The sequence below is a fragment of the Lycium barbarum genome, chromosome 11 (assembly GCF_019175385.1).
Source record: "Lycium barbarum isolate Lr01 chromosome 11, ASM1917538v2, whole genome shotgun sequence".
NCBI classification, from domain to species: Eukaryota; Viridiplantae; Streptophyta; class Magnoliopsida; order Solanales; family Solanaceae; genus Lycium; species Lycium barbarum.
The window spans coordinates 67,391,864-67,463,952 of NC_083347.1; the positions used below are offsets into that span (position 1 = coordinate 67,391,864).

General features: G+C 39.6%; 1 long non-coding RNA gene across 1 annotated transcript; it reads left to right on the plus strand.

The window, feature by feature from the left end:
- Positions 1-10,022: 10,022 nt before the first annotated feature.
- Positions 10,023-16,202, plus strand: LOC132616716 (uncharacterized). Its single transcript, XR_009573344.1, has 4 exons — positions 10,023-10,211; positions 10,723-10,776; positions 13,695-13,745; positions 15,984-16,202. It is a non-coding gene; the product is annotated as an uncharacterized LOC132616716 (long non-coding RNA).
- The last annotated feature ends 55,887 nt before the right edge of the window (positions 16,203-72,089 follow it).

Genomic DNA, 72,089 nt, shown 5'->3' on the forward strand with positions numbered 1-72,089 from the left:
AATGAGCAAATGACGTATATGTATGACTTCAAAGAAATTCCTAATCTTAGAGCCACTAGGATGGCAACGTTCTTGATTTCCGTAAGTCGTTTCATATGGTTTGATGCGTAATTATGATTTCCGAAGTTCTATTTGATATGTTCCCGAGTCTGTCTACGATTCTCACGTACTTCTGGGTATGAGTGTGCTTAATATGTTCGAGCCTACTATATGATTGAACAATGAGATGTGCATAAAGAGTTTGGTTCCTAAAAGAGTTCTGTAAGTTCCAATGAATCTTTGACACGTTCTGATACGTACATATGGTTCCAAAAGATATATTTGATTTGACCCATACGATACCCGAAAGGTACTTGATATGATTGTCGCTTCGGTTTTCCAAAAAGGGCTCCTGAAATGTTCGTAGAGCGTTCTGTACTTCAAACGATCATAACTTTCTCATACTAACTCGGATTGGTCCAAAACTTGATTCTGAGGCTTCAGGTGTCGGTAAGTATACGTATCCGTCGAGTCTTAGAATTGATATATGTCGTATATGGATCGGGCCGAACGTTCCTCGGCAGTAATATGTTATATATGGATCGGGCCGTACGTTCCACAGCATTAAATTGATATAGTATGCTATATGAATCGGGCCGTACGTTCCACGGTATTATATTGATACATGACTATCATTTATGACTTATGATGACGGCATACATGATTTTCGTTTAAAAGGGCAAGTGCTTTGATGTTTTAAAGATCATGTTCGATTCTGGTGAATCTCTGTTTCAGTTATGATCCTCAAGTGTCAATTTGCACACCTATCTGTTGACTCTTGATTTATATGCATATAGTTTCTCACTACTCTGTTCGTGCAAGTCTTAATATGTCTATTCACTGAGTCCCAGGCCAGGACATGTTATCGTGCGTATTCCTCTGCATTGTTCACCGAGTCCCTCGTTAGAGGGCCGGGTATGGCATATTTATATGATGATATGACTATGGCACCGAGTCCTTTGATGGGCCGGGTACGGTATATGTGCACATAATTTCTTTTACCGAGTCCCTTAACGGGCCGAGTACGGTATGACTTGAATAATCTTAATGGGTTTCCTTACACTTCATTCACTTGATTTGTGTTGTTGAAGACTAATAATCCTTGAAATCTTGTGGAATAAATGTAGAGAGATGTTTTAGAGAGAAGGGATTAAATGTGGAAATGAAATAATAAACTTGGATCCCTTATTTAATGACTTAAAATCTGGTCTGGAGTGAACAACACAGTGGTCGTAAACTTGGTTTACGGTCCGTATTCCAGTTTACTGACCATCCTTCGTGGTCGTATTTAATCATAACAAAACCAGAAACCCAGGCTGAGATGTGGTGATTTACGGACACATTTTACGGGCCGTAAACCACTTTACGGTCTGTATTTCAGGTTGTATTTAACCATTTGATCATTTGGCAGAAAGTTGATGTTTTGGAAGACAAAATACGACATGGCAGTTTACGGGCCGTATACCACTTTACGGTCCGTATTTCATTTTACGTGCAACTGGCCAAAAAGCAGATCTGCAACTTTCCACATTTTCAGAACCTATAATTATTCATTATGGAGCATAACCTATCTCTTATTGCAATTGCCTTCGGAATCTTACTTAGGGTCGTCAAATGTTATTTCTTACTCATGAAAACATCGGATACTCGTACTCCTCGCGGGTCCATTCACTTGGGCAACAATGGAGGATTTTTCCGAGGTGTAACATTCTTCCCCCCTTAAGAACATTCGTCCTCGAATGTTAAAGTCTTCGGGATTCTATAAAAATTTCGACAGAGTCTCCCCTATAATATGGCACTACCATCCTGTCACAACAACCTATAATATCGATGCCTCTCAGGGCCACAACATAATAGTAATAGAATTTGACCACACACGACCAAAAAGCATAAAAGGAAACATACCTACCTCATGATCTTGATATCTCATCTTGGATCTCCTCCAAGGGCTGAAACAAATGCGGGTATCGGGATCGCATACTTTCCTCCGCTTCCCATGTCATTTCTTCTCATTTACTGCTTCTCCATAAAACCTTGACTGAGGCCACTTCTTTATTTCTAAGCCTCCATACTTGCCTATCTAGTATGGCAATGGGTACCTCTTCATAAGTCAATTTCTTTGTCACTAGCACATCATTTACTGGGAAGATTCTAGTAGGATCTCCAACATATTTTTGAAGCATTGAGACATGAAAAACTGGATGGACTAACTCCAAATCCGGAGGTAGATCTAATTCATAGACCACTTTGCCCACTTTGCGCACAATCTCATAAGGCCCAATGTATCGGGGACTAAGCTTCCCCTTCTTGCCAAATCTCATAACGCCCTTCATTGGCGATACTTTCAAGAACACCCAATGTTTCACTTGGAACTCTAAGTCTCTTCGACGATTATCCGCATAGGACTTTTGATGACTTTGAGCGGCCAACAGCCTATCTTGTATGAGCTTGACTTTCTCTATGGCTTGCTGGACCAAGTCTGGCCCCATCAATTTAGCCTCTCCTGTTTCGAACCACCCGATTAGGGATCTACACTTTCGCCCATATAAAGCCTCATACGGTGCCATTTGAATGCTAGAATGATAACTATTATTGTAAGCAAATTCAATGAGTGGAAAATGATCATCCCAATTACCTCCAAAATCTATCATACATGCTCGCAACATATCTTCAACAGTCTGGATGGTGCGTTAAGCTTGCCCATCGGTCTGCGGATGAAATGCCGTGCTAAGGTTCACTTGGGTCCCTAAACCCTCTTGGTAATACTTCCAGAAATTAGCTGTAAACTGAGTCCCTCTATCAGAGATAATAGATACTGGAACACCATGGAGACTCACTATCTCCCTAAGATAAAGCTCTGCATAATCTTTTGCCACATAGGTCGTTATGACCGGTAAGAAATGAGCTGACTTGGTGAGTCTATCCACAATCACCCATATAGAGTCATACTTACATCGAGAACGGGGTAAGCCTGAAATGAAGTCCATGTTAATCACTTCCCATTTCCAAGTTGGGATTTCTATGGCTTGCAACAATCCACCCGGCTTTTGGTGCTCGATTTTCACTTGTTGAGAATTGGGACATTTAGCTACGAATTCCGCTATATCTTTCTTCATCCCATTCCACAAATATATATACTTAAGATCATGATACATATTCATCACTCTGGGGTGGATAGAATAACAGGAACAATGGGCTTCCCTCATTATTTTGTGGCGTAAGTCTGCCACATCGGGAACACATAATCTGCCTCGACATTGGAGAACTCCGTCTCCTGAAACATCGAATGATGACTCCTCTTTCTGAGGGAGTGAGTCTCTGTACTGCATTAGCATGGAATCTTCGTATTACCGCTCTTTCGCTTCTGCTACTAGCGACGAGACTGCCGAATTCTGAATTGTAGTTCCCCTACTACGTGAGTCCACTACTCGAACTCCTAGGCTAGCTAACTGCTGGAGCTCACAAGCCATTTCTTTCTTCTCTGGTCGTACATCACATAAACTTCCCATATATCTGCGGCTAAGAGCATCTGCTACAACATTTGCCTTTCCGAGGTGATACAAGATATCAACATCATAATCTTTTAGCAATTCTAACCATCGTCGTTGCCACAAATTCAACTCTTTCTGCTTGAAGCCATACTGAAGGCTCTTATGATCTGTATAAATATCCACATGGACACCATATAGATAATGTCTCCATATCTTTAATGCATGAACCACTGCAGCCAATTCTAGATCGTGGGTCAGATAGTTCTGTTCATGTTTCTGTAATTGCCTTGAAGCATATGCAATCACCTTACCATGTTGCATCAATACACAGCCTAGCCTAACACCTGAAGCATCGCAATATACAACATATCCTTCCAATCCCTCTAGAAGTGTCAAGACTGGGGCAGAAGTCAATCTATCTTTCAACTCTTGGAAGCTACGTTCACAAGCATCTGTCCATTGAAACTTTGCCGATTTCTGGGTCAACTTTGTGAGTGGTGCTGAAATAGAAGAGAAACCTCCAACAAATCTTCGGTAATATCCTGCTAAGTCCAGAAAGCTACGAACCTCCGTAGGAGTCGTGGGTTGTGGCCAAGTTTTTACAGCATCAATCTTTTGGCTATCTACTCGAATACCATCGGCTGCAACAATGTGCCCTAGAAATGTTACTGAGTTTAACCAAAACTCACATTTAGAAAATTTTGCGAACAACTCTCGAGTTTGAAGAACTCTAAGGACAATACGCAAATGATCCGCATGCTCTGCCTCGGATCTAGAATACACCAAGATATCGTCGATGAATACAATCACTAACAAATCTAGAAAGGGCATGAACACATCGTTCATCAAATCCATAAACACTGCTGGCGCAATTGTTAGCCCAAAAGGCATTACCCAGAACTCAAAATGACCATATCTTGTCCTGAAGGCCGTCTTAGGGATATCTTTCTCCCTAACTCTCACTTGGTGATACCCGGACCTCAAATCTATCTTTGAAAACCATTTGGCACCTTGCAATTGATTAAATAAATCATCAATCCTCAGAAGAGGATATTTGTTCTTAATCGTCACTTTATTCAACTGCCGATAATCAATGCACATTCTCAAAGAGCCATTTTTCTTTCGGACGAACAATACGGGTGCTCCCCACGGGGACGAACTAGGCCTAATGAAGCCTTTCTCAAGCAAGTCTTTCAATTGCTCTTTCAACTCCTTCAATTCTGTGGGAGCCATTCTATAAGGAGGAATAGATATAGGCATAGTGCCTGGCAGCACATCAATAGCAAAATCAATTTCCCGCTCGGGAGGAAGGCCTGGAAGTTCTTCCGGGAACACATCCGGAAATTCATTCACCACTGGAACTGACTGTAGAGTCGGCGACTCAACTTCTACATCTTAAACTCGCACTAGATGATAAATGCACCCTTTCGTGATCATTTTCCTTGCCTTTAGATAGGAAATAAACCTACCTTTTGGTGATGCCGTATTCCCTTTCCATTCTAAAATTGGTTCTCCCGGAAATTGGAAACGAACCATTATCATCCTACAATCCACATTGGCATAACAAGAAGCCAATCAATCCATGCCCATAATAACATCAAAATCCACCATTTCTAACTCATACAACTCAATCATGGTACGACGATCACAAATCACAATTACACAATTTCTATATACCCGGCTAGCTATTACCGATTCACCCACGGGTGTAGACACCTCAAAAGGTTTGATTGACTCCGGTTCGACTCTAAATCGACCCGCAATATAAGGAGTAACATAGGACAATATGGAGCCCGGATCAATCAAAGCATATACATCATGAGAGAATACCGATAATATACCTGTGACCACGTCAGGAGACGACTCCAGATCTTGGCGTCCAGCCAAAGCATAAATACGGTGCTGGGGACAGTTAGATCTGGGAGCTCTCCCTCTGCCTCTACCATGGCCGACTGGCACCTGTGAAACTGGCCCCATAGGGGGCATAGAAGATGAAGATCCGGCTACTGACCCTGAAGGCTGGGTCCTACCTCTACCATGAACCGAGGGGCAATCATGCATAATATGGCCTGGCCGACCACATGAATAGCAACCATCTGAACCTGATCGGCATTGACCCCAATGCAACTTCCCACACTGGGAACATCGTGGCACGGGCGGCCTCGCCTGACCCGAAGCACCTCTAAACTGGGACCCTGAAGAACTCGGACTCGGCCCTGCACGAGCAGATCTATCAAATCTCTAGCCTGAAAACCGTGGAGGTGCACTGGTCATAGAATAGCCTGAATGCCTGGAAAACTGCTGCTTGTGCCCACCTCTAAACTCACTCATCGGACCCGAAGATCTGGCCCTCTTGCTATGGCCCCTATCTTGCTCGCGTTCACTTCTTTGTTGTTGCAAGCTTTCTTCTAAGTTGTGAGAATGGGCCTGAATGCGCGCAATATCCATACCGTCCTGAAGGGACGCAGTCAGGCATCTATCCATCAAGTATGGCCCTAGGCCTTTCAGAAATCGGTGCACTCAGTCACCCATGTCCGCTACCATGGCCGAAGCATACCTAGCCAAGGAATTGAAGCGGAGACTATACTCTAGAGCACTCATACTACCTTGCCTCAAATTTAAGAACTTATCGGTTCTAGCTCGCCGAACTTCCAGAGGCATATTGTGTCGGAGAAAAGCATCAATAAACTTTTACCATACCGGGGGAAGTGCATTGGCTCCCCGTGAAGCCATCCAAACTGTATACCATTGGATCGAGACATCTCTCAATCTATACAACGCTAACTCAACCGATTCGGTGTCCGAAGCATGTATCAATCGAAGCGTCCTCAACATACCATCGATGAAATCCTGAGGGTCCTCCTTCGGCTTTGACCCAAAGAATTCTGGAGGGTTTAAGGTAATGAAATCACGGGCCCTTGCACTAACAGCCCTATCACCTTGCCCTGTACTTTGCCTCTGAGTCTAGGCAGCAACCAACTGAGTAAGCAAATGTATGGCCTTTTTCACATCTTAGCCAAAAGCGTCCGGTGGAGGAACCGGAGGTGCTGGAGCTGGGGCTGAGGCTCCCTCATGCTCCTCAGTAATAGGCTCTGTCTGGGAGGACTGAGATTAAGCCACATTCTAGGACTCACTTTCCTCTACTACCCGTGGCGGTGCTCTTTCAGCCCGCTTTTCTGCCACCGTCTTGCCCTTTTGGGCTACTGTAGCTTTTCTCTTTCTAGGCATTTCTGAAATACACAACACACGATTAAGGAACAAGAATTTCTTAAATCATAGCTCTATCGCATGATTTTTATGAAGAAAGAAGGTCATTTATTCCTAAAAAATCCGCAGCTTCTTGTTTATAAGTGTGGCACGCAACACACCCATAACCAAGACTCTACTAGACACGGCTCGTAGACACACCCTAGGACTGAACTGCTCTGATACCACTTTTGTCACGACCCGACTACGGGGCCGCGACGAGCACCCGGTGCTATCCCACCCGGGCACCCCTTTACATACATTCACATAACATCTAGGTGAGCCACATAGTAAAACATACGTTTCTATCCATCAATCATACTAGTCCCTTTGGATAACAACCTCTTTATATCATCATAGGCATCTATGCCACATCAATGTACATAGGCCGACAAGGCCAACAAAATGGTATACAAAATATAGGCCGACAAGGCCAAACACATCTAACCACATACACATGTCTACGAGCCTCTAAGAAGAGTATAACATATCACATAAGTAGGACAGGACCCCGCTATGCCCATAATTATGTACACAAAAGAATAAGTACCCAAAAGCTATGGATCGAGCCTGTCTCCGTGTGCACCTGCGTGCATGACGCAGCGTCCACAAACAAAAGGACGTCAGTACGAAGAATGTACTGAGTATGTAAAGCATGATCAACAACAATATAGAAGCATAATATACAACATATGAGACAACATAGGATGGGAGGTAATAATATCGTCGTCATGACACTTACTTGCTTTTCCACAAGGACAACCCAATTCTATTGCGTATCTGTGTACATACATCCATATCCGTACTTATTTACCTTCACATTCATTTTCGTATTCATATTCATGTTCCCATTCATATTCATATTCCTATCGTCTACATCTCATATACATTGCTTATACATAGCCTTTGCACAACATTTACATAGCCTTTGCACAACATTTACATATCCTTAGCATATTCGTACTCATATTGATGTCATATATATATATAGCTTTTGTATAGCGTACCCGACCATAAATGATCGGTGCTTCATACATACTTGGCCAACCAAGGCTTAACGTCATACATACCTGGCCCTACCAAGGCTTCGGGGTTATCCGTACCTTCTGCAGAAGTGTGCGCGCGTTACGTAATCATATACATACTCTATACATATTCATATACATACATTATACCCGGCATCATAAGCTTGGGGTCTTATTATAGCCCTTCATAGGCACACATACATACAATAGCCCGTGGGCATGTTTAGCATCATATTATTCTCATCATCATTACTATCATTAACACTATCTTCGTTTTTATCATTACATCTATCTTATAGGCCTACCCGTCATATGAGGAACTTGGTACAACAATAACGTATCAAGCATCGTGAGATTACTAGCTCGGAAGATCAAATTATTTGAAAAAATCATAGTCTTATAGAAGGGTTAGACGTTTGGCCAAAGAACCATGCCTTATGAAAGAAGGGTTAGCCTTACATACCTTTTCATTCGACTATTTACCACTTGCACGTTCGCTTTCAACGGTTGCGTTTATACCTTCATTAAAGACATACTATCGTTAGAATCGACAAGTAGCACACATGGCTAAAGCTAGAGAAAATCGGACAACATCTCCTTTATTTGTACAACATTCCTCCATATCATAATTCAATTACCAAACGTCAACAATACATTCACAATACCGTAACAATGGCCATTAATCATTTACATTAACCACATTATCTAGATTTCTCAATTCGCTCCCAATTCACCCATATTCATGGTCATATCTCCCGACTTCGTCCATTCATATACAATACCCATTTTCATGATCTTAACATTATTTATAACACATTCATATCACAACACAACAAGAATCATGGTTCAATTCAAACTATATCTCAAAATGTCACTATTCATCATTCATGACCTATTTTTCTATACTCATCTAATGTCCAAGCATTTTAACTCTCAAATATCTTAAACAACATATAAATACCGTAAATCTTACCTTAGATGTTGTAGGAACGAGCCTTGGTCGAAATACTCCACTTGAGCAAAAACCCTAATTTTCCTTCAATAAGATTTTCTTGACTTGAATAATCTTAATGGGTTTCCTTACACTTCATTCACTTGATTTGTGTTGTTGATGACTAATAATCCTTGAAATCTTGTGGAATAAATGTAGAGAGATTTTTTTGGAGAGAAGGAATGAAATGTGGAAATGAAATAATAAACTTGGATCCCTTATTTAATGACTTAAAATCTGGTCTGGAGTGAACAACACAGTGGTCGTAAACTTGGTTTACGGTCCGTATTCCAGTTTACTGACCATCCTTCGTGGTCGTATTTAATCATAACATAACCAGAAACTCAAGCTGAGACGTGGTTATTTATGGACACAGTTTACGGGCCGTAAACCACTTTACGGTCCGTATTTCAGGTCGTATTTAACCATTTGATCATTTGGCAGAAAGTTGAAGTTTTGGAAGCCAAAATACGACATGGCAGTTTACGGGCCGTATACCACTTTACGGTCCGCATTTCATTTTAGGTGCAACTGGCCAAAATGCAGATCTGCAACTTTTCACATTTTCAGAACCTATAATTATTCATTATGGAGCATAACGTATCTCTTATTGCAATTGCCTTCGGAATCTTACTTAGGTTAGTCAAATGTATGTTATTTCTTACTCATGAAAATATCGGATACTCGTACTCCTCGCGGGTCCATTCACTTGGGCAACAATGGAGGATTTTTCCGAGGTGTAACATTAGGCCAAACAAGGCCATAATTGAAACGATCAGCCAAATTAGAATTAATTAAGTCCATGATCGCAATTTTAGGCCCATTAACACAATTTGACCAATTTTTAAACTATTTTAATAAAATGATTGTTTCCTAATCTTATCTATAATTAAAATTTCATCGATTTTGATCTTTATTTAATTATTTATCTGTTTGTATATGTACCAGGTATACATACACATATATATATACACAAACACATATATATAAAGGGTATACACATATATGTATAGACAAGGTACACATGCATATATGTATACACGAGGTATACATATACATGTATACACTTAGTATGTAAATATATGTATAGGGCCTCTTTTAATACCTTTAAATTTGGACCGAGTCCAGCCCAAGCCAGGCTGAGACCCAGCCCAATTGCTTATATAGATTGGGGGGGGGGGGGGGGGGTTATACCCCCTTTATTTCATTTTCCACTTTTTCAAAAACGAACCCTACCCCACTCGTTTCTCTCTCTCCCTCTTCGGTGTAACCTTAGCCGCCGCCTTGAGTTTTCATCTTCTCTCTCCGCCAAAAATGGCAAAGTTGCAGAGTATAGCAGACGAATACAACTATTGCATGTCCGTTATGGTGAAAACATTTAATGTTCCCCTCGATTTCATGATTTTTTATCCGAACACCGTAATAGATCTTTATTTTTACTTATCTTTTCAGATTTCCAGTCAAACTTATGATTTTCTTTTTCTTTTAGGTTATATTGTTTATTGTTTTTTGTGATTTCTTATTGGTCCTTGACCATTGGTTCATATCGACCCAAGAAGGGTTAGATTTGACCACATGTGTGGCCATGCCTTTAGATCTGGGTTGTTGATTTCATTTGTTGAGTGGTTGGTTCTGGAAATGGATTTGTCCCACATCGCTCATGTTAGTCTTGGATGAATTTTTGGGGTTCTATTATAGAACCCCACTCTCACAAAAAAAAAAGAGGTCGAACAATAAGGAGAAAAATAGGCAGATAAAAAATAGAGTAAACAAGAGAGGAAAAGGTTTGAAAGTTGATAAAGCTGAAAAATTTATATTTTTAAAAGCTTCTTAGTAAAATTTTAATACTTAGACTGAAATAGTTGGGGTTTTTCTCAGTTCTAAAAATATTTTCTTACTTTATTTTTGTTTCGCATGGCTGAGTGTTAAGGTTGGAAGCATAAGGCTCCCAAGTCCATTCTTTTCTTGGCTGCGCACACAAAAGGTAACTCTTGATTCATTTTATTTTCTTATTTATAATTTGGCCTAGCCTAAGTGTATTTACATTAGTTAGACTGCTTGATGTTTAATGTTTACTAATGGTGATTCCTATTGTGAAAGGTTGTCCTATCAGTTTGAATGTTATGTTGATACTCACTTAAAATAGGCGGATTGGATTTCATGGTGGCTTGTTTGTTTGTGTGGCTTAAATGTTTCTATGTCAACTGTGAAATAGTATGGTTGAGGTGCCTTGAACATTAATTTTTTTTCTTTTTCTTTCTTAAGTGACTTACTCAGGAAGAATAGAATAAAGTTAGGACTAGTTAACAGTTTACTTCTTTTACCAAGTAATATGAAGATTAAAAAATGGAATCAGGTTCAATTTGGTTTGTGGATTGGTAAACTATTAATGGAAACACCTGTGATCATGTTCTCACTTAGTTTAGGCCAGAATGTGTGCTAATTTGTCTATGTTTTGTAGAAAACCTTAAAACTAATGTGATTAAGGATCTTGAGTATGAAATCCATCTTCTTTGGTTTGACCAATGCTCTAATCTCTTGTCTGAACTTGTTGCTTAAACATATGATGTTCATAACTCATCTTGTATAATCCATGTCACAAGTCCTACATTTGAAAATGGTCTGTCCCTAAGTGTTAAGAAGTTCTGGTAAAAAATGAAAATGAAAGGATAAGCCTTTAGGGACTATAGGACCAAGTCATCACTTAAAGTTAATTAGGATCAATCTAATTAGTCTAATTAGCTAGCAAGATGGTTATTAGTCTGTAACTTGATTAGTGATCACTTTGGGAGTTGAAAGATATAAAAATGGAAGGAGACAATTGTCAAGGATCTGAAAAATATGTTCTGCTATCTCCGATCTCTTCTTTGTTTTTCCCATCCCAATCATTTGTCTTATCTAATTAGTGAAGTAACTTGTGTCATGAAAGTAGACTGGTATGCCATACAATCTTGCATCTGCATTGATATTTGTTCATGAATTGACTCTAGTTTAATAGATGATCCTAGGTGTTCAAATTTAATAGTTTAAAGTATTAGGAGAAGGGTGAAATGAAGTAGTTTGGTCATGTTTTGTCAAGTCTTGAACAGTTTAGGAATTGAGGCTTGCTTTTGGAATGTGAGGTCTGTTTTCTCTTCTTTGTCCATGGATGAAGAATATGGTTTGATAATACTCATGATCATTGATTGTTTAGGCTTAAAAGATGGGGATAAGTAGGTAAGATCTTATAAATCCTATCAGAGTAAAAGAAGAGGGTAAAAAGAAGGAAAAAGAGGGGAGGGAAACTGTAGCAGAAACCTTAAGAAAGGTTAGCTTTAATGTATGAATTGTGTAGTATCCTTTTGGTATATGGGTTCAAGGATAAGAAAAGAGGACAAAAAGTGTAGATGTGTGAGTTAAAACCACTTGACTAATGGGAAAGTCTTTTGAAGACATCTTAGGAGAAGATTGAGAAAGGGTCAGGTACCACTTGCCCCATAGTATCTTTCTTCCCAAAATAAGAGATTGTCATGGCAAGTCCCACAAGTCTATGGGGTGTAACTTGCTACATTTGCACACTTGGTGTTTTCTTTTCCATTTTGCTGAGTTAAATGGATCTTAATGTTATATCCCGTGTTTTCGCGTATTCGGAAAATTTGGAGTAATTGTGACTTGTAAAGAATAAGGCCACATTTTGATTTCATCGGACCTATATGTTGTTGTTTATGAAAAGTGTTGACGCGGAGACATCGGGGAAGGCCAAGGGCAAAATTGGAATTTCGGAAATTAGTTTCGGGAATTACAAAACAAGAATTCTAACAACATGGGCTAAAAAAAAATAGAAAATTGAGGCCCAAATTTATAGGGGTGGCCGGCCATGAAGCTAGCCCAAGCCCATGTTATTAATTTGTCATGTGACTAAGTCATGTGACAAATTAATATAAAAGGAGATAATGTTCAAGAAAATTCAAGAACAATCACAACAATTTGAAGAACACCAAAAAAAAAGGGCATTCGGCCCTAGTGAAAAAAAAAAGATTTTTTTTTCCTAGCCTTTGATTTCAATCCAAAAATCTTGTCTTTCTTGAATTATTAATAAGTTCAAGGCGCTCTTCGACGTGGTATAATTAGTTTAGCGAAAGAACCACGTTTGCGGGAAAGTTGAAATTTGAAGGAAAGGTATGAATTTTATGTTTTATGTTATGGAATAAGTATATATGTTCTAATGGTTAGAATTAGATGAGAATTGTGGACTTGTGATATGTGTGTGAAGCCGTGTGTGTGTGTGTGGTGGTGTATGGCCGCGTGCCATGGTGTTGGTAGAAAGCGGTGAGTTAAATTTTATTTAGTCCGTTAGTTGCGTCGTTGTGACCATTGTGACGCAAATGAAGATTTAACGACTTGAATTAGCCTAGAATTTGCTTGTATGTAATTATGAGAAATTATGTAAATTTTGCATGACTTTTATATAAGTATGGAAGTAAGATTCAAATGTGAATTTGGTTGTTGTTAATGAGTTAGAAAGGAAAACAATGTGAGTTGGAAGTTTCGTTACATTTGTAGAAACATCGGATGGAATATGAAATTAGCGGGATTACTTGAATTCATGAATATTGTTTGGAATGCTATTGAATGTATTTGGATGATCTTGAACTAGCTAATGAATATGGAAAATGTTGATGTTAGTTGGATAATGGGAAGTGGGATAGAAAAGTAGACTATTGTTGATATAATGCATTATTGTGATGATTGTTGGCATTGTTGATGTTGTTGGGTTGTTGTTGCTGCTATTTGAGCCGAGATGATTCTCGGGGGTGCTATATTTATAGGGGAGGTGCTGCCGAAATTTCGGTAGACAACTATGACTTTAAGTTGAATCCTTAGAATCCATAACTTACAATTGGTAACTTTGACCATTTGTAGATTCCGGGCGAAACGGGATTTGAGTTTAAGCGAGCGAAAGACGCACGTAAGGTATGTAAAGCTACCCCATTCCTTCTTTTGGCATGTCCTAAGTATACTAGGTCGATACTTGAGCCTCGGGGACAATTCCGTTCATGGAAATTCGAATTTGAATTTGAGTACTATTCATTCAATCTAATTGAATTAGAAAACCTCACATTTTGTTGGAAATTGATCAAACGTCCGAAACTTTGGTAAATGTAATAGAATCGCTTCGAAACTTCCATTGATGATTCCATAGATCCTAATACTTGTGATTCAGGTCCGCCACCTCGACATGACCCGAGGTGGGCCCACTAATCCCGAGACTCCTTTGTTTGTTCTAATAGGCGTATTTTTGTATAGTGTCGGAAAAAGACTATTGTTTATGACTTTGGCTATGATAGAATAATGTCTTGACTGTCCCTGACGTTCTAAATTACATTTCGAACTATAAATGTAACTTTGGAAGTACTTTCGTGAAATAAATCCTGTATTGACCAATTGTTCGAACTAGTTTGACTAATGAGCTGATACATGATTATATCAAGTTTTATAACTATTTCGATTTATAAATTGTATTAGTCGCTCATGACTCTGCTCGTGCCCCTTTATTACGATATCGTTCACCGGTTCCCGGGCCGGTTATTGATCACGCGCACTATGACAATTCGACCGTATGCCCTTTTGTTGACATGAGTATCCGGGCATAGGTGTTCCGATACAAGTACTCCGCTAGAAGTATTTTGATATAAGTATTCCGATATAAATATTTTGATATAAGTAATCTGATGTAAGTATTTTGATATAAGTATCCGGATAAAGTATTATGATATGAGTCTTCTGAAATAACTATTCGACATAAGCATTCTGAAATAAGATTTCTGATGTAAGTGTTCTATTATAAGTATTCTTCTATGAGTATTCTGATACAAGTACTCTGATGTGAGTATCCAATATGAATGTTCTCTGTAAGCTTTAGCGTCTCCAACTTTCGTATACGACATCGGATTGTTTAGAAGTGTCCGAAGAGGTTCCGGTACCAAAAACGTTCATGATCTTTCTGTATGTACATATGGTTCCAAAAACTCCGTTTGATCTGATTCGTAAGGACATCTGAAGGTGCCTGGTATGACTATGACTCTGATTCTCCGAAAAAGGCTTCTGAAATGCTTATAAAGCGTTCTGTACTTCTAACGCTCGTAACCTTCTCATACTACGTTGGATTGACCTGAAATCTGTTCCAAGCCTCCAGGTATCGGTAAGGACGCTTGTCTGTCGAGTCTTGGTTTCTATGTGTATCTGGTTTCTCACTACTCTGCTCGTGTGAGCCTTAGCATGTCTATTCACTAAGCCGGGCCAGGATATGTTATCGTGCGCTGTTCCCCTATGTTGTCTACTGTGTTCTGAAATAAAACCGTGAGGGGTGGTCTGGGCTGAGCTCGATCCCCAAAGCGGACAGTATCTGCGCTGCATAATCTGATACCAGGCAGACGCGTTGGGAGTGTACTGGGCAGAGCTCGAGCTCCCGAGACTGATCCGTGACCCGTGTACTGGGCAGAGCTCGAGCGGGAAAAACGGGCAGTTCCTGCATGGGATGACCACTGTACTGGGCCGAGCTCGAGGTGGCATACCCCTTGTAGGCGCGTGTTTTGATATGATATGATACGATCTGATATGATATACTCCGGCTGTACGCCGCCTGATACGATACGTTTATGTATGGTGTGACCACTGTACTGGGCTGAGCTCGAGGTGTCACACTCCTTGTAGACATCATATGATTCGCAGGTTACAGCGTTTGATCCGATACGCTACGGCGTCCTGATATGGCATATGACTATAATGTGCAGTATGTGTGATCTGTGTCTGAAAAGTAAGTTCTGATACTCTGTACGTCCTGTATTCCAACCGGTATACTATATCATCTGAGTACTCGGTAAGTCCCGTATTCCTTCTGATATATGATGTCATCTGAGTATTCTGTATGTCATACACTCCGTCTGACACATGAGCTAGGTAGGCACAAGTTGCTTCTGGAAACCCTGTACGTTTGGCAACCTTTTTGACAGGTTATATCGGTTTGTATGATTTGTGATGATCTGTATGATCTGGGTCTGGGGAGTGAGTGATTTGATATTCTGGACCATGTACTCATTCTTTTACCGCTTGTTTCGACTATAGTTCTGATTTCTGTATTCCATGCTTTACATACTCAGTACATATTCCGTACTGACCCCCTTTCTTCGGGGCTGCGTTTCATGCCCGCAGGTACAGACGCTTATTGTGGTGATCCGCTAGCCTAGGGTACACAGTCTGCTGCTTGGAGTGCTCCTTTGATCCGGAGCCCATATGTTCGGTACAGAACTCTCTGTTGTATATGATTTCGTGTTTATGGTTATTTTGGGTACGGCGGGGCCCTGTCCCGTCATATGATTTCGTTGTCTGTATTAGAGGCCTGTAGACATGTATGTGGGTCATGGGTCGTGTTTGGTCAGTGATGTTTACTTGGTTTGTGCCCAGTTTGCCCCTACACTACGTTAATATGATCGATCTATGTTTTATGATATAAATAATGGTTTAAAAGATAGGTTTATAATTTGGGACGCACGAGATTCATAATATATAGGCATAAGTGAGATTTGGTGGGTAAGTATATACGAGTGTCCACGTCGGACACTAGTCGCGGCCTACGGGGTTGGGTCGTGACACTTAAAAATGAACTTCTTATGCATTAATAACTGTTCACTTGGATTATTAAACCTGGCCTTGATGTTTGACTTTGGATTTAAATGAACTTTGCTGATCTGCTCATATATGCCTTGGGGATAGGTTGATAGGCTAGATAATGTATAGTAATTTGAAGATTACAGTCATTGCTTAAAATTGGAAAGCGGAAAAGGCTTCAAGTAGGAATACTGTTTGTTGGAAAATAAGGCAAGAAATGTTTTATGTGGATAATTTAATAAAGTATAATAGACTCCCTAATATCTGGTTAGGCCGGGTTCATAATTAAGATCGACATGGAAGTATGTGTGCATTGATTTGATTTCATCTATGTTTGAAAGATGCTCTATTTTTTCTCTATTTCTAAGAAGCATTAAGACATTAAAAGAAAGGAAAGCAATGGTTTACACCAACTTAGGGTGGCAGAATAGTGTCTTAGGCATATATTTGACTCCTTCTTTGTGATACTCTAGTTAATGTATCATGTTTCCAACTTTGAGATGTGTCCTCGAGTTTGTTAGTCTAAAATCCAGTTAGAAGATAATGAATGAACTTAGTCCTGTTGAATAGTGCTTCCCACTTTGTGCAGTATTAAAAGCCAGCTAAGGGTATACTAACAACAAGTGGACTTAGAAATAATGTCAGGTGAGTAAGGAATACTTGTCCAGTTTAAAAAATGAAAAAACTAGGAGTAGGCCACTACTTGAAAGCATGTCTAAATCATGTGCATCCTCTTTTAAAACCAACTTGTTTCTTTTTGCAATAGAATAAGATCAGGGGAAAATGTCTAAAATGGATTTCAAACTCTGAAATTTAAATGTTGAATCTTCTGTGCATCCTTGGGACCTTGGGTCTTTCTAGTTGCTTAAGGTGTGTGGAAAAATGTAGTTGTTGTACTTAAAACTGTATATTTTATATAGAATCATTAGAACTCAAAGTCTTTTAGCATTGTCTAGAGTTGATCTTGGCTTGAATTCCAATTTGTCTGTGTTTTAACCTTTAACTGAACTCTGCTGAATGTAATGCAGCACCTCACTTGTGTTTGTTAAGGCTAATAAATCCATGACCTTTATTATACTTCCTTGGAATAAGTGGATCTACCTATGCTCTTGTTTCTGTTAATGGCATAAGTGATTAAGGAATCAGTTGCTTCCCTCGTGCATTGCATACTGGTAAATGACTGTGTCAACAACAGGAACTCTGATTTCACCTAGCTGAGTTTGTCCATATCATGTCTGTGAGGATTACAACTTTGTTCTCCTGTTTAGTTTCTGCTTTCTTTGTGAGAATCACCTAGACTTTAAAATATGATCCCTAAAGAATGGCAAGAATCTTTACTCAGGGTTGTGAATAGGACACCTAGACTTGCTTGAAGGTTTTGTATGAATGACTCTACCTGTTCTTTGTAAATGCTAAATCTGCTAATCTTCTCTGTTGTATTGTACCATGTATTGAAGCTAGCTTATCCTGTGTATACATGCCTTCACTTACTTCACCATATCTACTTGATTCAACACTGGTTGGGACTATGCTACTTCTATGTGATTGTCTATGGTATGACTATTTGGTTCAGTTCAGTTTTGGCCACATTATGTGCATACAGATTACTTTCTTTTTTATGTCTAAATAATATTCAGTGCCTTGGCCTAGGCTTATATGAGTAACATACCTGCTGAGACCATCCATCTCCTCTTCTTGTTCTCATCTGTTCTTGTTGATTTACAATTGTTCTATAACTGTGTATATTAGACCTATCCTATTTATTCCAAGCCATGTATGGGGATATGTGGATTTGTGTCTTCTATGGCTATGTTGGTTGAGAGAGGCAGTTTAGGTGGGAGGGGGGCTTGGTTTGAACCTTCCCCTAGTGACCAGCCATGCCGATGGTTCATGAAACCTGTTGGAACTTGTGCGGCATCAGGAATAAGGGAGGTGATGACTTTGCCTTCCCACCGCCCAGGTTTGGGGATTGAGTTTAAAGGCATGGAAATACATATGCACATTATGTGAGCTTGTGAATAAATAGGATATTATGTTAGTATGTGTGTATATTTGTGTATATGATAGGATTTACAAATAAATAGGACACTGTGTATGTATGTGTGTGTAGTTATATATATGGTAAGAGCAATAAAATATAAACTAACCGGGATCTTGGTTTTTTTTCCTCTTCACTGCAAACCCATTTGGGCCAAGGTCCAGCCACCCTATTGGGTCAAAGGTCCAATAGGGAAATTCATACAAATTCGTTGAGTCGAAGAAGAAAAGAAAAAAGGGAAGCTAATATATTGAACGCCCAGTCATGAATGAAAATTACACGAAGGCTCAACCATGGGTGAAAATGGTTACTAGGAGTTTGGTACACCCCTAGTTTACCTTACTTATATATTTATGCCCTCTTTACTTGCTTAAAGTGTTTTTTTTTCTTTTTTTTTTATTGTATTCATACATGTAAAAACCCAAAAATATTATTGGAATCATTTATGTTTCGAATTAGGCATCTTAGGAAAACAGTGCATATGGTGTTTAGATTAACTCTAGATCCTTAAAATAATTCTTTTGAAAATCTGGAAAACACGTACTGATTTTGAAAAAAAAAAATAGGAAGCAAAACTGCATTTGTCTTAATAGCAACAAGACTAAAGAGGTTTTTTAGGACAAATTAGTACAACGTATTGTTCAAAGCTAAGGGGATGAGTAAATTAGATAAAAAATCCTTTTCAATTGTTGAAACACGTTTTTCTGGGTTTTAAGTTGGCAAAGATATGGTAGTTTGGGCCAGAGCCCACCTAAGTCTTTTTTAAAAGAAAAGCGAATGTTTTCAAAGAAATATTTTCGGGCCAGATCCGATACAGTTTGGTCGTTTGAAAAACAAATGATATAAGTCATTTTTTGGGCTAACATCCCACTTGACTCTTTTTTGTATAAATCTATAGCTAAGAAATGTTTGCTAAGGCCCACGTTTTGAATAGCTAAAATAAATTGTTTCGGGCCAAAAAAAAAAAAAACAAGTCAAACTTTTCCTTAAATAAGCCTGAGACTTTGCTTAAACAGAAGGAAGAGCGAGCATCCTTTTACAAAAGAAATAAAAGTCATTGGGCCATGAAACTAAATTTCATTTTTAAAATAATAATAATAATACTAATAAACGTCCAATATGTTTAAAATTATCTCCCGCTTTTGGTAAAACGAAAATGGTCCAGTCTTTATACGTCCATAATTATAAAAGTTTAGGTAAGGATGTTCTAGAAATGTATTAAACGGATTAACCCGGTCCTTGTGTGAGTCAAGCATGAATAAAACCTATTCGTCCAGACTATAAAATAAATAAATAAACTCTCTATTTTTTTTTTTATAGAAAAACTACTATCCTTATATGTAAAAGGAACTAATTAAATCTGGATATTATAAATCCGAACCCAAATACCCTATATGTAAAGGGAGTATTGTCACGACCCAAACGCGGGTCGTGTGGCACCTACTATATTACTAAGCTAGTAGGCGAACCCTTACCAATGACCCAACCCTTAAAACATACGACCACCATTTGTAAAATTTACAACATTTAAAGTAGACACTTCTTACAGACTCGCTTCAAATACAACAAAAATCCGAAAGAATTCCCCGAGATCTAATCTAGACAGGTACAAGAGCTCTTAAAATACAAGAAGACAAAATAAATGACATAGCCTTCGCCGGAAGTGAGATAGGCGATGTTGTAGGAGAATATCCGAGAAATCCACACGATGAAACTTTCGCTAAGACCTGCAAAACATCTACATCAAGAAAGGGCGTAGCAAGAGTAGTATCAGCACACCACACATACTGTTAAGCATCATAGGTCGACTAAGATTAGTTCACGCAATACAATATAAAGTCAATAAGATAAGCAATTAAGTTAAGGAACTTCAAAATTCTAAATAAAGATTACTACAAAATTAACTTGCGTGCTTTGTTACCCTCGAAGCTCACTTCTTTTATTCCCAAAATATAAGGGATTCTACTAAATCATAACCATTCCCTACCTTCATCCAACCTAGTAACTCTCACTCTCCCACTCACTCTCAACAACACACATGAAATAAATGAGCAATGTTAACGACAGTAGTACACACATGTATAACATAAAATCATGAGATGTAGTGCAATGCAAATTAGATGCAGGGCCCAAACACACTATACATACATGTTATCTGATGTCTTTGCTCAGTAGCCATGACCTTCAGGGGACCCATGGTGTCCTTGTACCACTCGTTCTGGAATATCCTTCAGACCCGAGCACAAACCTCCGCCCCAGAACGAACCTCGGTTGCAGATCCAAAAGATACACATATATGTAATTCATGTACTCAGCGTAACGGCCACAAAGCCAGATAACACAATGCCCATACTTATCCTTGCCAGTTACCTGTATCTCCGCATAAACCATGCAGTGCAATGCATGAAATTACATGCCAATCAATCATTATTCCAGCCCTTGATGAGCATAATTTCAACCCAACTCAATGTAAGTCTGTTAATACGACCTCTTAATTTCAAGGAAACAACCTTATGAACATTCAACAAAATAGGACATATAGACGAATTCACCCCCTTCTAGGGCTGCATAAAAGTAAACACGAGGTATCTCCCTAGTGACGACATCACTTCCTATTAAACTAAATCATTATTTTTATTGCCCTAATTATACCATATTTTAATCACATTAACAAGTCCGCCCACTCAAACTCCGTGTCCGAAGACCTAAGCATACATTCTCCCGTCAACTCTAAATGTATATACGATTCCCTAGTCAAAGTCTAACTAATGTAAACTATAACCTACCTCTTTGACGAACAGATATATGACTCTCCAAGAATTTCTTGTGTACTTATCCTTTATCTGATTCCATGAGCGATAATGTTCATAGGGAAGGGTGGAAAAGAAATTAGAAGGGTTTTCCTTTTCTTGGGGTCCATGGTTTTTATTTCATGAGGAACCCTAGGAGCAACCCTTGAGAGTACTTTGTTGAAAAGGGAGAGAAAAATAGAATACGTACGGAAATTCGGGCTACTGTTCCGCGTGGACCGTTGTGGCGGTCGCTAAGCGGCTATAGCGGTACCGCTATGGGGGTCCACTGACCGCTATAGCGTTTCGATTTATTTTCTGGCCCAAAATTTTGAAATCCTTCCGAAATTGATTTTCCCCACTCTTAACTCTTAAAACACATCATGAAGCTTATTATTTACAATCCTTTACCTAGATCAGGTATGGTTTTGAGAAATATTAAATAACGACTGGACGGGTCATTACACCAAATACCAATTAAACTATTGTTCGTCCCCGAATGGGTGGGGGAGGTAAGGGTCACTCTCCTGGGTCATCCTCTATGAGAACAGGGTTTTCGAGTCATTGCTATGGGGAAAGAATGAACGACAAACAAAACAACAAAATGAAAATATTTCACTGCTACCACTATAGCAGCTGCTATAGCGGTACAACTGTAGTAGTCCAAGCACCGGCCGCAGCGGGCAGAATCAAAAAATAAAAATAAAGGGGGTGAACTCCCACTTCCCTTATCCCCCATAACCGAAAACCTCTCCATTTCCCATGAAAATTCTCCCCCCCCCCCCCATACACTTCTCAACCCCTCATCTCCCTCCCCACTCCCTTATAACCACCCTATCCTTTACTATTTACCAAAATCCTTACACAAAATCTGAAAGGCAAGGGTTTGTGTTATATCAAAAATTTCATTTTTTCCCCTGCCAGGCTTGCAGATCTCCCCTCATTTCAAGGTATATGTTCTCCTTTACTAACCAATAACTTGTATATGACTATTTATTTTGGAATATCCATGCTTAACTTGCTATATTAGGAAGAAATTTGGTTTTCTAGGCAAAAAGGGGTTTTTGGTCCTTGGGGAGGGTAGTTCCTTGGATCATGGAGGGTTAATTCACGTTCAGAATGTCTTAGCAACACTTTATACTGAAGATCTGCTAAATATGGGGTAGTTTATGTTGGGGTGGGATGATTTGTAGTGGTGCAAATTTTGGTGTTCTTGCTCTAAATTTTAGTATTTATGGTAGTTGAAATAGGGTAGAACAAGTTATAAAAATCATGCATGCTATCATACTACTTGATCCTTGACAAAAATGGGGAAACCATGGTGAAATTTGAGTTTTTGAAAAAAATTGGGGTATGAATTTTTCAGACGAGAGCAAATGAGACCGCTGCGGCGGTCCTTCCACCGCTATAGCGGTACCGCTATAGCGATGGAACCGTCGCTGGGAGCGGCCCATGAAGTTTGGGAGGTAGCCGCTATAGCGGTGACCTGCTCGCTATAGCCAGCCCGCTATAGTGACCAAGCACAGGGCCTTGGCCGCTGTAGCGACCCTCTTACCGCTTTAGCGGCTTCCCTGCAGCGGCTATACCACCGCCGCAGTGGAGCTGCTTCAGGTAGAATCAAATTTTTGGCTTTTTCTATTATTTCATGCATGGCCTATCCCCATTAATTCTTTACGCCACACTATTTTAACTCCGCTTTTCACTTTTGCAGGTTAAGTCTCTCACTTAATCATGGTGGATCAACAACAGAGGACAACAACCCCCAGCTCCCCCCGCATACATTAGGTTCCCAAAAAACGCTTGCAAGGGATGTTTCATGGAGCAGCAGACCAAGGGTCAGCTTCATTAGAGGGCTTTTGTTATGGACCGGGTCGAAAAAATGGCCCTAGAATTTTACCAGACCCTATATCGTATTAGTTGGGCCCAGTTAGTTGAGGAGCCCGGTGATGTCAACTGCAACTGGGTCAGGGACTTTTATGCTATGCTCTCTATTGTGGATTGGACTGCCCTGCAGCAGCAGATTACTATTCGGGAGGTCGCAGTAGCGGTGAGTGCCGAGGCCAACAATGCTGTTCACGGGTTGCCCAACCCACCACAGGATGACCTTCGGGCCGAGGATGTTGATAGTAACGGATCGTGGCTGGTAAGGATATTGGTACAAGAATAAAATAGGAAGAAGGCTACTCGGGTTGTCTCACGATTGGCTATAAAGAGCCGACACTTTACTACTGAAGCCCGGAGGTGGCTAAACCTCGTTGCCCGACAGGTTCTCCCCTCAAGCAATATTACTGATGTCACTTACCCACGAGCCTTCGTGGTGGCTTGCATTCTGGATGGTGTGCCCGTGAATGTGGGTATGTAGGTGATCGAGGAGTGGCGGGATTTTATGGCTAAGGCTTGCCCGATCTTGATGTTTTCCTCCCCGATTACCCATCTCTGCCGTAATGCCAGTGTGCCCACAGAGTATACGGACTGTATTATGGAGTGCGATGTTGCTTTTGACCCATTGAAGGTCAAAGGGTCACAGGGCAGGGGAAGAGGAAGAGGACTGGCTCAGATGACAGCGAGGACAGCGGTGGCCCACCAAATGGGAGTGGTCAATCACAGACCCCAGGTACTCTAGAGCGCATGGAGGCTGATATGGCTGCGGTGAGGGCAGCCATAATGGGATTTACATGGCCTTCCATGGAGGCTGGGTTATCTAGCAGCACTACGGGTACTGGCTACTTTACGACTGACAAAATGAAGGCTTACATGTAGACCTAGACTAAGATGGGAGAAGCTGTTGATGACTTACAGGGCGCCTATGGATCTGTAGCTCAAGCTCATGTGGATCTTCGTGAAGATTTGGACAAGGAGAAGAAGAAGACCCAGGCTAGGGACAAGCTATTTGTGAGGATGTGGAAGGGTGTAAAAAGTCTCCTAAAGGCCTTAGTTCCAAAGGTGAAGCCTCCGAAGGTGACTGCCAGAGATGCCTCCCAGTTCTCTTTTCTCAGCGAGTCCGGACTTGGTAGTAAGGACTCTAGTTACTCAAAGGATGGTGGCGATGAGGTGACTAGCCAAAGAGTAGCTTAGAGATCCCTCCCCCCTTTATTTTCAGCTTGGTTGAAGATTTGGACAAGGAGAAGAAGAAGACCCAGGCTAGGGACAAGCTATTTGTGAGGATGTGGAAGGGTGTAAAAAGTCTCCTAAAGGCCTTAGTTCCAAAGGTGAAGCCTCCGAAGGTGACTGCCAGAGATGCCTCCCAGTTCTCTTTTCTCAGCGAGTCCGGACTTGGTAGTAAGGACTCTAGTGACTCAAAGGATGGTGGCGATGAGGTGACTAGCCAAAGAGTAGCTTAGAGATCCCTCCCCCCTTTATTTTCAGCTTGGTTAGCACTCGCCCGTGTTTGGCCCTGATGTTTGGACAATTTTACTGCTTTGGTTGTGTTTTAACATGTTTGGATAATCTTTATTTTGGTTGTTTTGACGCGGGTGCCCCGTTTAAGGGGGCTCGTAACACAATTACCCTCGTGGGCCGGATGTTTTTATGGATGTGTCTGTTTTGGAAATTGATTTATTCTTGTTTTGTTGATGAACTACACAACTTGTCAAAACAGGGGCGAAAGGAGGAGGCTACCGATCAGATAGTACCGCTGTGGCAGTCACTTGACCTCTGCAGCGGTAATGCTATGGTGGTAAGCGCACCGCTATAGCGTTCTTGGAAGAAATTCTGGGCCCGCTATAGCGATCCCGCTGTAGCGGTCCCTGTACTGCTGCAGCGGTGCTACAGTGCCAGTGACTGAATTTTTTTTTTGGTTCTTTCCGGTATCCCAGCCCAGGTCGCGTAGGGGTTCACTAAATTGCTTAGCACGTAAGTATGAATGCGCTATTAACTTCGCTAATGGTCCCAGAAGAATTACCCAGTCTACAACACTAACATTACTACGGAACTTTCACTTGGTCACATAATTATCTACGCACCTACTTATGAAAGGTCTGCCTTGAGTCGAAATAGAGAAACACCAATTGGAATCGACAGATACCAATTAGCCCGTCAAGATACCAATTGGAATCGACCAGATACCAATTGGATCCAACTAGGGGACGGCGTATTGGGGTGGCATGATAGAATGAACGAAAAGAAACTTCTAAATGCCCTATAGCCTCTTGCGGACAGGTACGGACGTCATCGTACCGTTCCGCAAGACTCTACTAGACATTTGCTCTTGTACTTGTGAGACCAGTAATCGAGGGCTTTGATACCAACTGTCACGACTCAAACTGCGGGTTATGCGGGCACCTACCATATTACTAACCTAGTAGGCTAACCCTTACCAATGACCCAACCATTAAAACATGACCAGCATCTGTAAAATTTACAACATTTAAAGTAGACACTTCTTACAGACTCGCTTCAAATACAACAAAAATCTTAAAGAATTCCCCGGGATCTAGTTTAGAGAGGTACAAGAGCTCTTAAAATACAAGAAGACAAAATAAATGACACAAACTCCGCCGAAAGTGAGATAGGCAAAGCTGTAGGAGAATATTTGATAGATCCACACGATGAAGGCGTAGCAAGAGTAGTATCAGTACACCACACGTACTGGTAAGAATCATAGTTCGACTAAGATTAGTTCACACAATACAATATAAAGTCAACAAGATACGCAATTAAGTCAATGAACCTCAAAATTTAAATATTACTACAACATTAACTCGCGTGCCTTGTTACCCTCGAAGCTCACTTCTTTTATTCCAAAAAATATAAGGGATTCTACTAAATCATAATCATTTCCTACCTTCATCCAACATAGTAACTCTCACTCTCCCAATCACTCTCAACAACACACATGAAATAAATGAGCAATGTTAACGACAGTAGTACACATATGTATAACATAAAATCATGAGATATAGTGCAATGCAAATGCGATGCAGGGCCCAAACACACTGTGCATACACGCTATCTGATGTCTTTGCTCAGTAGCTATGACCTACAGGGGACCCTTGATGTCTATGTACCACTCGTTTTGGAATACCTCTAGAACCCAAGCACAAACCTCTGCCCCGGAACGAACCTCGGTCGCGGATCCAAAACATATACATAGATGTAATTCATGTACTCAGCTCAACGGCCACAAGGCCAGATAATACAATGCCCATACTCAGCCTTGCCTGTTACCTGTATCTCAGCACGAACCATGCACTGCAATGCACGAATCTACATGCCAATCAATCATAATTCCAGATCTTGATGAGTATAATGTCAACCCAACTCAAAGTAAGTCTTTTAATAGGACCTCTTAATTTCAAGGAAACAACCTTATGAACGTTCAACAAAATAGGACATACAAACGGATTCACCCCCTTCTAGGGTTGTATAAAAGTAATCTCGAGGTATCTCCGTAGTGACGACATCACTTCCTATTAAACTAAATCATTATTTTTATAGCCCTAATTATACCATATTTTAATCACATTAACAAGTCCGTCCACCCGAACTCCGTGTTCGAAGACCTAAGCATGCATTCTCCCGTCAACTCAAAATGCATATACGATTCCCTAATAGAAGTCTAACTAATGTAAACCATAACCTACCTCTTTGACGAACAAATATTTGAATCTCCAAGAATTTCTTGTCTGCTTTGCCTTTATTCGATTCCATAAGCGATAATGTTCGTAGGGAAGGGTGGAAAAGAAATTAGAAGGGTTTTCTTTTTTCTTTGGGTCCATGGTTTTTCTTTCATGAGGAACCCTAGGAGTAGCCCTTGAGAGTCCTTTGTTGAAAAGGGAGAGAAAAATAGACTAAGTACAGAAAATCGGGCTACTGTTCCACGTGGACCATTGCGGCGGTCGCTAAGCCGCTATGGCAGTCCACTGACCCCTATAGCGGCCCGCTTTATTTTCTGGCCCGAAATTTCCAAATCCTTCCGAAATTGATTTTTCCCACTCTTAACTCTTAAAATACATCTTGGAGCTTATTATTTACAATCATTTATCTAGGTTGGGCATGGTTTCGCGAAATATTAAATAACGACCGGACGGTTTGTTACAAGTATATTCAATTCTTTTCAAAAGTGATGCAAAATAATAGACTTTTTTTCGGGAAAATAAACACTAAGTTAAAGGTTCATGCAAATACTCACACATTGAAATTCGAATTCAACCGTATAGTGTGATCACTTGGTCATTCCCATGCAGAGAGTTTGCAGTTGTTTTAGTTTCAAAACACAACAGGAATGGGACATATGGCACAAGGAATACCTGCTGGATTGCTTAAGCTGAAAACTGCAGGAAATGTGAGTTGAAAACTGTTTTGGAGGCCTAAAATATATTCATCTAGATCTTTTTCCATACCACCTGGTGAGAGCTTAGAGGTGTGATAATGGAGGAAGATCAAGGCACCAGAATTAGTACTTCCAAGAGCTTTTTCAATGTTGTTTTTAGCTTAGTCTCTTAGTTTGTTTAGCTTTTCTTTTTGTTTCTTTTGTTTTCTTAGTTTCTTTTTTGTTTTCAAATTCTCATATTCTGGAGTTGTTATTCGGTACAAATTTTTTATTTTAATAAATCCCCATCATTATGATGGTTTCAATTAAAAAAAAAAGGTCAACCATATAGGACGGATCCTTAATACTACGGTGCCTAACACCTTTCATAGGGGATCACCAGAGCCCTTACCTAGAACTTTTGATTAAGAAGGATTTTTTAAGGTGTATGAATAAACCCTTCAAATCTGATTTTCCTAATTTTCTAAAAATTAGGTGGCGACTCTTTTAAAACAAAGTCCGAAAGAGCACCAATGATTTCAAAGTAGCTTTTCTGAGCACTAACACTGCCTGGAAAAATGCAAACCGTTACAGATCATATTGAGCCATGCCTTGAAAAAGGGATACCTGCAACGAGAATGAACGTTTTGGTCAATAAATCGCCTAGAACAGTCAACAATTTGTTTTATACGAACCAAAGAACTTAGCAAAAATAAACTCGTATTCGATCGCCCATGTTTCTGCCAAGTTTCAGAGGCAGTCTGCGCTGCAGCGACATTTGGTACCGCCGCAGCGGACACGCCACGACGGGTGAAGGCCCCGCCATAGCGGCCCGTTCACTTTTCTCTCCTAACCGCCCCAGCGCACCTGAGGTTTTCCATGGTGTAACTACGCAATCGGTCACGATGAACACCACAGCGGCTTATCCTCCCCAACAGCCATCCTCCAAAAATTTTCTCCAAATTTTTGGACCCAAATTGGAATTTTACTCACAGATCGAGTCCTAAACACGCATGCAAGTCTTCTAAACCACATAAGGAGTGATTTCTAATAACAAAACAACCCCAAATCTTCAACTATTCAAATCCCAAAAATTGAGAAAAACCCGTTTCTTACTTTCATGGTTAAGGCCTCAAAATTAGTATAACCTAAGGTATTACGCAGTGATAGCATCATTTCGACGTTAATCAAAGTTCAATTTCGAGTCCTTCCCCCTCCCCCACCAACCCGTGACCTAACCCCCACAAGTTCAAATTTTCACTCCAATTTTCCAAAAATGGAGCATACTTAGTCTGAAATTATAGTGATATACTTGTTCTAACATGATTAGGAGCGATTACGTACCTTAAATCAAATATTTGAAAGAGATTGCACCTTGAGATGGAAGCCTCCTTGCCAAAGAATTTTTTTTCTTGCTCTTCCTTAATGTTTGGGTGGTGTAATGGGTAGGGTAGGGATTAAGTTAGCAGATGGGGGGGGGGGGGGGTAATATTTGAGTGAGGGAGGCAGTGGGAAGGGGAAGGGGAAGGGGGGAAATATTTCGGGTAGAGGGATTAAAGTGGGAATAGGAAAGATGGAATATCACCTTAACTATCAGACTGACCCGGTGACTGCAATGGAGGTCCCCTTGCCGCGTCAACAGGTGCGCTGCAGCGGTTGGTCAAGCCGCCGCAGCGTCCCATCCCTTTTCTCCCCAGACCGCCATAGTGTCATGCTGGACGTGCCAGCGCACCTCGTCACCACCACGGCGGTGCTCCTAGATTTCTTTCATTATTATCAATTTTATTTTATTTTATTTATTTTTCTTGTGGAAAATACTTAAGACACGATTCGGTTAAATTAGAACACCTCTATAATTGATATCTAGTAGTGGAGCGATAAAGTGCATTCGTGCATGGACATTTCTGACTTGTAGACGCTGACAGTTCAAATGTGGGAAAAGATTTCAGATGTTGGTTAGGTACTATGGTGTAATGTTGACCCTGGTAAATCCTCGTTCCATGTTAAACCGATTTTGCTAAATTCCTCCCTATCCTATTCCATTCGAGGACGAACAGTTATTTAATTGGTATATGATGTAATGATCCGTTGGGTTGTTACCGCGATTTCCTCGAGTTTTGCATCCTAAAATGTCTTTCGATCAGGGAAACTTAGTCACGCGGGGAAAATTGTCCTATTAAATTAACCTGGAACCATGCTGGAAAGAATTAAAATTGTAAAGGGCTATTGAGGCCCAGTAAGGCGCCATGCGACTAGAGGGCAGCCATGGCGCAACTGGCATGGCCGCCCTCTCAACCGCCATAGCGGTGAGTTAACTTTTTCAAGGACCGCCACAGCGATCGCCTTCTCCACTATAGCGTGACCGCTGCGGTGGACATACAGTTCTGCCCAACGGACAACACAGATTTTCCTAATATTTAAACCTCATTTCGAGACTTGACCTCATTTTTCTCAAAATCATAAAAATCTCAACCGCCACCTGGGGTATTTGGGGAGGTAATCTCATGGTTTCTTGGAGAAGATGAACCCTCTATCTCATTTACTTCATCTCTCTTTCCATTTAATGTTCCATTTCACTAAGAATTCATCTTCCAAACAAATAAAATTGGAGGCTTCTTAACTATTTAGTCTAAGATGATAAAATGGAATTTCTAAGCTTAAAATATGGGCATTCTTGAAAGAATCCTTCAAGGTCTTACTCTAGGAAAATTAACCAACCTCTAGTTTCTAATCTTTCCTCTATTTTGTAAATGGGTTTCAACCTTAGTTCTTGAAATTGGGATTTTATAAGAGGTAGAATATTTATAATTACTTTGGTGACTTAGTTAACAATAAAAACTGGATTATTAGTTCCTGAAAACCTAGCAAATCTAGTTGAGAATAGATTCAAATCTTTTCCTTGCAAAACCTGAAGCCTGAATAAATTCCTAGAATATTAACTCTTGTTCATTGGGGTTCCTTGGTTTTCCATGACTCTCCGTTGTGGGTCACGGTTTGGAAATGCGAAGCTGAAGATCGGCGGGATGTTCGAGGCAACTGGCCTCGAGGTAGGTTTCAGTTTACTTGATAGACTCTGATTAGTAATTCATAAATATGCAAATAGAAAGTGATGGAGAAAGCATGCCTAGGTCCTCAGGTGAGGAGTTGGGATGGTTATTCTAGGTTGGTGATTGTACTTATGATTGTGGTTTGAATCAAGAATTTATGGAGACAACATGTGCACCTTCGGGTATGAAGTTGGGATGAAATTCATAGGCTGGTACTGCTGAATGTGGCTTGTCACCTTGTTGTGTTCTATGTGCTGTTGTGGCTTTACGTGTTCAGGCTTATGGCCTGTTAGTACTTTAGGAATCACGCTTAATGATTACTATAGTAATTGGAGGATTCTATGCATTATGGGAGACTAGTTGGATGGAGAGTAAAGTTATGATATTAATATTGTGATTGTTGTTGTGATGGGTGTCCATGCGTGGCATGAGTATTCATTCATTTATCCATGTTGTCATTATTATCATGCATCCGCTCATTAGCTCTTATATATTGGGATCAGGTTGCACGCCACAACACTGACTTGGATCGGGTTGCACGTACCATAACACTGACTGGGATCGGGTTACACATTCCGCAACACTGACTATTGGATCCGGCTGTGCGCCACAGCAGGTACATGGACTTATTGGTCCCCCATGGGTTATAACTGTTGGAGCATAGACATCGTCCGCTCGAAGCGTGTGTGTATCATTACAGTTTATCTACATTTGCATTCATATTATTTCTTATATTGATTGGTTGGATTGACATTGACTAATTGGTGATTTGTGCGAGACTGATAGAGGTTATTGTGGTTATGTTTCGGACTTATGAGGGATCTGAGGTGAGATGTTGGTATTTTCTACTAATTTGTATATGTTGGATTGTAATTTGTTTTGGGCAATTACTCTGGCTTATTAGTGGTTCTGGGAAGGTAGATTGGACTTGGGAATTCGACTTAGGTTTGTACTATGGGGTGGGGTGGGAAGTGTGACCTTAAGCGTATCCTGGCTTAGCATTATTTATTGATTGAGCATGGAGGTGTGCCTAGATTTGTTCTAGAAGCACTAGTGGTACGCATTTGGGAGCTTGAGTTGTGTATCTTATGCCTTTCTATTAATAGTCGACTTAGTGTTGGATTACGAAAGTATAGATCGAGGTAGTGTCGACGTGCGTTAGATGGCGGGCGAGGCTTACCCTTTATGTGGGTCCTTCTGTTTTGGAACTTGTCCTACCATGGTTAGTTTGGGTGGTGTGTTTCCTAGCGAGTATAGGTGGATCAAAATGGTGTTGGGGGTTTATCTAGTTAGTTGCTCCTTGTGCGATTTGGAGATGGTGGAGTTCTCTTTTCCCTTTCCACTTTGTTTAATTGCTTATTGTCTAATTTGCTGCCTACCATACTTGTCCATTGTTATTTATTGCTTTTATGATTTCCTAATCGTTGTCGGCCAATGATACTTACCAGTAAAGTGTTGTGTACTGATACTGTACTTGCTATACCCTTTGGGCATAGATCTGTTTCAGGTTGAGTTCGTGGTTTAGCTAGTTCCGTGGACTTGCCAGTGCTATCTTGAAGACTCTGTTATCTCATTCTAACAGGGTTGTTCCGGTTACGTTTTTTTTATTGTATTTAAAATTCAGTTCTAGTAAAGTCTTAGAAGCTCTTGTGCTAGTCCAGACCAGATTTTGGGAAACGTGTAAAGTCTTGTATACATTTTTACATTTATGAAGGAGAAATGGTGTATTGATGAATTTATTTTAAATTCGTTCCTTAAATGTGTTAATTGGTAAGGGAAGGGTTTGCCTACTCGGTGGGAATAAGTAGGTGTCCGCGCAGACCCGAATTTGGGTCGTGACACTTAACATGATTAAATTAGACTTATTGAACTCAAAATATCCATTTAGATTGTGTTGTTCCCATTATTAGACTAGTATGTTAATTATAAAAACACAAGTCAATTCATACTGGCTAGGATTTAGATCAGAACCATGTTCAAATAGCATCACAGATCCACAAAGAAGCACATACAACAAATCATATACCGCCCAAGGCTCATACAATTGTGGTTCAAGCCGACAGACTAATATTGAAGCTACTTATGTGCAAAAGTAATCAGATCGATCAACCCATAGACTTGGCATATTTATAGTACTTTAAACTAATCATATTAGGCTAAACAGGTAATCATTCTAAACATGCATGTAAACAAACCTACTAACAAATAAACTACTACCAAGCATACTAATAACTAACTAAACATATTAGCAACTCAACTAACACATAATTAAACAAAATAAACACATAAATTACTGAAAATAAATAAAAGGGAAGGAATTTACCCTTCTTTGCGCAACCTTTTCGAGAATGAAATTGGAAATTCCTTGCTCCACAATGCCCCAACTCAGCCACAAAGGAAAAACAAATTTTAGACTAAGAATTCCAATTACTTAAGGGTTTCAGCTCAAAGCTAAACCCTAGTTTAATTGGAATTGTTTTGCTCTATTTCAAAATACCTGTGTAGCAATTCGAAATTTTGAGCTTGTGAAGGTGTGTGAAATAGTGGGATATCTTGAGTTCACTCTCAAACCGATATCAGCCAATAAAAATTGAGAGTTCAAAATCGAGTAAAAACAAAAAAACATTAAGGCTTTCCACTCTTTTGACCATAAAAATGCAGAAAAGCAAAGTACAAGAGGGGTTATACCTTGTTTGGTTGTAGCAAGGTGGAGAGAGAGAGAGGTGAGCATTAAATGCTTGCCTCAACCGGCTATACCAAGCCTTAAAAAGGCAACATACACCTGCGTTTTTGCTGTTCTTGGCAAAGTGACGGAGAAGAAAGAGAGAGAGAGAGAGAGAGAGAGAGAGAGAGGCATATTAGTGGCTAGGGTTCCATGTAGAAAATCTTGTTTCTATGAACAAAGGGGTCGTTTGGCTTATATCTGTGTTTGTTTGTTTGTGGGATTGGGTCGGGTCTAGTCTTAACGGACTGGGCTCGGCCTTTAAAAAAAGAAAAAGAAAAAAGGCCCTAATACATATGTATACGTGTATACATGTGCATATACATGTATATATGTGTATATATCGGTATACAAACAGGGTGTAACGTGCTATTAGTCAATTTAAAAAAATAACCAAGACTAAAAGTATGACATAATTAACAAAATTAAAACAGAAATTAATTAAGTCGTTTCAAGTGTGACCAGATGCATAAGATAAATTAACTATTTCAATTATAACCTCAATTAAACATAGAAAGTAATTGACTATTTCAATTATGGCCACAAGTGACTCATGCAATTGACAGAAAAATCAATTTGTAGTCAATTTTGGAAATGATTGCAATTATAGCCAAATAAATCATAAAATTGAGCCGTAATTGATTAATTATTCAGTCAATCAATTTCTTAATATAAAAGTAAAATACTTTTCAATTTTGGTACTTATAATTTAAACAAATAATTAGATATTTGTTTCAACTATTTTGAATTAATTTTGACAAATGTACTTACTATTTATGGGAAAATATGCCAAAATACTTAAAACGAGCTACAATATATATTTGAAACTAGTTTGCCAAATAAAATGGAAAAATGTTATCAAAATAATTTAGTAAAAATCATTTTGATTTGTAAACTTGCATATTTCATTCCGTTCGAACTTTAAGAACGCCGAATAATTAAATAAAGTAATTGGAGGTAAACAATTAGGTGCAACAACATACACATCTCACCATCTCTTTTGTCATAACTCGTGTTTATCATTATGTTCTTGTCTCGAAAACAAACATAAAAGGTGTTAGAGTTGCACGACCTAAGTGTCTATCATGATCAATACATGATTTTCGCTAAGGATAGAACACATTGCTCTACTTGTTCTACGTATGTGTTTGCGTCATAATAATGAATAGGAAAGTAAAGGACACGATGATTTTTACGTGGAAACCACCGAGTTCACAAGGGCGATAAAAATCACGACCTAACCCTCTGTAGGATTTACCCCAAACTCCACTACAACGATGAGCCTCTGCAAATCTCTGCAACCTAGGAACTAACCTCTAATCCCTATCTTACTAATCATCCTCTAACTAGAAAACAACCTTCAAGTTGACCTCCAACTTAAAGTTGAATTTATAGTGTTTTTATACTAACTGTATGCTTCTATGAAAGCGGATAAAGTACAACTCGATAAAAAACCTAATACAAGTTTTCTAGACTCAAGAACTGTAAAACATCAACTCTATTTGAAAGCTTCTTCAATCTTTTCTCGTACTAGTGACGCACGCCTAGATTCTGAATATTCTTGATAATATTTAGATAGCTCAATATTATGCTCTTTGTTGGTGCACACACCTTTTTCTTAGTAAGACTCGGATATATATAGCATTGGGTGGACATCAAGTCGACAAACATAAAACCCTCTTCGAGTAGGCCCATGAGATATATTAGGGTTTTTGTTGAATTGCGATTCTTGCCTTTTGGATCGACTTCGTTGTCCTTGTAGGAGTTTTAAGAACCTTGTTTAATTATGGCAAGGAATCCTATAATCTTGACCACCAAGTCTTTACCATAAAACTGCAAATCCTAGTTGATGTAGGACTTGCGCTGGAAAATGTTCATGAACCTGTTTCATCCACCTGGTTTGTCCGCCTCTGAAACTCTGCACTGTCTGAGATGGAATATGTTCATGAACCTGTTTCGTCATCCCCTTCTCGTTCATTCCTCCAATCTATCTTGAGGCCGACGTTTGTGATGGATGGTGGAACATATTGACAGACGTATTTCATTGCATCATGCTCTTTGCTCTGTGTCTGTATTTCCTCACTTTGATTTATTCATTGCTGGAATAAATCATGTATTCAACCATGTCCAACTCTGTGACTCTGATCATGTTCTTGCACTCTGTTGAAACATGTTTGCAGACCTGGTTCATATGTTTTGTTAGCAACTCTTTTTACTTGAACAAAATAATTCTGAGTCATCTTCACCTTTTCTCCTCATGATCACTTCTATCCTAATTCTTTCAACATTGCACCTGATGACTCTTTGTGATAGAACATGTTTTCAAACTTGTTCTATTCTTCAATGAACTGCTCTGTGACTGAATCATCTTCATCTCCTTTGCTCTACATCTGTCTTAGTGATAGACCATGTATGTGGATGGTTAATTCTCTCTCTGATCTGATCATTGCACTTGTCTTTGCATTGACACACATGCTTGCAATCTGGGTTCATGAGTATGCTCTTTCCAGTAGCTTCATTGCAATGGAACATGTCTATGAACCTATTCTAACCATCATGCGCTGCTTGCTCTTTCAGACATATCACTGTGTGGGAACATCTGAACCTCAACCATCTGTCTAGCTTTATTCAAATGCATTGTGTGAACCATGTTTCTATACCTGTTATATTCACCTTGTATGTTCACTCTGTTCACTTTGTCAATCATCAAAACCCAGATGTGCTTTTAGACTTGCCAATGCCAACAAATTACCCTTTTTGATGATGACAAACCCTGTGCTCTTTACGCCATGAACAACCTATTCCAAATATCTCATAGCTTCAATTTGAATTAAGATTAAACCATGTTAGTGTATGAGTCATAAAGAAAGTAAGCATCACAAGCACAGTGATCATCTTCCCCATTTTGGCATCATTAAAAAGTTAATTTAGATTAGGGCCAGTTAATTTTAATCAATATTGAACTCACAGCCACTGGGGCTGTCGCATATACACAAGATAAGAACATTTACTCATTTAAGTCAAAAAACATTCATGTCACACAAATAAGGCACTGATTTTTAAGATATGCAATAGTTTTTTCCATTAACTTCAACAAGTTCAATTCAAGTCCCTTGAGTACAACCATACATAACAGATCATTAGAACTAGACTCTAAGATTTATTCATGGATAAATTAGAGAGAACTTAGTCACCTTAAAGTGAATGTTACCAATGTGGAGGTTACAATCTTTGTCTTAGGGGATTCTTGCTGGAAGGTGCAGAATGACTTTTGTTGGAAGGGGAGGATATCTCTTCTTCATCTATTTCCCTGTAATCTCCATTTGAATCAGTTCCTTCTCTTGGATATATCTCCATTTTTATCCATCCTTTTCCCCCAAGAAGACCCACCATATTTTCCACCGGTTTTTCCCAAATATCTGGACTTCTCTTCTTTCCTTGATGGTGGAGGGTTCTATTCTATTTCAACCTTCCATACTTCTCCATGAACCCTTATGTCTCTATAGCTCCTTTTTCATAATAGCCAATTGTATCATTTTCAGATGAGATAGAGGTGGTAAATAACTCATTTTTTCGAGGAATTATGGTATCACTGATCTTCTCCGTATTCTTCCCTATTATTGGGTTTTTAATGTATTCCCTTTTTTATGAAATCCAACCCATTTTTTGTCTCCTTTCGCATTTCCAATTGGTATATATATATATTCGTAAAGGTGGGTTAACAAGGATGAAGTGATGAGTATAATCTGATTTTGAGGAATCAAGGGAGTGTGTGGAAAAGGGAGGTTGATCGGAACCTGATGAGGAATCAGACATTTTTTTTTCAATTTGATTCCATGGTGAAAGAGTGTATTGAATGAGATTTAAAGGAGTTGTAGCCGATTTATGTCGTGATGACGAGGGTAGCTGAAGAGTCTTTTTGGGAATGGAGCAATTTGATTGTGGTAGCTTTTCAAGATTATCATCATGACTCACTTTTTCTCTTCTCAATACACCCTTAATGACAGCTAGACTAGACTAGGATAGGAAGAACAGGTTGTGCAAGTTATTCCATGATCTGAGTATGCAATTGATTAGAGGGAGAAGAATACAAATCAGAAGCATTGACTAACCATGTATAATCTTTGATTTCAGGCCTGCTTCTGCGACAGTCATACGGTTAGACTTTAAAAATATCATGAACCTATTATGATATAGGACATACAACTAAATATACAAGACTGAGTAAAATATCTTGATTACTCAAAGAAGCACACAGTCTAAGACAACCTTCCTAGCCAAATTTTAAGGAACCTATGTGCAGCTTTAATCATTCCCAACACCAACATAACTCTTTCTTTTATAAGCCACTTGGGAAGACTTCTTTAATCTTGTCAGCCACTAGGATTAATCTACCCCCTATTTAGTGTGTCATAGCACCTTGAGCTAAGCTGGAATTCTAGAAGTATTGCATATATTTCAAGAATGTTCCCTCCTTTTTGCTTCCTTTGTGATCCAGAATTTTAGCCCTTATTCTCAAGAGTGGACAATACATGTTCCAGTTGACTACCTTCTTTTATTTTGAAGATTAGGTTCCTGAACCTGTTTGATAGACGCATGAGTAATCGCAATTCTGTTGATCCTCCATTTTGCTTTTGTGGACAATTGCTTTCTCCTTTATTCCAGCTTTTGTCTTTCACCTAAACTCATCATTTGAAGTTTGTTCCTTGTTTGTATGACTCCTCCTAAGACTTTAATCCTTGACAGTTCATCTTTCCTTGTAAGTGTAGTGACCTTGATTGGTTCCATAGTCGCTACATCAGATGTTCCCCCTATCTTTGTGCAGTATTCTTTCTTCATAGGAGGTGTTTTCTTCATCTTAGATTTTCACTTGAAGTCCTGCATAGAATGTCTTGCTTGTCTTTCAGTGGTGAACCGGGTTCATCTACTTTTTTCATCCAAGGTTCCCCCTGTCTGATTGTCTTCTTGTTTAAGTGGACTGAATGAACTTCTTTTGCAACATTCTTTTTTTCTCTATTCTGAGAGTGAGCAGAATTAATCTTATGATTCTTTTTTTTTTTTGCTTGAGAAAGCACTATTCATATATTATTATAGCTTGCTCTTCCGCTGCTCTTACCTGCAAAACAATCAAGGGTTAATTTTAGGCACCCAGGCAAGCTTAGGTCCTTTTTCTTTGACCATCGGATGGATTATCTCTTTCTTTGTACATTCAGGCAGAGCCCAAGTTGAACCTATTTCGAACACCAGTTGCACCCTTCTTGATTGAATTGGAGCTTCTAGTTGCAATCTTCAGATTTCTCGCCTTGTAGCTCATGTCCACCGGTCATTCAATCTTGCAATGCCCCATCTACCAGAAAGAGTGCATAATTCTTCTCCTGATAATTCTTGTTTGGCATTTATGTGAAATCCAAGTCTAGTAGTTATATTATGCATTTGACTGGTGAGACTTGAGAGCAATTAAGAAGCTTGAGTCCAACGATTTTCCCTTTCAAGATCATGCTATGTTCTAAGCAGCTTTCCTATAAGGTCTCTAGATGTTTCCTTCTCCAGATGTAGCTCCCTTTTACCCTTTGCAGTTCAAACTCAACCTCAAGTGGCTCACTACTAGACTTACTTTATCTTGGTTTAATAGTCTGCTTAAGAACTTTGGATTGAAGAGCCAGGACTAATGAAACAAGTTGAGCAACCTGTTCTTTCAACAGTAAATTCTCATTTCAATTATGTCTTTGGAAACTTCGCAATTCAACAGCTGATCCTTTAAGCTTGTAAATTCGCCCTGTAGCTCAACTCTCTTTGTGCTCATCTCTTGATATTCATCAATTAAGGTGTTCATCAAGGTTTCTTTCTTTGAGATTTGATCTAACTTATCTTTGAACCCACAAGTGATTACCTTGATATCCTCCTCTGTTTCTGATTCTAAATGATTAGCAGCTATGAGAGCAATGTGGTCAACCTCTTCATCAGAGTCATCATCAGAACCCTGGGTAGCTACCATCAATTTTGAGGTTTCCTTGTTCTTGCTCGCCTGCTCTTTTTCTCCTTTTCTTCCCTCTCTCATTCCATTCAACTTTCCATAATGGATAATCTTTGATTATGTGATCAGTTTTTTCACACTTGAAATATCTTCCTGTCTGGGCTTTATCAAAACTTCTTGTTCCCTCAGAAGTGTTTCCTTTTCTCCGTTGATTTTCTCGTTTTAGGAATTTCCTGAAGTTTCTTGTAATTAGGGTCATGTCATTTTCATCCTCTTTATTTGTGGCTTTGAGCTCTAAAGACCTTTCTGAGCTTGCTTCTTCTATTCTAGCATTCTGTATGTTCATCTCATAGGTCTTTACATTTCCCACAAGTTCATTTAGAGACATCTCCTCTATGTCTTTTGCTTCCTTGATGGTCGTGACTTTGATATGATCCTACTTGGCACACTTCACTTTAAGCCATCCACCCAAGGCCAAGCCATGGAACTTCAAACACTACAAGCGGCGTGGATGACAAGGATGGCATAGAAGGCCTTTGAAGGTTCCTACAAGCCACACAAGATGGCTTATGATGTGTGGAAGGTGGCTTGGGAGTTGATTGAAGAAGAAGCTACTAGAAAGGGGACCAAATGCGCACAGTGGCCAAACCTGCAAACAGGGACATTTCTGCAAATTGGCTACACGTGCAAACTTGGACAAGATCAGGAGTTGGCTATTTGTGCAAGAAAGGTTATGTTTGCAAGAAGGCCATGCACGCAAGGTTGATTAGAGCGTCATCTATGCAAGGAGGGGAGTGTTTGGCCATTGAAGGCCAATTCGTGAATTGAAGACTACACTAAGAAGACTAGTCAAACAAGGCCCGTACTTCATTAAGGGTAGCATTGTAATTGACTTTAGTCTTCTTTACTTAGCTTGTATATATAGCTTGTCTTTCATTTAATTTCATTTACTTAGATTTTGATGATGAATATTTGAGAGATACTCATATTTTTAGTGATAGATTGTTGTGTAGATTCTAGAGATATCTTAGTCAATATGATGGTGGAATCCATTGTTGGTTTGTGAACCTTTTATGTCCATTGATATTAATGAAGAGATTGCTATTTGTGGATTCAAATTGAATCTCTTGCCTTGAGTTTCAAATAGTAGTGGTTCTTTTAGGATCGGATTCAATTGGAAGGGTCTAGGTTTAATATACTTAGATTTGTCCATAAATTCTCCCTAATTGGGTCTTACTTTTACCCTCTATTCGTCATCCCCTTTTCTTCGTATCTTTAAATTTCGCGTTTTAGATTGAATTGGTTCTTTCCCAATTCGATTCTTATCAGACTTTCATCTTGAAGGACTTTGGCAGGGTTCGCAAAATTTTATCAACTAAATCCTCATTGGAGATGACCTTTCCCAGTGAGGTTAACTCATTCACAATAGAGGTGTATCGAGCGAACATCTCAACAGTTGTCTCTCCTGGCTTCATTCTGAAATTTTCATAATCAGTGGAGAGCATAGCCTTTCTAAATTTCCTTACTTGGCTGCTTCCTTCATGAGCAGTCTTCAAGGCATCGTATATCTATTTCGCTATTGTACATCCTGAGATCCTGTTGTATTCATAAGATCCAAGACCACAGATTAGAGCGTACTTGGCCTTTGCATTATTTTCGAGAATCTTGTAGTCGCTTTCAACATATTCAACCTTTTCTTTCTTTACCTCCATTCCATCTTCTACATCCATTGATGAAACTGTCCTATAACTCATAATCCTCAGCTTACAAGTGATCCTCCATGTGAGCCTTTCACAATTGATAATATTGTCCATTGAACAGCGGTGGCCTTCTGGTTAATTGACCCTCAGAGCGTCCTATAGATGGTGCAGCATTATTCATGAATCATGATCTCCCCTTAAGGTGTTAGCCTCTTCAAACAGAATATGCTTTGATACCATTTGTTAGAGTTGCACGATCGAAGTGTCTATCATGATCAATACCTAATTTTCACCTAAGGATAGAACATGTTGCTCTACTTGTTGTACGTATGTGTTTGCACAATATTAATGAACAGGAAAGTAAAGGACATGATGAGTTTTACCCAGAAATCACCCAGCTCACAAGGGCGATAAAACCATGACCTACACCTCTGTAGGATTTACCCCAAACTTCACAACAACGGTGAGCCTCTGTAAAGTCAAGTTACAACCTAGGAACTAACCTCTGATCCCAATCTTACTAATCAACCTCTGGCTAGCAAGAAACCTTCAAGTTGACCTCCAACTTGAAGTTGAATTTACAATGTTTATGTACTAACTGTATGCTTCTATGAAAGCAAATAAAGTACAACTCGATAAACAACTTAATACAAGTTTTGTAGACTCAAGAATTGTAAAACATCAACTCTATTTAAAGGCTTCTTCAATCTTCTTCTCGTACTAGGGACACATACCTATATTCTAAATATTTTTGATAAATCATTTGATTGCTCGATATTCTGTAATCTCTCTTTGTGGGTGCGCAAACCTTCTTCTTGGTAAGACTTGGATATATATAGCATTGAGTGCACAACAAGTTGGCAAACACAAAACCCTCTTTGAGTAAGCCTATGAGATATATTAGGGTTTGTGTTGAATTGGGATTCTTGCCTTTTGGATCGACTTCATTTTCCTTGTAGGAGTTTTAGGAACATTGTTTAATTATGGCAAGGAATCCTACAATCTTGACCGCCAAATCTTTACCATAAAACTGCAAATTCTAGTTGCTGTAGGACTTGCACTGGAACATTTTCATGAACCTGTTTCATCCACCATGTTTGTCCACCTCTGAATCTCTGTACTTTCTGAGATGGAACATGTTCACAAACCTGTTTCATCATCCCCTTCTCGTTCATTCCTCTGACTTTATCTTAAGCCTGTTTTTGTGATGGATGATGGAACATGTTGATAGACCTGTTTCATAACATCCTTCTCTTTACTCTATGTTTGTATTTCTTCACTTAGATTTATTCATTGATGGAATAAATCATGTCTTTACCCTTGTCCAGCTCTGTGACTCTGATTATGTTCTGAGTCCGGAACCTAACTGACCCAATAAAAAAATGAATAGAAATACCCCAAGAAAAAAAAGAATTACCAAACTACCCTTAACGCAACAAATTGTTTTAAAGGAGTTAACCATAATGGCATGGTTAACACCTTTAGCGTAGCAATTTGCTGCGTTATATGGGTTAACTCCTATAACGTAGGATATTCCTATGTTATAGAAGGTTACAAAAATTTCCAACTCTTATTTCACTCTATATTTTCACTCAATTTTCATAATTTGGCTGAAGATTAGCCATGTCAAAAAATTCCGGAACTTCAATATTTTAAATAGAACTCGAAGCTTTTTTGTGCGAACAATAATGTAGAGTTAATATGTTACACCTCGAAAATTCTGTATGTGTTGCCTTGTGGATAGGCTAATGTGAGCTAAAGGTGATTATGAAATCCTTATGAGATTACGGGAAGTATTACATAGCTTAAGGTTCATACCATAAGATTTTGAAGTTATATGAATATGTGAAGTTTAGTATGTTGAAGGAAGTGAAACGTAAGTCGTGTTCGGAAAGGTTTCCGCTACAATTGAGTTAATGTTTATTTAGTAATTTCTTGAAGGGCTGATATAGGGCCTATTGTATGGTTAACAAAGTGTTATATAAGGGTCAAGAAGGTTCCACGAGGATTGGAAGTCAAATGAGTCGACGAGAACGAAAATCAGAATTTTCCAGTTATACGTCCATATGTACGGACCGTATAAATTATACAGCCCGTATAATGATCCGTAGGCTTTTTCCAGAGAAGGGTGATCCCTGGTATGATTATACTGTCCAATTATATGGACCGTATAAATTGTATGGCCCGTATAATCAGGTCGGGTAAGATTTTTGTTTTAAAAGGGGAACGACCCTTACTCATTTTTCATTTCCCACATTTCATCCAAACTCTCCAAAGCTCCAAAACCCTTCTCCAAACATATTTTACTCAAGCCCAAGAGATTATAAAGATTAAATATCAAGAATCAAGTGTTCATGTGTTAGAAGGCTTTCTAGGGTTGGTGGATTTCAAGAAAACTTGGGCATTGTAGCTAGGGTTTTAGGCACATGTTGATAGCTACTCCAAAGCCTGTTTCTATGGGATAAAAAGGTTAGTTTCCGTGCTTATTTCATGTTAATGAGAATGTTTGGTTGTAGCAAAACTTGGGTAGAAGAATAAATTAGAAAATGAAGTCTAAATGTAGCTTTTGTGATGCTTGTGAGTAGTAAACTAAAATGAGTCATGATTCTTAGCATGATACGGATATAATCATGTTATGGGAGGTAATAATGGTGATGAAGAAGTATTATATGAAAATGTGCTAAATGCGTGTGAAGTTGTTGGCATGAGTTGATCATAAGGATGAATTATTGAAGGCTAATGTAGTGTGATTACTTGATTATGATATTATGAGTGTATTATGGATGTTATTGTGGTTGTTGGGAGTTATTTTGTAAAATGGTGGAAGTTGACGAAATAGGGGAAATGTTGCCCAATTTTCATTAGATCATGAATGATCCTAGTTTGAGTTTAATAGTATGATTAAGGTTTAACCATGGTATGAATTCTTCTAAATGTAGATTATTCTAGCTTCGACGGTGATCGTAAATAGTTAAGAAGACAAAGAGGCATGTAAGACTAACCCTTATTTCAATAAGGCATGGTTCCTTGGCTATATGTATATATATCCCTTCATGAGTTCTATAATTTCCTCCAAATGATTTTATCTCTAAAGCTACTAAAGCTAATGATTCTCGATACTTTTACGATTCTACTACTTTCCTTATATGATGGTTGATCCTCTAAGGATAGATGTAATGAAACAATGATAGTAATGATGTTGATGATACTTATGAGCTCTTAGGTATACGTGACTAAGTATGTATGACTATTACATAACATTGAGCTTATATGGCCGGGTATGAAACCTATTGCGCGCACACCACTGCAGGTGGGTACGGATAACACTGAACCTTGGTAGGGCCAGGTATGTATAATCACCAAGCCTTGTCATGGCTGGGCATGTGAAACCACCGAACCGTTATGGTCGGGCATGCTATGGATATGAATATGTATATTGATACGGATACGACTATGGACACGGATATAGATATACGTATATGTTTGTATGTATGTACACGGGCACGCATTAGAAATAGAAGGTCCCTATGAAAGACAAGTAAGTAATTGTGATGACGGCTCTACTATCTCCCGATTCTCCCATCTTATATTGTTTCTCATGCTATCTCTTATGCTCCTACTATGATTTTAATTATGCTTTACATACTTAGTACATTATTCGTACTGACTTCTTTTTGTTTGTGGACGCTGCGTCATGCCGCAGGTGGCCAGGGAGACAGGCTTGATCCATAGCTTTCTTATTCAGGGACTACATAGAGGAGCTCCATTTCATTCGGAGCTTCAGCTTTTGGTATTATTCTTTTGTGTACATACATGGGCACAGAGGGGTCCTGTCCTGCCTATATGATGTTACCTACCCTTCTTAAAGGATCGTAGACAGTTGTGTATGATTAGATGTCTTTAGCCTTGTCGGCTTATATTTTGTATATTATCTTTATAGCCTCGTCGGCTAGTGTACATGGATATAGGCATTGTGTTGATGATGACATGAATGTATTGTTGCCCAATGAGATTAGCATGAATGATAGATAGAAAGTACGATTAAGCTATGTGTCTCACCTAGATGTAAATGCGAATGTACGATAAGAGGTGCCCGGGTGCGTTAGCACCAGGTACCCCTCATGGCCCTCCAGTTGGGTTGTGACAAAAGTGGTATCAGAGCAGTTCTGTCTTGGGGTGTGTCTACGAGCCGTGTCCAATAGAGTCTTGTTTATGGGTGTGTTGCGCGCCACACTTACAAACAGTAGGCTGCGGGCATTTTAGGAATGAATGAACTTCTTTCTTCAAAAGATCGTGCAATAGAGCCAAGATATAAGGAGTTCTCTTTCCTTAACTGTGTGTTATGTATTTCAAAGATGCTTGTAAAGAGAAAAGCTACGGTAGCCCAAAAGGGCAAGACAGTGGCAGGAAAGTGGGCTGAAAGAGCACTGCCAACAGATATTAGGAGGGTGAGTCCCAGAATGCGGCTCGATCTCAGTCTTCCCGCTCAGTGCCTATTTCTAAGGAGCATGAGGGAGCCTCAGCCTCAGCTCCAACTCCTTCACCGGATGCTTCAGGCCAAGATGTAAAAGAGTCCATTCATTTACTTACTCAGTTGGTTGCCGCCCAGACTCAGCGGCAAGGTACAGGGCAAGGTGATAGGGCTGTTAGTGCAAGGGCCCGTGATTTTATTAGCTTGAATCCTTCGAAATTCTTCGGGTCAAAGCCGAAAGAGGACCCACAGAATTTCGTTGATGGTATGTTGAGGACACTTCAGTTAATGCATGCTTCAGATGTTGAATCGGTGGAGTTAGCATCCTATAGATTGAGGGATGTAGCGGTTCATTGGTATACGGTTTGGATGGCTTCACGGGCAGTCAATGCACCTCCTCCGGTATGGCAAGAATTTGTGGATGCCTTCCTCCAACATTACTTGCCTCCAGAGGTTCGGTGGGCCAGAGACGATAAATTTCTGTATCTTAGGTAAGGGAGTATAAGTGCTTTAGAGTATAGTCTCTGCTTCAATTCTTTGGCTAGGTATGCTTCGGCCATGGTAGCAGATATAGGTGACCGAGTGCACCGATTTGTGAGAGGCCTAGGGCTACATTTGATGGATAGGTGCTTGACTGCGTCCCTTTAGGACAACATGGATATCTCATGCATTCAAGCTGGAAGAAAGCTAACAACAGCAAAGAAGAAAGCGTGAGCATGATAGAGGGCATAACAAGAGGGCGAGATCTTCGGCTCCGACGAGTGAGTTTAGAGGCTGGCCGAGATATCAGTTTTCTAGGCATTCAGGTCATGATATGACTAGTGTGCCTCCACGATTTACAGGCTAGAGATTTGATAGATCTACTTATTCCGGGCCGAGTTAGAGTTTCAGGACTTCTGGTTCTCAGTTCAGGGGTGATTCGGGTCAGGCAAGGCCACCCGTACCATGATGTTCCTAGTGTGGGAACTTAAATTGGGGCCAGTATCAACTAGGTTCAGAGGTTTGCTATGCATGTGGTCGGCCAGGCCATATTATGCACGATTGTCCCTCAGTTGGTGGTAGGGGTAAGACCCAGCTTTCAGGATCGGTAGTCGGGTCATCATCATCTATATGCCCTATGGGGCCAGGTTCACATGCGTCAGTCAGCCATGGTAGAGGCAGAGGGAGAGTTCCCAGTTCTAGCGGTCCTCAACACTATATTTATGCTTTGGCTGGACTCCAAGATGTTGAGTCTTCTCCTGATGTTGTCACAGTTATATTATCGGTATTTTCTCATGATGTATATGCTTTGATAGATCCGGGAACCACATTTTCATATGTTACTCCATATATTGCGGGTCGGTTTGGGGTCAAACCGGAGTCGATCAAACCTTTTGAGGTATTTACACCCATTGGTGAACCGGTAATAGCTAGTCGAGTATATTGAAATTGTGTATTTGTGATTTGTGACCATCATACTATGGTTGACTTACATGAGTTAAAAATGGTGGATTTTGATGTTATCATGGGTATGAATTGGTTGGCTTATTGCTATGCCAATGTTGATTGTAGAATGAAAACGGCTCGCTTCCAATTTCTAAGAGAACTAGTTTTAGAATGGAAGGAAAATACCGCGTCACCGAAAGGTAGGTTTATTTCCTATCTAAAGGCAAGTAAAATGATCACAAAAGGTTGTATTTATCATCTAGTTCGATTCAAGTTGTAGAAGCTGAACCGCCAACTCTTTAGTCTGTCCCCGTGGTGAATAAGTTCCCGAATGTATTCCCGGAAGAGCTTCTAGGCCTCCCTCCAGAGCGGTAGATTGATTTTGCTATAGATATATTACCGGATACAAAACCCATATGTATTCCTCCTTATAAAATGTCGCCCGCAGAGTTGAAAGAATTGAAGGAGCAATTGAAGGACTTGCTTGAGAAAGGCTTCATTAGGCCTAGTTCATCCCCGTGGCGAGCACCTGTGTTGTTCGTGCGAAATAAAGATGGTTCCTTGCGAATGTGCATTGACTATCGGCAGCTAAATAAAGTGACGATTAAGAACAAATACCCTCTTCCGAGGATTGATGGCTTATTTCATCAATTACAAGGCAGCAAATGGGTTTCAAAGATAGATTTGAGATCCGGGTATCATCCAGTGAGAGTTAGGAAAAGAGATATCCCTAAGACAGCCTTCAGAACAAGATATGGCCATTTTGAGTTCCGGGTAATGTCCTTTGGGCTAACTAATGCACTGGATGTATTTATGGATTTGATGAATAATGTGTTCATGCCTTTCCTAGATTTATTTGTGATTGTATTCATCGACGATAGCCTGGTATATTCTATGTCCGAGGCAGAGCATGCGGATCATTTGCGCACTGTTCTTAGAGTTCTTCAAGCTCAGTAGTTATTTGCCAAATTTTCTAAGTGTGAGTTTTGGTTGAACTCAGTGACCTTTTTGGGACATATTGTTTCAGCCGATGGAATTTGGGTAGATACCCAAAAGATTGAGGCTGTGGAGACTTGGCCAAGGCCCACAACTCCTATGGAAGTTCATAGTTTTCTAGGTTTAGCAAGCTAATACAGGAGATTTGTAGAAGGATTTTCTTCTATTTCTGCACCGCTCACAAAGCTGACCCAGATATCAGCTAAGTTTCAATGGGTTGATGCTTGCGAACATAGTTTCCAAGAGCTAAAGGATAGATTAACTTCTGCCCCAGTCCTGACACTTCCAGAGGGATTGGAAGGTTATGTTGTTTATTGTGACGCTTCAGGCGTTGGGCTAGGCTGTGTGTTGATGCAACATGGTAAGCTGATTGCGTATGCTTCAAGGCAGTTATGAAAACATGAGAAAAATTATCCGACCCATGATCTTGAATTGGCTACGGTGATTCATGCATTAAAGATGTGGAGACATTATTTGTATGGTGTCCACGTTGATATTTATACCTATCATAAGGGCCTTCAGTATATCTTCAAACAGAAAGAACTGAATCTACGACAACGACGATGGTTAGAATTGTTGAAGGATTATGATGTTGACATCGTATATCATCCCGGGAAAGCAAATGTTGTGGCTGCTGCTCTTAGCTGTAGATCTATAGGAAGTTTATGTGATGTTCAGCCAGAGAAAAGAGAGATAGCTCATGAGCTCCAGCAGTTAGCTAGCCTAGGTGTTCAAGTAGTGGACTCATGTAGTATGGGAGCTACCATTAAGAATTCAGCAGTCTCATTATTAGTGGTTGAAGTGAATGAGCGCCAGTATGAGGATCCCATGCTAATTCATTACAGAAATGCACTCCCTCAGAAGGAGAAGTCATCATCCGAGATTTCGAGAGACGGAGTTCTCCGATGTCGAGGCAGGTTATGTTGTTCCTGAGGTTGCAGGATTACGCCACCAAATATTGTGGGAAGCCCATTGTTCCCGTTATTCTGTCCAACCCAGAGCAACGAAGAAGTATCATGATCTTAAATCTATATATTGGTGGAATGGGATGAAGAAAGATATACTTGAATACGTAGCCCAATGTCCCAATTGTCAGCAAGTGAAAATTGAGCACCAAAAGCTGGGCGGATTGTTGCAAGCTATGCAAATCCAAACATAGAAGTGTGAGGTAATTAACATGGACTTCATTACTGGCTTACCCCGTTCTCGATGTAAGTATGATTCTATACGGGTGATTGTGGATAGACTCACGAAGTCAGCTCATTTCTATAGGTTAGAACTACATATGTAGCAGAAGATTATGCAAAGTTTTATGTTAAAGAGACAGTGCAGCTTCACGGTGTTCCAGTTTCTATTATCTCCGATAGAGGAACTCAGTTTACAGCTAATTGTTGGAAATCTTTCCAAGAAGGTTTGGGGACTCGGGTGAGTCTTAGCAAGACATTCCACCCTCAGATGGATGGGCAAGCTAAACGTACCATTCAGACTCTTGAGGATATGTTACGGGCATGTACATTGAATTTTGGAGGTGGTTGGGATGATCACTTACCACTTATTGAATTTGCTTATTACAATAGCTATCATTCTAGTATCCAAATGCCCCTGTGTGAGGCTTTATATAGGAGAAAGTGCAGATCCCCAGTTGGGTGGTTGGAAGTAGGAGAGACCAAATTGATAAGGCCAGACTTGGTCCAACAAGCTATAGATAAAGTCAAGCTTATACGTGATCGATTATTGACAGCTCAGAGTCGTCAGAAGTCCTATGCAGATAATCGTCGAAGGGACTTAGAGTTCCAAGTGAAAGACTGGGTATTCCTGAAGGCATCTCCAATGAAGGGCGTTATGAGATTTGGCAAAAAGGGCAAGCTTAGCCCCCGCTACATTGAACCTTATGAGGTTATACGCAAGGTAGGCAAAGTGGCTTACAAATTAGATCTACCTCCTGATTTGGAGTCAGTTCACCCAGTTTTCCATGTATCGATGCTTCGTAAGTGCATTGGAGATCCTTCAAGAGTTGTACCAATAGATGATGTTCAAGTTACTAAACAATTGTCTTATGAAGAAGTCCCCATTGCCATTTTAGATAGGCAAGTACGAAAGCTTAGGACCAAAGAGGTAGCTTCAGTTAAAGTTTTATGGAAGAATAATAATAGAGAGGAAATGACTTGGAAGCCGAAGAAGACATGAAATTCCAGTACCCACATTTATTTTCACCTTCAGAGGAGACTCAGGCAGAGACGTCATTATCCTCAGGTATGTAATGTTTTTCTTGGTCATGTGTGGCCATGGTTATTGTCATTGTTGTTATATCCCTGTGAGGCGATGTATTTTGGGTTGCTGTGCAGGATGGTAGTGCCATATTATAGGGGAAACTCTGGCGAAATTTTTATAGAATTCCCAAGAACCTAACATTCGAGGACGAATGTTCTTAAGGGGAAAAGAATGTTACACCTCAGAAATGCCATATGTGTTGCCTTGTGGATAGGCTAATGTCAGCTTAAGGTGATTATGAAATCCTTATGAGATTACGGGAAGTATTAGATAGCTTAAGGTTCATACCATAAGATTTCGAAGTTATAGGAATATGTGAAGTTTAGTATGTTGAAGGAGGTGAAATGTAAGTCATGTTAAGAAAGGTTTCCACTACAATTGAGTTAATGTTTATTTAGTAATATCTTGAAGGGCTGCTATAAGGCCTATGTATGGTTAACGAAGTGTTATATAAGTGTCAAGAAGGTTCCATGAGGATTGGAAGTCAAACGAGTCAACGAGAACGAAAATCAGAATTTTCTAGTTATACGGCCATATGTACGGACCATATAATGGTCCGTAGGATTTGTCCAGGGAAGGGCGATCCCTGGTATGATTATACGGTCCAATTATATGGACCTTATAAATTGTACGGCCTGTATAATAGGCCGTATAATCGGGTCGGGTCAGATTTTTGTTTTAAAAGGGGAACGACCCTTACTTATTTTTCATTGCCCACAATTCATCCAAACTCTCCAAAGCTCCAAAACCCTTCTCTAAACATATTTTACTCAAGCCCAAGAGATTATAAAGATTAAATAGCAAGAATGAAGTGTTCATGTGTAAGAAGGCTTTCTAGGGTTGGTGGATTTCAAGAAAACTTGGGCATTGTAGCTAGGGTTTTTGGCACACGTTGATAGCTACTCCAAAGCATGTTTCTATGGGATAAAAAGGTTAGTTTCCATGCTTATTTCATGTTAATGAGTATGTTTGGTTGTAGCAAATCTTGGGTAGAAGAAGAAAGTAGAAAATGAAGTCTATATGTAGCTTTTGTGATGATTGTGAGTAGTAAACTAATATGAGTCATGATTCTTAGCATGATACGGATATAATCATGTTATGGGATGTAATAATGGTGAAGAAGAAGTATTATATGAAAATGTGCTAAATGGGTGTGAAGTTCTTGGCATGAGTTGATCATAAGGATGAATTGTTGAAGGCTAATGTAGTGTGATTACTTGAAGTATGTATGACTATTACATAACATTGAGCTTATATGGCCGGGTATGATACCTATTGCGCACACACCACTGCATTTGGGTACGGATAACACTGAGCCTTAGTAGGGCCAGGAATGTATAATCACCGAGCCATGTCGTGGCCGGGTATGTGAAACCACCGAACCTTCATGGTCAGGTATGCTATGGATATGAATATGTATATGGATTCGGATACGAATATGGACACGGATATAGATATATGTATATGTTTATATGTATGTACACGGGCACGTATTAGAAATGGAAGGTCCCTATGAAAGACAAGTAAGTAATTGTGATGACGGCTCTCCTATCTCCCTATTCTCCCATCTTATGTTGTTTCTCATGCTGTCTCTTATGCTCCTATTATGATGTTAATTATGCTTCACATACTCAGTACATTATTCGTACTGACGTCCTTTTGTTTGTGGACGCTGCGTCATTCCCGCAGGTGGCCGGGAGAAATGCTTGAACCATAACTTTCTTATTCAGGGACTACATAGAGGAGCTCCATTTCATCTGGAGCTACAACTTTTGGTATTATTCTTTGGTGTACATACATGGGCACGGCGGGGTCCTGTCCCGCCTATATGATGTTACCTACCCTTCTTAGAGGCTCGTAGACAGTTGTGTATGATTAGATGTCTTTAGCCTTGTCGGCTTATATTTTGTATATTATCTTGATAGCCTCGTCGGCTAGTGTACATGGATATGGGCATTGTGTTGATGATGATATAAATGTATTGATTCCCAATGAGATTAGCATGAATAATGGATAGAAAGTATGATTAAGCTATGTTGCTCACCTAGATGTAAATACAAATGTACGATAAGAGGTGCCCGGGTGGGTTAGCACCGGGTACCAGTCATGGCCCTCCGGTTGGGTCGTGACACAATACATCAAGGATACCTAATAGTTCGGATCGTCATTTTAGAGGTTGTAAAGTGCTCAAAGTAAGTTTGAAACTTGTTATCATTAGGTTTAAGTGTTATATTTTTTAGGGTTTAGATTTAAGCGCGTTACTTTTTAGTTAGTGCATAACTTTATTTGGCAACTTCTACGACTGGAGACAATCTGTTGGGATTAGTAGGGTTGAATGGCTCAACATCACCCTCCTCATCCAGCTGATCGGGAGACAGGTCCGCAGGTGCCGAAGGATGAACCTGAAGAAACATATTAAACATTAGTACTAATTTTAATTTCTATTGAATACATAAACTTTTGTTAAAAATCAAACCTATGTGTCGACGGGCTCCTGAGCCTGCGCCCGAGCGGCTCCTGAAAGGGGTCTGGTGTAGGACCTGAAACAGTCTCATTTACGGGATCTTGTATGATTGGAGCTGGAGCGGTGTGCTATTCGACGTCCAAATAAATGTTAAAAAAATTAAAGTAATATTCAACTTATATTGAACAAAATTATGTTTTACGAAAAATCTTACATGTGGCTCGGCAGGCTCATGAGAAAACATATGTGGCTCGGCAGGCTCATGAGAAGACACTTGTGGCTCGGCAGGCTCATGAGAAAACACCTAAGTGGGTGGCTTTGATGGACCTACTGTCGGCTAATCCTAAAATATGAAAAATTACAAAATAATAAGTACCATATATACTTTAATGTTTTAAATAAGTATTTTAAATAGTAACCGAGAAAAGAAACTTCGAGAAATAAAGAAACCTGGGACCGTCTACATTTCTCCCTGGCCGCTCCTCACATAATGATCCGTGAAGACCAGCCCAATCCATGTCATCACGTATCCCGAGATACTATTCTAGCTCTGCTAAGACGAAGACTTGGGTATATCCGCAAATAGGCGCGCCGGCATAAACACAGGTGTCGACAGTAGGGATGAAGTCGATGTACGAGCTGAGTTGTAGCGGGGCTTGAATGGCTGCGGCTGGACTCGAATGGGAGTGGCCTCATCGGGCTCATCTACCAGATGGTGTGCTCTACTACCACGTCCTCTATCAGCACCCCTCTGCCACCACGTTCTCTATCGCCACCTCCTCTGTATGGCGGTACTCCCCGTCGGCCTCCTTGCGCCGCCTAATTACACATTTTAATGAAACAATAAGCTAACCATTTCAATCACTATTTTAAAAGAATTGAAAATAAACAAGGAGATATTGTTATTAGATAAACCATGGCCAAAACCGGGTCTAGACTCGTACAAGAGCATTCTAAATTTACAACTTCAGATGAAATACAACCTCAAACTAAGTACAACTTCTGCTGGAATGAGAATTAACAGAAAGCTTGTAATGAACTCGATGAGATCCTCGGAAGCTAACGGAATCTCGAATATCAACCAGCAACAAACTCTACACCCCAAAAAGAGTGTAGCAAGAGTAGTATCAGTATAACACACGTACTGGTAAGCATCATGGGCCGATAACGATTAGTAAGACAAATATAAACAAGTGGAAATCAATAGATGAGTATCATAGGAAACAAACCAGAAAGTTCAAACAACAACTCAACGAGTCACAACACTTAGTGTAAAAGAGTCTCGCTACACTCAAATCATAACCTTATCTAAATTCTAAACCTTGATATATATGTTCAACTCACCAAGATGTCTTCTACACAACCAACAATCAATTTACACATCACAAACCAAAGAGCGGACAAGATAAGGGAAATCCACAAAGAGATAAATGCAATGCATATGAATGTGAAGAAATGTAATGCAATGGCCAGTATCTCAACCTATACACACATGCTACGGATGGAATATCGACATCTCTGCAGTCATGACCACGGGGAACACATTCCGTGTACCACTCGCTCTGGAATGAACCCTCGAATCATGAGTAACAACCTCGGATCACAGATTCACATAATACTTTCATCAAATAACCACATTTCTTTATCGTTGTTGCCATAAATATATCATCAGAACCATATCACTTTTGCCATCATTTCCATTAGAACCACATCAAGTAACCATGAAAAATGCGGAACGAAATGCATGCATGAATGTCAAACTCAACAAGGGTAATCATGAGAGTGTAATATCCATAACCAATCTAACATAACCCAGGGATTCAACACACAATTTCACCTCGAGCACATATACAAGTAACTCACTGCTCAATTCATAATCCTAGATAGAGCTTCTAACTCCCAAGCAAGTCAATCAATAATTTAGACTTCCTCATAATCACAATTTATACATAGAACGTAATAATACGAGTAGGCATACCAAGAATGACAAGAGATAAAGGAAAAGACGTATTGCTCTAAGAATATTCTCAATCCACAAATCAAGCTCACAAAAACGTCTAGTCCTAATTAAGAGGGTATCAACACAACATCACCATATGGGCGGCAAGCCCAGCATCATAAACACAATAACAAGACAACATCAGTAGATGGCGACAAGCCACACATAAGACAATACCAACCTAAGAGAATCCATCCCAAATTCATGTCCAAAGACCTATGCATGCTTTCTCCATCAATAACTACTAATTACATATGAAATCCTAACCAGAGTCTAACTCAAGTAAGCCGTAACATACCTCGAAGCCAAACAGGTGCCACGAATCCACTTGAACTTCACCTTCCTTCTTCGAGCAGGGCCAAAAAAAAAAAAGAGGTCTAATAACGTAAGTAAATCAAGTGAGTAACACATTGAGAATATACGATTTACTACCACTCTAGAAGAATTTTAGTACACCTAAGAAAATCACCCCGGGCCCACAAGGGTAAAATCGAAACTTTCTTCCTTTAAACTAGTCACGACCCAACTACAGGGCCATGATGGGTACCCGAAGCTAGCATACCGAGCACCTCCTGTCAGACTTATCATCAAACTCAACCTCAACATACACCACTCTCAACACAAGCTTATCATGAAATGATCTTCGATTATCTCTCAAAACATATATATATACATAAGCCCACAAGGCTACAAAATGATAAACAGAGCACACACACTAAGAGATCACATAATATCTACTACCCACACATATGTATCTACGAGCCTCTAACTGGAGTACTGAAATCATAAGGACGGGACAGGACCCCGTCATGCCCCAAATATATACACAAAAGAATATACTAATAAGCTGCACCTCCGGAGTAGTGGAATCCTCCTGTATAACGGCTGACAAGATCCTATGTATCCGTACTGTCTCCCTGTCTACCTGCGGGCATGAACGCAGAGTCCAAAAAAGAAGGACGTCAATACGAACAATGTACTGAGTATGCAAGACATGTGTAACAACATAATAAAGAAATAAGAGAGCACAAGATGAAGGGATAACCAGTAACTGATTGCCTCTTAAAGCGGAGTCATGCATGCTAACTTTTATATTAAAATAACATCATATAATATATATACATAAATAAACTGCCCGACCATATAGGTATGGTGTGATCATCATTAGCCCGCGCCCGAGGTAACCATCTCATGCCGCCCACTAGTGGTGTCTGCCCGGCCAACTAGGCACGGTGTAATTATCATCATTTACATAACACAAAGCACGCATGAGCGCTCAAGTAAAAGCTATAACTCTATCGGAGTGACGTAAGGTCGGTAACCTCCGATTATATTATGAAACATTCATAATAGTCATGTCTCGCCTTGAAGGAACGAGTATCATGAGGTGCGATAGCCAATAATGAATAACATCAAGGAAATTATAAAACAAGGTCATTAAGCTCATACTAGCATCAATTCATAAGCTTTGGAATCTCTAGAAATAGAATCATCATCATTATCCTTATCACAGAACACATCTTTTCTCTTTCTCATAAGAAGCTCTTAAGAACCTTTAACTTTCAACTTTTGGGATGTAAGAAGGTCATGAAAACATAGAGAGGAAATCATAATATAGAAGTCATTCCTTTGAAAGAAAGGGACTAGCCTTAACATACCTTTACGTCTTCTTAATGACTAAACGTTGTCCTTCCAAGCTCGCAACTCTACATGCAAGAGCATTCATACTAAATTAGATCATTTAAAACATGCTTAAATCTAAACTAAAGCGACTAAGAGCTAACGAAAATTTGGCAGCATTTCCTTTGTTTCAACAACTTTCTCCATATAAAAAACAACTCCCAAACATCAATAGCAATACCCACAATACCATAATCAATAGACATTTTCAAGTTAAACATTGTTCAATCCTCAAAACTTCTTTTCAAAGTCATTCATAACCATAAGTACAACACAACACCATATTCGTTCACATATAATACTTCCTCAACATCATTAGTATCATCCACAACAAAATTATACTCATAGCATACTAAGAATTATGACTCAAGTCAAGTTACTATTCAAGAATATCATTAACTCCATGTTTGAGCTTCATATTCTTCTTCCTCCCTTCCTTCAAGTTATTCAGCAAACAAATACTCTTAATAACATGAAATAGATGTAAAACTCACCTTTGATCATGTAAGGATGAACTTTGGATGAATATACTTCACTTTAGATAAACCCCAACTTCAATACCAATGGAATTCTTGACTTCTACAAACCCTAGTGAGCTTCTTTGCACTTAATTCTCTTGGTTCTTGGTAATTAATCCTTGATTTCTCTTGGATTAGTGTTAATATGACATAGGGAATGTTCTAGAGACTTCAAGAGTTGTGGAGAATGTGGGAAATGAGAAATAAGAACTTGGGTCACATATATATAATTCGAGAAAACTCCGACCCGATTGAGTTATACGGACACTTATACGGTCCGCATAAGTGACCGTATAATACTACCAGGGACTGACCTTCTCTGGAATGGTTATACGGACCGTATAAAGTTATACGGACCCTTATACGGACCGTATAAAGTTATACGGCCCTTATACGGACCGTATAAAGTTATACGGACCCTTATACGGACCGTATAAAGTTATATGGACCGTATCAATGGTTGTATAACTCAACTTTTCTGAAATTATTCTCGTTGATTCGTTTGACTTCCAATCCTTGTGGGACCTTCTTGACAAATGTACAGTACTTCATTAACTATCTAAGGAGCCCTATAGCTCCTTCCCAATACATTACTAAACAATCATTACCTTGATAATTGCTAAACCTTCACAAACACAACTTATGCTTCACTTCCTTGAACGAACTTAATTTCCCCGATTCGTAATTGTCACACCCTGACCTTATTAGGGTGTGATGGGCACCCGACCCCACCTACGGAGCCAAGCGAACCCGCAGACTCTGATCACACGAAACGTACAATAGGACTAATAACAGAAACAGAGAACCGACATCGTCTTAAGCGGCAACGTGTATCAAACACATCAAACATATCATATCAAATGTCATAAGCAGGCAGAATGTACATCGCCTGAACATACATACATATACGAACGTATAGGCCGTTTAGGCCATCATAGCAAACAGGGCCGCCTAGGACACCGATCTCAGACCAGACCAAACATAATCTGTAGACATATGAGGCTGCTTACGGACTGACTCTCAGTACCCACGACTCTGTCTGCAAAGTCTCTAACACAAGTCAGCAAGCACAACTTGTATATATACTCAGACCCGGCGACACTCCGGAGAGAGGTGGAGCTCGCCAATCCCGCTGAAACCTCCTAGCCAAGTCTTCTGACCATCTGGGTGTACCTGTGTGGCATGAAACGCAGCCCCCGAAGAAAAGGGGTCAGTACGGAATATGTACTGAGTATGTAAGGCAAGAATACAGTAAACAGAATCATAATCAGAATCAAAAGTACAGAAGTATAACAGACGGAAACATAATCAGACTCAGATATACAGAGCATACGTGCGATAAGCAGAATAACAGAAACAGCTTACTGGGATACGGACCATGCATGCCAAGAACGGTATCCGGTCCTTTACAGGACCCGGGGAGAACGTGGTCGCCTCCCGGCCTTAGGCGCCACACACATCATACTTCAGAAGATTTGCTCCTGTCTCCGACACACATCATAATATCCGAATGTACTATACACATATAGGCGGTTCAGCGAACCAAACACATCATACTTCGTAACACATCATACTTCAGAATTCATATACGGCGCCCGGCCCTCAGGCGAGGAGCTCGGGAACCGTGCGCACGATATAAACCGGCCAGGGACTCGGTGAAGGAAGTAGACTCTATGCACGAACAGAAAATGAGAAACTAAATGCACATAACTAAGACTTAATGGATTAATCTACCGTACTATCCAAATTTCCTTACCAGATTACTCCTAACAGATTACTTATACCAGAATTCTTATATCAAAAGGATTATGTCAGAATACTTATCTCAGCGTACTTATGTCAGAATACTTACTTCAGAATACTTATATCAAAGTTGGGGATACCCATATCAGATTATCCGTATCGGCGTACTTATATCAGAATATTCAGATCAGAATACGTATTTGTATCAAAACTTTTCATATCAGAACGCTTATGCCATATACTTTCATCAGAATATCTATGTCAAAATTCTCAGACCAGAATACTTATGTCAACATACGGATGTCAGAATACTTAAGTCAGAATTCGCCTATCCAGATTATTAGATACTTACATTAGGGAGGACATACAGATCACAAACAGACTCGGAATCACAGAATGGAATAACCCAAGGTACATATCAATGTCATACCCTACTTAGCTCTAGGACATGCCAAAAGAATGAAAGGGTAAGCCTTACATACCTGTGCCGCACCTTAATAGCTACGCTTTTCCGTCCAAACTTGTTAGTCTACATTCAAAAGAATTCATCCATTCATTAGTTTCATTACCATATACTTGCTTTAACCTTTCAAACACATTCACTTATATTCTGACGGAATTTCGGCAGCACCTCCCCTGTAAATATACCAACCCCGAGAATATGGCTCGTTCCCAAATCAACAACAGCACACCCGAGAATTCAACTCGGCCAATTTATCAATAACAATACCAACATTCATATTTCAACTTCTATAATCAATTCAAAATGTATACCAATATTAGTAACTTCTTCCATAATCAACGAATGATTTCAACTTCACTTCAAATCATGCAACTTTCATTTTTCCATCATGAACTTCACAACACAACAGCTAAAACATTAATTAGGATCAATTCACTTCAACTTACCAAATCACCCATCATTCGGCTACAACAACTACATGCATATTTTCATAAATTCCCATTCTTTTCTACACATTATAACACATTACAACAACCAATGCACCACATAACTTTAATTCATTCTCCTTTACACAACATCTCATACATACGGCCAACACCACAACACACACATCCCATGATTTTTATTTATTTTCTACACATCACAACAACACATAATCATGCTAAATACACTTAGTTCATTATTTCTACACATAATACATAACACACGGCCAAACAACACTTCACACGGCTCAACTTCAACTTGATTTCTATCATGAATTTCTTCCATCTTAGCATACTACAACACATATAAACCGTTCATAACACATGAAACAAGATTAAAACTCACCTTTCTTTTTCAACTTCTCAACTTGCCCCGAATGCGGAAACGACGAAACGGATGACTTATCTTCCGAAACAATTATACCATGTTGTAGAGGACCCTTGAATTAGTGGAGATACCACAAGAAAATAATTTTTGGAACAATATTTCCCATGGTCAAATTTCCCATGGGTTGGCCGAAACCTCTCCTTCTTTTTCTTTCCTCTTCCCTCTTTTTTTTTGTTCTTCCTTTTTGTCTTAAATTAAAAGGTAACTTCTATATATATATATATACATATATCCAAGCATGTGAGGGGCACATGCCCCTCTCTAGAAAACTCTTCCATTTTCTTGATTTTTCTTTCCTTTTTTTGAATTGTTTTATTTGGTCAAAGAAGACCAAATGTTTTCCTTGGTACACTTTAGCCCCCAAAGCAATGTGGGCATATACTTATGCCACACAACCAACATGGAAATTTTATGAACTTTCAAGACTTTTGTGAAATTTCCATTTTGCCCCTCGACTTTTCTCAATATTACCACAAGCCATTTTGTGAATTTGCATTTTTACCCTTAACCTTTCTCAATATTTCCATGCAATAATATTCATAAATAATTTTTATAACCACTTGCACATTACAACCCTTTTTGAAAATAGTCTCGTCCGTAACTTTCCACGACGACTTTAGAATTTCCAAACATACAATATACGGGCTATAACATCCTCCCGCCCTTTAGAACATTCGTCCTCGAATGTTCAACTGACCTTATAGGGTCTTGTAACACTTCGGGAGGGTGTTCCTTTACAGTTGACCTTTTTTTTTTTTCCATGCCCATTCCATATCCTTTTTTCCTACTTTCCTCATTATCATACCACTGAATCCTTACACGAGTCCTCATCCATATTTCTCCAGCGTTACGCTATTCTTGCCCTCGGTACAGAATCCTTACTCTCTTTATCCTTACTTATACATCATCATAGCTACATACTTGTTCTTCTATGAATCTCTCATCTTATCATTATTACAGACCTAAGCATTCCTCTTTCGTATCCCCCTATCCTTATTCACTATTCCTTTATCCTCATTTATCCACATTGGTCCTCGAACCTCCTTCCGATATTCCGATCTCTCTGTTTCCTATCTGCTCACTCTCTTCCTTCTTCTAACACCATTATACTGGAACTCCCAACCTTGCCCTATAATAACATCTTACTTCGCCATACTTGTACCATTTACTCTTGCCGTCCCTCGAACTTCCGTACCCTTACGCGATCAATGCCTTCTTTTACCATAGCTCCGGTTGCTAGGGCACATACGCCATCGATGTCATCATATGTGGAATATCCCACACATTCACATATACCCTTATATATTTTTACTATCAACTAACCCACAAAATATCTCTGAACGCTATTCAAGCCTATCTTGATTCCCGAGCTGTGGCGTACTCTTAGTCTCTTTACCGAGCTAATCTGCCTCGTTCTACGCGTCTTCTTAAGGTTTCCAACCATCCCATATAATCTAGTTTCACTCAGGCTATTCTAGTTTTCCATTTGTCTTTTATGTCATAATATGTAGAATTCCTTGTAAACTTCCCAGGGGGGCACCCATCCTAGGATTGCTCCCACATGAGCACGCTTAACCTTGAAACTTTAGTGGAATCCGATGCCTTAATGCTGATATTTTCGGGTCCGCTTCCGCGCATGACCTTTACTACATGATTCGGGACTAGTCGAGGTCTTACAAGTCCCGGGTCACCCTCGTGACACGTCTTTTCCTCTACAATTACCATTTTACCCTTTTCGGCCCTCAGTGCTCACCTTTCACTTTCGTATGTAATTACTTTTCATCCTAGGTTCCCAGACCCCTGATGATAACAGGTACACCTTCGTTGCCATTATTTCATAAATTCCCGGATATCAGTCCGTTCGAATTTCCTACTTACCGCTTTTACATAATAATCGGCAGCAGAATTAATTATAAACTTTCTGAGCCCTCCATCAGACCTTGTTGCTCTTATACCATTTCCCCTGTACACAACAAATATCAACAACACCTTACAGAGCACACGGCCATATCATATTCTGGCCATCCGGAACTGCCAATTCCAGGTAGCAAGTCAAATACGTCAATACTTACCCCTGTGACTTTCCATGTCGCCACTTACCTTTTACGTCGTGTGTAAGGCTTAAATAAGAAATTTCATTTCCTATGGCTTGGCTCTATCGCACGATCTACGACAGAAGGAAGGTCGACAATCCCTAAATGCCCTGTAGCCTCCTGTTTATAAATGTGGTTGGCTTCACACCATAAACAGGACTCTACTGGACATGACTTTGCAGACAACCCCACCGACAAACCTCGCTCTGATACCACTTTGTCACACCCTAACCTTATTAGGGTGTGATGGGCACCCGACCCCACCTACGGAGCCGAGCGAACCCGCAGACTCTGATCACACGAAACGTACAATAGGACTAATAACAGAAACAGAGAACCGACATCGTCTTAAGCGGCCACGTGTATCAAACACATCAAACATATCATATCAAATGCCATAAGCAGGCAGAATGTACATCGCCTGAACATACATACATATACGAACGTATAGGCCGTTTAGGCCATCATAGCAAACAGGGTCGCCTACGAGTCAGCCAGCACAACTTGTATATATACTCAGACCCGGCGACACTCCGGAGAGAGGTGGAGCTCGCCAATCCCGCTGAAACCTCTTAGCCAAGTCTTCTGACCATCTGGGTGTACCTGCGTGGCATGAAACGCAGCCCCCGAAGAAAAGGGGTCAGTACGGAATATGTACTGAGTATGTAAGGCAAGAATACAGTAAACAGAATCATAATCAGAATCAAAAGTACAGAAGTATAACAGACGGAAACATAATCAGACTCAGATATACAGAGCATACGTGCGATAAGCAGAATAACAGAAACAACTTACTGGGATACGTACCATGCATGCCAAGAACGGTATCCGGTCCTTTACAGGACCCGGGGAAAACGTGGTCGCCTCCCGGCCTTAGGCGCCACACACATCATACTTCAGAAGATTTGCTCCTGTCTCCGACACACATCATAATATCCGAATGTACATACACATATAGGCGGTTCAGCGAACCAAACACATCATACTTCGTAACACATCATACTTCAGAATTCATATACGGCGCCCGGCCCTCAGGCAAGGAGCTCGGGAACTGTGCGCACGATATAAACCGGCCAGGGACTCGGTGAAGGAAGTAGACTCTATGCACGAACAGAAAATGAGAAACTAAATGCACATAACTAAGACTTAATGGATTAATCTACCGTACTATCCAAATTTCCTTACCAGATTACTCCTAACAGATTACTTATACCAGAATTCTTATATCAAAAGGATTATGTCAGAATACTTATCTCAGCGTACTTATGTCAGAATACTTACTTCAGAATACTTATATCAAAGTTGGGGATACCCATATCAGATTATCCGTATCGGCGTACTTATATCAGAATATTCAGATCAGAATACGTATTTGTATCAAAACTTTTCATATCTGAACGCTTATGCCATATACTTTCATCAGAATATCTATGTCAAAATTCTCAGACCAGAATACTTATGTCAACATACGGATGTCAGAATACTTAAGTCAGAATTCGCCTATCCAGATTATTAGATACTTACATTAGGGAGGACATACGGATCATAAACAGACTAAGAATCACAGAATGGAATAACCCAAGGTACATATCAATGTCATACCCTACTTAGCTCTAGGACATGCCAAAAGAATGAAAGGGTAAGCCTTACATACCTGTGCCGCGCCTTAATAGCTACGCTTTTCCGTCCAAACTTGTTAGTCTACATTCAAAAGAATTCATCCATTCATTAGTTTCATTACCATATACTTGCTTTAACCTTTCAAACACATTCACTTATATTCTGCCAGAATTTCGGCAGCACCTCCCCTGTAAATATACCAACCCTGAGAATATGGCTCGTTCCCAAATCAACAACAGCACACCCGAGAATTCAACTCGGCCAATTTATCAATAACAATACCAACATTCATATTTCAACTTCTTTAATCAATTCAAAATGTATACCAATATTAGTAACTTCTTCCATAATCAACGAATGATTTCAACTTCATTTCAAATCATGCAACTTTCAATTTTCCATCATGAACTTCACAACACAACAACTAAAACATTAATTAGGATCAATTCACTTCAACTTACCAAATCACCCATCATTCGGCTACAACAACTACATGCATATTTTCATAAATTCCCATTCTTTTCTACACATTATAACACATTACAACAACAACCAATGCACCACATAACTTTAATTCATTCTCCTTTACATAACATCTCATACATACGGCCAACACCACAACACACACATCCCATGATTTTTATTTATTTTCTGCACATCACAACAACACATAATCATGCTAAATACACTTAGTTCATTATTTCTACACATTATACATAACACACGGCCAAACAACACTTCACACGGCTCAACTTCAACTTGATTTCTATCATGAATTTCATCCATCTTAGCATACTACAACACATATAAACCCTTCATAACACATGAAACAAGATTAAAACTCACCTTTCTTCTTCAACTTCTCAACTTGCCCCGAATGCGGAAACGACGAAACGGATGACTTATCTTCCGAAACAATTATACCATGTTGTAGAGGACCCTTGAATTAGTGGAGATACCACAAGAAAATAATTTTTGGAACAATATTTCCCATGGTCAAATTTCCCATGGGTTGGCCGAAACCTCTCCTTCTTTTTCTTTCCTCTTCCCTCTTTTTTTTGTTCTTCTTTTTTGTCTTAAATTAAAAGGTAACTTCTATATATATATATATATATATATATATACATATATCCAAGCATGTGAAGGGCACATGCCCCTCTCTAGAAAACTCTTCCATTTTCTTGATTTTTCTTTCCTTTTTTTGAATTGTTTTATTTGGTCAAAGAAGACCAAATGTTTTCCTTGGTACACTTTAGCCCCCAAAGCAATGTGGGCATATACTTATGCCACACAACCAACATGGAAATTTTATGAACTTTCAAGACTTTTGTGAAATTCCCATTTTGCCCCTCGACTTTTCTCAATATTACCACAAGCCATTTTGTGAATTTGCCTTTTTACCCTTAACCTTTCTCAATATTTCCATGCAATAATATTCATAAATAATTTTTATAACCACTTGCACATTACAACCCTTTTTGAAAATAGTCTCGTCCTTAACTTTCCACGATGACTTTAGAATTTCCAAACATACAATATACGGGCTATAACATCCTCCCGCCCTTTAGAACATTCGTCCTCGAATGTTCAACTGACCTTATAGGGTCTTGTAACACTTCGGGAGGGGGTTCCTTTACAGTTGACCTTTTGTTTTTTTTCCATGCCCATTCCATATCCTTTTTTCCTACTTTCCTCATTATCATACCCCTGAATCCTTACACGAGTCCTCATTCTATGTTATGGGTTTCTTTTTCTAGGACTTGAAGATATTTCGACCCCTTGTTGTCTTAAGATGATATGGTCTCCCCCCCTTTAAGGGGTTCCTCATACGCCAACAGTCCTCTCATGAAGTCTTCATTTATACATTATCCCTTACTTTCCTCCAACTTTATGCCTGCATATCGAAAACTTCTTATCGTACATTCTTCCTTTGCTTTCTGTCTACGTCGTCATTTTGTCCACATTTCCTATACTTTTCCATCCACAACTCGTCCTTTTACTTGCTTGGTCCACCTACCCGTGATTCTTCCTTAATTGCGCTTTTGTGCTATAACTGTACATCCATATTTCTCCAGCGTTCCGCTATTCTTGCCCTCGGTACAGAATCCTTACTCTCTTTATCCTTACTTATACATCATCATAGCTACATACTTGTTCTTCTATGAATCTCTCATCTTATCATTATTACAGACCTAAGCATTCCTCTTTCGTATCCCCCTATCCTTATTCACTATTCCTTTATCCTCACTTATCCACATTGGTCCTCGAACCTCCTTCCGATATTCCGATCTCTCTGTTTCCTATCTGCTCACTCTCTTCCTTCTTCTAACACCATTATACTGGAACTCCCAACCTTTCCCTATAATAACATCTTACTTCGCCACACTTGTACCATTTACTCTTGCCGTCCCTCGAACATCGGTACCCTTATGCGATCAATGCCTTCTTTTACCATAGCTCCGGTTGCTAGGGCACATACGCCATCGACGTCATCATATGTGGAATATCCCACACATTCACATATACCCTTATATATTTTTACTATGAACTAACCCACAAAATATCTCCGAACGCTATTCAAGCCTATCTTGATTCCCGAGCTGTAGCGTACTCTTTGTCTCTTTACCGAGCTAATCTGCCTCATTCTACGCGTCTTCTTAAGGTTTCCAACCATCCCATATAATCTAGTTTCACTCAGGCTATTATAGTTTTCCATTTGTCTTTTATGTCAGAATATGTAGAATTCCTTGTAAACTTCCCAGGGGGTCACCCATCCTAGGATTGCTCCCACCTGAGCACGCTTAACCTTGAAACTTTAGTGGAATCCGATGCCTTATTGCTGATATTTTCGGGTCCGCTTCCGCGCATGACCTTTACAACATGATTCGGGACTAGTCGAGGTCTTACAAGTCCCGGGTCATCCTCGTGACACGTCTTTTCCTCCACAATTTCCATTTTACCCTTTTCGGCCCTCAGTGCTCACCTTTCACTTTCGTATGTAATTACTTTTCATCCTAGGTTCCCAGACCCCTGATGATAACAGATACACCTTCGTTGCCATTATTTCATAAATTCCCGGATATCAGTCCGTTCGAATTTCCTACTTACCGCTTTTACATAATAATCGGCAGCAGAATTAATTGTAAACTTTCTGAGCCCTCCATCAGACCTTGTTGCTCTTATACCATTTCCCCTGTACACAACAAATATCAACAACACCTTACAGAGCATACGGCCATATCATATTCTGGCCATCCGGAACTGCCAATTCCAGGTAGCAAGTCAAATACGACAATACTTACCCCTGTGACTTTCCATGTCGCCACTTACCTTTTCTGTCGTATGTAAGGCTTATATAAGAAATTTCATTTCCTATGGCTTGGCTCTATCGCACGATCTACGACAGAAGGAAGGTCGACAATCCCTAAATGCCCTGTAGCCTCCTGTTTATAAATGTGGCCGTCTTCACACCATAAACAGGACTCTACTGGACACGACTTTGCAGACAACCCCACGGACAAACCTCGCTCTAATACCATTTTGTCACACCCTAACCTTATTAGGGTGTGATGGGCACCCGACCCCACCTACGGAGCCGAGCGAACCCGCAGACTCTGATCACACGAAACGTACAATAGGACTAATAACAGAAACAGAGAACCGACATCGTCTTAAGCGGCCACGTGTATCAAACACATCAAACATATCATATCAAATGCCGTAAGCAGGCAGAATGTACATCGCCTGAACATACATACATATACGAACGTATAGGCCGTTTAGGCCATCATAGCAAACAGGGCCGCCTACGACACCTGATCTCAGACCAGACCAAACAGAATCTGTAGACATATGAGGCTGCTTACGGACTGACTCACAGTACCCACGACTCTGTCTGCAAAGTCTCTAACACAAGTCAGCAATCACAACTTGTATATATACTCAGACCCGGCGACACTCCGGAGAGAGGTGGAGCTCGCCAATCCCGCTGAAACCTCCTAGCCAAGTCTTCTGACCATCTGGGTGTACCTGCGTGGCATGAAACGCAGCCCCCGAAGAAAAGGGGTCAGTACGGAATATGTACTGAGTATGTAAGGCAAGAATACAGTAAACAGAATCATAATCAGAATCAAAAGTACAGAAGTATAACAGACGGAAACATAATCAGACTCAGATATACAGAGCATACGTGCAATAAGCAGAATAACAGAAACAACTTACTGGGATACGGACCATGCATGCCAAGAACGGTATCCGGTCCTTTACAGGACCTGGGGAAAACGTGGTCGCCTCCCGGCCTTAGGCGCCACACACATCATACTTCAGAAGATTTGCTCCTGTCTCCGACACACATCATAATATCCGAATGTACATATACATATAGGCGGTTCAGCGAACCAAACACATCATACTTCGTAACACATCATACTTCAGAATTCATATACGGCGCCCGTCCCTCAGGCGAGGAGCTCGGGAACCGTGCGCACGATATAAACCGGCCCGAGACTCGGTGAAGGAAGTAGACTCTATGCACGAACAGAAAATGAGAAACTAAATGCACATAACTAAGACTCAATGGATTAATCTACCGTACTATCCAAATGTCCTTAACAGATTACTTATACCAGAATTCTTATATCAAAAGGATTATGTCAGAATACTTATCTCAGCGTACTTATGTCAGAATACTTACTTCAGAATACTTATATCAAAGGTGGGGATACCCATATCAGATTATCCGTATCGGCGTACTTATATCAGAATATTCAGATAAGAATACGTATTTGTATCAAAACTTTTCATATCAGAACGCTTATGCCATATACTTTCATCATAATATCTATGTCAAAATTCTCAGACTAGAATACTTATGTCAACATACGGATGTCAGAATACTTAAGTCAGAATTCGCCTATCCAGATTATTAGATACTTACATTAGGGAGGACATACGGATCACAAACAGACTCGGAATCACACAATGGAATAACCCAAGGTACATATCAATGTCATACCCTACTTAGCGCTAGGACATGCCAAACGAATGAAACGGTAAGCCTTACATACCTGTGCCGCGCCTTAATAGCTACGCTTTTCCGTCCAAACTTGTTAGTCTACATTCAAAAGAATTCATCCATTCATTAGTTTCATTACCATATACTTGCTTTAACCTTTCAAACACATTCACTTATATTCTGCCGGAATTTCGGCAGCACCTCCCCTGTAAATATACCAACCCCGAGAATATGGCTCGGCCCCAAATCAACAACAGCACACCCGAGAATTCAACTCGGCCAATTTATCAATAACAATACCAACATTTATATTTCAACTTCTATAATCAATTCAAAATGTATACCAATATTAGTAACTTCTTCCATAATCCACGAATGATTTCAACTTCATTTCAAATCATGCAACTTTCATTTTTCCATCATGAACTTCACAACACAACAACTAAAACATTAATTAGGATCAATTCACTTCAACTTACCAAATCACCCATCATTCGGCTACAACAACTACATGCATATTTTCATAAATTCCCATTCTTTTCTACACATTATAACACATTACAACAACAACCAATGCACCACATAACTTTAATGCATTCTCCTTTACACAACATCTCATACATACGGCCAACACCACAACACAAACATCCCATGATTTTTATTTATTTTCTGCACATCACAACAACACATAATCATGCTAAATACACTTAGTTAATTATTTCTACACATTATACATAACACACGGCCAAACAACACTTCACACGGCTCAACTTCAACTTGATTTCTATCATGAATTTCTTCCATCTTAGCATACTACAACACATATAAACCCTTCATAACACATGAAACAAGATTAAAACTCACCTTTCTTCTTCAAACGGATGAAACGGATGACTTATCTTCCGAAACAATTATACCATGTTGTAGGGGACCCTTGAATTAGTGGAGATACCACAAGAAAATAATTTTTGGAACAATATTTCCCATGGTCAAATTTCCCATGGGTTGGCCGAAACCTCTCCTTCTTTTTCTTTCCTCTTCCCTCTTTTTTTTGTTCTTCCTTTTTGTCTTAAATTAAAAGGTAACTTCTATATATATATACATATATCAAAGCATATGAGGGGCACATGCCCCTCTCTAGAAAACTCTTCCATTTTCTTGATTTTTCTTTCCTTTTTTTGAATTGTTTTATTTGGTCAAAGAAGACCAAATGTTTTCCTTGGTACACTTTAGCCCCCAAAGAAATGTGGGCATATACTTATGCCACACAACCAACATGGAAATTTTATGAACTTTCAAGAATTTTGTGAAATTTCCATTTTGCCCCTCGACTTTTCTCAATATTACCACAAGCCATTTTGTGAATTTTCATTTTTACCCTTAACCTTTCTCAATATTTCCATGCAATAATATTCATAAATAATTTTTATAACCACTTGCACATTACAACCCTTTTTGTAAATAGTCTCGTCCTTAACTTTCCACGACGACTTTAGAATTTCCAAACGTACAATATACGGGCTATAACAGTAATACTTCAAAAATCTTGTAGTATACACTTTTAAGCTACCAAATATCCTCCTTAAGGTCATATGGACTTCATTTTCACCTCGATCTTGCTTTAGTCCATTCATAGCACAATGACATGAAATGTCCGAGGCGTAACAAAACTAGTTTACTATTCTTCAACCAATCAAATATTACACCTTGAAAAATTCCCGTTGATGCACTTTGAATAGACTAATGAAGAGCACGAAGTATATGGTATTTCAATAAGTAAATAATGAAATTTGATGACCCTAATTGAGATTTGCATAGATATTCGGAGTAAGAGGAGAAAGTGTGCCAAGAAAGGGCAAGGCATACGATGTGTATCAGAAAGGATTTACGAGTAACAAGTTAATGATGATTTAATAGTGTCTTGGAGAAGAATTATAACGTCTCTTAGATCGTTAATGAGGTGTTAAACAAATATCAAGAAGGCTCCATAAGGATTGGGGATCAAACGAAGTAACGAGAACAAGATTAGAGAAAAGATGGGTTCCATAGCTGATTATACGGTCCGTATAATGTTATACGGTCAGTATAATGGTCCGCAGAATCATCACAGTGAAGTCCCTCACTGGTGGGATCATACGGTCACTTATACGGACCGTATAAAATTATGCGGGCCGTATAATGGTCACAAAATGAGTTGTTGCTGGGATAATTTTACGGTCACTTATACGGACCGTATAAAATTATATGGACCGTATAATGTGTCGTATAATGATTACAGAAGCGAAGTGTGGTTGGGATGATTTCACGGTCACTTATACGGACCGTATAAGTGTCATTATAATAATGTCGGGACATATTTTTATTTTATAAAAGAGCACCCCAAGTTCATTTATTTCATTCTCATTTTCACCCAATACTTCAAGAACTCTCTCTAGAACCTTCCACACTCTTCATCTACAAGAACACAAGAGAAATTTATGATCAACTTCATCAAACTAAGAAAACCAAGTGTAAGAAACTCATTAGAGATTATCCCAGTCAAGAAATTTCATTGGAGGTGAACTAGGTTTTTGGCTCAAGTGAAGTATTTCAACCCAAGGCTTATTCCTACAACATCTAAGGTAAGTTTTATGGTATTTCCATGTTGTTTAAGGTATTGAGAAGTTGAAACACTTGGATTGTAGAAGGATATAGAAAATGGGTCTTGAATGTGAGAATAGTGATGTTTGTGAGTAGTAGCTTGGGTTGAGTAATGATTCTTGATATGTTATGATTATAATCATGTTATAAATGATATTGATAAAATGGGATAAACATCGTATATGAGCGAAGGTAATAGTGTGCTATGACGATGGATGATTGGAAGGGAATTGAGAAGTAAGGATAATGTAGGTAAAGAAAGAATATTATTATGATGTTGTGAATGTATTATTGATATTTGGGAGTTGATATATGATATGGAGGAAGTCGTATAAATAAAGGAGATGTTGTCCAATTTTCTCTAGCTTTAAGTCATGTATGTTAAGCTGTCGATTTTCTAATGATAGTATAACTCTAATGAAGGTAGAAACGTGAGCATTGAAGGAGAATGTGCAAGTGATAGAGTAGTTGAACGGAAAGGTATGTAAGGATAACCCTTCTTTCATAAGGCATGGTTCTTTGGCCAAATATCTAATCTTCTATGAGCCTATGATGTCCTTCTAATGATTCTATCCTTAAAAGCTACTAAGCTCATGATTCTCGATATGTTACGATTGTACTAAATCCCTCCTATGATGAGTAATACTCTAGGGATAGATGTAATGAACGACGATAGTAATGATGCTAAAGACGCTTATGAGCTTTTATGTATTTGTGCCTATGTATGGCTATTATGAAACCCTAAGCTTATATGGCCGGGTAGAATATATATCTATATAATGCACGCACACCACTGCAGTTGGGTACGGATAACCCTTAGCCTTGGTAGGGCCAGGTATGTGTAACCCTGAGCCTTGGTAGGG